This window comes from Lolium perenne, chromosome 7 (genome assembly GCF_019359855.2).
Source record: "Lolium perenne isolate Kyuss_39 chromosome 7, Kyuss_2.0, whole genome shotgun sequence".
Lineage (NCBI taxonomy): Eukaryota > Viridiplantae > Streptophyta > Magnoliopsida > Poales > Poaceae > Lolium > Lolium perenne.
The window spans coordinates 165748098-165820186 of record NC_067250.2 but is presented as its reverse complement, the minus strand read 5'-3'; the positions used below and the strand labels follow the sequence as shown (position 1 = coordinate 165820186).

General features: G+C 44.3%; 1 protein-coding gene and 1 long non-coding RNA gene across 2 annotated transcripts; both read left to right on the top strand.

Moving 5' to 3' along the window:
- Positions 1–19099: 19099 nt before the first annotated feature.
- Positions 19100–23830, top strand: LOC127300991 (uncharacterized). The gene is made up of 6 exons (XM_051331196.2): positions 19100–20447; positions 20650–20741; positions 21325–21399; positions 21712–21773; positions 22667–22736; positions 22855–23830. The coding sequence occupies exons 1-6, from the start codon at positions 19226–19228 to the stop codon at positions 23566–23568; spliced, it is 2235 nt and encodes a 744-aa protein (XP_051187156.1). The 5' UTR covers positions 19100–19225; the 3' UTR covers positions 23569–23830.
- A 4010-nt stretch (positions 23831–27840) lies between these two features.
- Positions 27841–29422, top strand: LOC127300990 (uncharacterized). Its single transcript, XR_007851762.2, has 2 exons — positions 27841–28590; positions 29227–29422. It is a non-coding gene; the product is annotated as an uncharacterized lncRNA (long non-coding RNA).
- The last annotated feature ends 42667 nt before the right edge of the window (positions 29423–72089 follow it).

Below are 72089 nucleotides of genomic sequence, written 5' to 3'. Positions count from 1 at the left end.
ACCAACACATTATTCCTCATTTTAAAAGCCAACGTCTAAGGAATTCTTACATAACATTAGAATGTTATCATCAACTTCATATACATGGTATTTGAGTACAAGTATCAAAAACTTCTTCATCAACTCGTAGCCATTCTGCACACGCAGTCTATCATGTTAACATGAAGTTTTCGCATAAAAATCTAAAAATGTGCACATATAATACTCATGGTGCGTGTAAACTGGATGAACAACCTTTACCATTCCATGAAGGCATAAAACTAAAAACTATGTAACCAAAAAACTAAATTACTTAGTCAATCTATCAAAAACTTGTGTGATTCGGAACCTAATCCTAGCTCACGATGTATCAATAAATCAACACATTTATGATAACTTAATCTTTACTGCTCCATCAATCATGACATTTAAGACATGCATTTTCACACGGTTTTTGTTGCACAACTTTAACTACTAATACATAAAAATCTATATGACCTTAGAATGCTCAAAACTTTTACTATCTTATAAATATAAATCATAGTTAAAATTATAAGTTTTTTACCAACAAAATTTAAAAAAGAACAAACTTGAGCCAATTGTCAGGGCCACATACTTTCTAAAGATGGATTAAGGCTTTGCGATCATTGCCATGTTCCTGTCAGTTGGCATCCACATCGATCTTCCCTAGAAACTCCACTCAACACGTAGACAAAAGCAAATGAGAAGATAATAGGACCTTAATCATGCACTCTAACCTCGCTAGCTAGTGCCTGATTCCTCCACCCCTTACCTTGCCGTGAAATCTGGACCTAGCAAGATCCATGTATTAGCTGCTAGCTCTTTAGGTTATTGTGCAGTCTTGATGTTCACTCATCAACTCCGCCTTCTATAGGCGAACGCGAATCGGTAGTTGCTGCTGCCTCACGCCTATGTAGCGAGTTACAACCAAACAGAGAGACAAAAGACCAGATTGCATGTGGATGCTCCTTATCGCAAATCAGCAGAGGAGCAACAGCCTGTCCCAGGTATCATTGCAGCCGTCCGGGTAGAGCAGCAGCAGGTCGATCACCATCATTGTCGTTGCGGCGGTGGCGCCGCATCTGGAGGATGCCCATACTTCTGCTGGAAGACGACGGATTCTGCTCCGAGGTGGATGCCAGTAGCAGTAGCTTGAGGTATTCTTGTTCGATTTCCTGCGGTCCGTCCCCACCAAAAACTTAGCGAAAAATCGTCAAGATGGTACTGGTCGAAGAGTAGATCGGGGCGGGAAATCTTACGGATCGGAGGAGGAAGCCTCGTCGTGGTCGTCATTGACACGCGTACAGCACGCGACCGTTGGGAACCCCAAGTGGAAGGTGTGATGCGTACAGCAGTAAGTTTCCCTCAGTTAGAAACCAAGGTTTATCGAACTAGTAGGAGTCAAGAAGCACGTTGAAGGTTGATGGCGGTGAGATGTAGTGCGGCGCAACACCAGGGATTCCGGCGCCAACGTGGAACCTGCACAACACAACCAAAGTACTTTGCCCCAACGAAACAGTGAGGTTGTCAATCTCACCGGCTTGCTGTAACAAAGGATTAGATGTATAGTGTGGATGATGATTGTTTGCAGAAAACAGTAGAACAAGTATTGCAGTAGATTGTATTCGATTAAAAGAATGGACCGGGGTCCACAGTTCACTAGAGGTGTCTCTCCCATAAGATAAATAGCATGTTGGGTGAACAAATTACAGTTGGGAAATTGACAAATAAAGAGGGCATGACCATGCACATACATGATATGATGAGTATAGTGAGATTTAATTGGGCATTACGACAAAGTACATAGACCGCTATCCAGCATGCATCTATGCCTAAAAAGTCCACCTTCAGGTTATCATCCGAACCCCTTCCAGTATTAAGTTGCAAACAACAGACAATTGCATTAAGTATGGTGCGTAATGTAATCAACAACTACATCCTCGGACATAGCATCGATGTTTTATCCCTAGTGGCAACAGCACATCCACAACCTTAGAACTTTCTGTCACTGTCCCAAATTTAATGGAGGCATGAACCCACTATCGAGCATAAATACTCCCTCTTGGAGTTACTAGCAAAAACTTGGCCAGAGCCCCTACTAATAACGGAGAGCATGCAAGATCATAAACAACTCATAGGTAATAGATTGATAATCAACAAAACATAGTATTCTCTATCCATCGGATCCCAACAAACACAACATATAGCATTACAGATAGATGATCTTGATCATGTTAGGCAGCTCACAAGACCCGACAATGAAGCACAATTAGGAGAAGACGACCATCTAGCTACTGCTATGGACCCATAGTCCAGGGGTGAACTACTCACTCATCACTCCGGAGGCGACCATGGCGGTGAAGAGTCCTCCGGGAGATGATTCCCCTCTCCGGCAGGGTGCCGGAGGCGATCTCCTGAATCCCCCGAGATGGGATTGGCGGCGGCGGCGTCTCTGGAAGGTTTTCCGTATCGTGGCTCTCGGTACTGGGGGTTTCGCGACGAAGACTATTTGTAGGCGAAAGGGCAGGTCAGGGGGCCACACGAGGGCCCCACACGACAGGCCGGCGCGGCCAAGGCTTGGGCCGCGCCGCCCTGGTGTGTCACCACCTCGTGGCCCCACTCCGTGACTCCTTCGGTCTTCTGGAAGCTTCGTGTGAAAATAGGCCCCTGGGCGTTGATTTCGTCCAATTCCGAGAATATTTCCTTACTAGGATTTCTGAAACCAAAAACAGCAGAAAACAACAACTGGCTCTTCGGCATCTCGTTAATAGGTTAGTGCCGGAAAATGCATAAATATGACATAAAGTATGCATAAAACATGTAGATATCATCAATAATGTGGCATGGAACATAAGAAATTATCGATACGTCGGAGACGTATCAGCATCCCCAAGCTTAGTTCCTGCTCGTCCCGAGTAGGTAAACGATAACAAAGATAATTTATGGAGTGACATGCCATCATAACCTTGATCATACTATTGTAAGCACATGTAATGAATGCAGCAATCCAAAACAATGGTAAATGACATTAGTAAACAAATGAATCATATAGCAAAGACTTTTCATGAATAGTACTTTCAAGACAAACATCAATAAGTCTTGCATAAGAGTTTACTCATAAAGCAATAATTCAAAGTAAAGGTATTGAAGCAACACAAAGGAAGATTAAGTTTCAGCGGTTGCTTTCAACTTGTAACATGTATATCTCATGGATATTGTCAATGTAAAGTAATATAACAAGTGCAATATGCAAGTACGTAGGAATCAATGCACAGTTCACACAAGTGTTTGCTTCTTGAGATGGAGAGAAATAGGTGAACTGACTCAACATAAAAGTAAAAGAATCGCCCTTCACAGAGGGAAGCATTGATTGCTATATTTGTGCTAGGGCTTTGGTTTTGAAAACAAGAAACAATTTTGTCAACGGTAGTAATAAAGCATATGTGTTATGTAAATTATATCCTACAAGTTGCAAGCCTCATGCATAGTATACTAATAGTGCCCGCACCTTGTCCTAATTAGCTCGGATTACCTGGATTATCATCGCAATACATATGTTTTAACCAAGTGTCACAAAGGGGTACCTCTATGCCGCATGTACAAAGGTCTAAGGAGAAAGCTCGCATTGGATTTCTCGCTTTTGATTATTCTCAACTTAGACATCCATACCGGGACAACATAGACAACAGATAATCAACTCCTCTTTTATGCATAAGCATTAAACAATTATTAATTTTCTCATATGAGATTGAGGATATTTGTCCAAAACTGAAACTTCCACCATGGATCATGGCTTTAGTTAGCGGCCCAATGTTCTTCTCTAACAGTATGCATGCTCAAACCATTCAACTCATGGTAAATCTCCCTTACTTCAGACAAGACGGACATGCATAGCAACTCACATGATATTCAACAAAGAGTAGTTGATGGCGTCCCCAGGAACATGGTTATCGCTCAACAAGCAACTTAATAAGAGATAAAGTGCATAAGTACATATTCAATACCACAATAGTTTTTAGGCTATTTGTCCCATGAGCTATATATTGCAAAGATAAAGGATAGAAATTTTAAAGGTAGCACTCAAGCAATTTACTTTGGAATGGCGGAGAAATACCATGTAGTAGGTAGGTATGGTGGACACAAATGGCATAGTTGTTGGCTCAAGGATTTGGATGCATGAGAAGTATTCCCTCTCGATACAAGGTTTAGGCTAGCAAGGTTTATTTGAAACAAACACAAGTATGAAGCGGTGCAGCAAAACTCACATAAAAGACATATTGTAAACATTATAAGACTCTACACCATCTTCCTTGTTGTTCAAACTCTTACTAGAAATTATCTAGACCTTAGAGAGACCAATTATGCAAACCAAATTTTAGCAAGCTCTATGTATTTCTTCATTAATAGGTGCAAAGTATATGATGCAAGAGCTTAAACATGAGCACAACAATTGCCAAGTATCAAATTATTCAAGACATTTTACCAATTACTACATGTAGCATTTCCCGTTTCCAACCATATAACAATTTAACGAAGAAGATTCAACCTTCGCCATGAATATTATGAGTAAAGCCTAAGGACATATTTGTCCATATGCAATAGCGGAGCGTGTCTCTCTCCCACACAATGAATGCTAGGATCCATTTTATTCAAACAAAACAAAAACAAAAACAAACCGACGCTCCAAGCAAAGTACATAAGATGTGATGGAATAAAAATATAGTTTCACTAGAGGAACCTGATAATGTTGTCGATGAAGAAGGGGATGCCTTGGGCATCCCCAAGCTTAGACGCTTGAGTCTTCTTGATATATGCAGGGGTGAACCACCGGGGCATCCCCAAGCTTAGAGCTTTCACTCTCCTTGATCATATTGTATCATCCTCCTCTCTTGATCCTTGAAAACTTCCTCCACACCAAACTCAAAACAACTCATTAGAGGGTTAGTGCACAATTAAAATTTACATGTTCAGAGGTGACATAATCATTCTTAACACTTCTGGACATTGCACAAAGCTACTGAAAGTCAATGGAATCGAAAAATCCATCAAGCATAGCAAAACAGGCAATGCAAAATAAAAGGCAGAATCTGTCAAAACAGAACAGTTCGTAAAGACAAATTTCTAAGAGGCACCAGAATTGCTCAAATGAAAATGCTCAAATTGAATGAAAGTTGCGTCCATATCTGAGGATCACTCACGTAAATTGGCATAATTTTCTGAGTTACCTACAGAGAATTAGGCCCAGATTCGTGACAGCAAAGAAATCTGTTTCTGCGCAGTAATCCAAATCTAGTATGAACCTTACTATCAACGACTTTACTTGGCACAACAATGCACAAAACTAAGATAAGGAGAGGTTGCTACAGTAGTAACAACTTCCAAGACTCAAATATAAAATAAAAGTACTGTAGTAAAAACATGGGTTGTCTCCCATAAGCGCTTTGCTTTAACGCCTTTCAGCTAGGCGCAGAAAGTGTATATCAAGTATTATCAAGAGACGAAGCATCAACATCATAATTTGTTCTAATGATAGAATCAAAAGGTAACTTCATTCTCTTTCTAGGGAAGTGTTCCATACCCTTCTTGAGAGGAAATTGATATTTAATATTACCTTCCTTCATATCAACGATAGCACCAACAGTTCGAAGAAAAGGTCTTCCCAATATAATGGGACAAGATGCATTGCATTCAATATCCAAGACAACAAAATCAACGGGGACAAGGTTATTGTTAACGGTAATGCGAACATTATCAACTCTCCCCAAAGGTTTCTTTGTAGAATTATCAGCAAGATTAACATCCAAATAACAATTTTTCAATGGTGGCAAGTCAAGCATATTATAGATTTTCTTAGGCATAACGAAAATACTTGCACCAAGATCACATAAAGCATTACAATCAAAGTCATTGACCTTCATCTTAATGATAGGCTCCGAACCATCCTATAGCTTCCTAGGAATAGAAGCTTCGCGTTCTAGTTTCTCTTCTCTAGCTTTTATGAGAGCATTTGTAATATGTTTCGTGAAAGCCAAATTTATAGCACTAGCATTAGGACTCTTAGCAAGTTTTTGTAAGAACTTTATAACTTCAGAGATGTGGCAATCATTAAAATCCAAACCATTATAATCTAAAGCAATGGGATCATTATCCCCAATGTTGGAAAAAATTTCAGCAGCTTTATCACAGGCAATTTCAATGACTTTATCACGGTGCAATTTCAAAGTAGCTTTTAGCGCTTCAGTGCTTTTTCGCGCTTTGTATTAGAAGTGGAAACATTGCCAACACCAATTATTTTACCATTAATAGTAGGAGGTGCAGCAACATGTGGAGCATTAGCATTACTAGTGGTGGTAATAGTCCAAACTTTAGCTATATTATCTTCTTTAGCATTTTCTTCTTTCTCCCACCTAGCACGCAATTCGGCCATCAATCTTATATTCTCATTAATTCTAACTTGGATGGCATTTGCTGTACTAACAATCTTATTATTATTATTTTCATTAGGCATAACTTTCGATTTCAAAAGATCAACATCAGCAGCAGGACTATCGACTTTAGAAGCAAGTATATCAATTTTCCCAAGCTTTTCTTCAACAGATTTGTTAAAAGCAGTTTGTGTACTAATAAATTCTTTAAGCATGGCTTCAAGTCCAGGGGGTGTGTTCCTATTATTGGTGTAAGAATTCCCATAAGAATTACCATAGCCGTTGCCATTATTATAAGGATATGGCCTATAGTTGTTACTAGAATTGTTCCGGTAAGCGTTGTTGTTGAAATTATTATTTTTAATGAAGTTTACATCAACATGTTCTTCTTGAGCAACCAATGAAGCTAACGGAACATTATTAGGATCAATATTTGTCCTACCATTCACAAGCATAGACATAATAGCATCAATCTTATCACTCAAGGAGGAGGTTTCTTCGACAGAATTTACCTTCTTACCCTGTGGAGCTCTTTCCGTGTGCCATTCAGAGTAATTAATCATCATATTATCAAGAAGCTTTGTTGTGTCGCCTAGAGTGATGGACATAAAGGTACCTCCAGCAGCTGAATCCAATAGGTTCCGCGAAGAAAAATTCAGTCCTGCATAAAAGGTTTGGATGATCATCCAAGTAGTCAGTCCATGGGTTGGGCAATTTTTAACCAAAGATTTCATTATTTCCCAAGCTTGTGCAACATGCTCATTATCCAATTGTTTAAAATTCATTATGCTACTTCTCAAAGATATAATTTTAGCAGGGGGATAATATCTACCAATAAAAGCATCCTTGCATTTAGTCCATGAATCAATACTATTCTTAGGCAGAGATAGCAACCAATCTTTAGCTCTTCCTCTTAATGAGAAAGGAAACAATTTTAATTTTATAATGTCACCATCTACATCCTTATACTTTTGCATTTCACACAATTCAACAAAATTATTAAGATGGGCAGCAGCATCATCAGAACTAACACCAGAAAATGGCTCTCGCATAACAAGATTCAGTAAAGCAGGTTTAATTTCAAAGAATTCTGCTGTAGTAGCAGGTGGAGCAATAGGTGTGCATAAGAAATCATTATTATTTGTGGTTGTGAAGTCACACAACTTAGTATTTTCAAGAGTACCAATTTTAGAAACAGTAAATAAAGCCAACTAGATAAAGTAAATGCAAGTAACTAATTTTTTTGTGTTTTTAATATGGAGATTGCAAACAAGATAGTAAATAAAGTAAAACTAGCAACTAATTTTTTTGTGTTTTGATATAATGCAGCAAACAAAGTAGTAAATAAAATAAAAGCAAGACAAAAACAAAGTAAAGAGATTGGAGGTGGATGATGTCTACTCACGCTTCTTTTCCCGTAGACAGTGTTGGGCCTCCAAGAGCAGAGGTTTGTAGAACAGCAGCAAGTTTTCCTTAAGTGGATCACCCAAGGTTTATCGAACTCAGGGAGGAAGAGGTCAAAGATATCCCTCTCAAGCAACCCTGCAACCACAAAGCAAGAAGTCTCTTGTGTCCCCAACACACCTAATAGGTGCACTAGTTCGGCGAAGAGATAGTGAAATACAGGTGGTATGAATAAGTATGAGCAGTAGTAACGGCGCCAGAAAAGTGCTTTGCTGCCCAGGACTAGCGTGTGGTTGATGGTGGTAATATAGCGGACAGTACAGATGCAGTAGAACAGTAAACAAGCAGCGATAGCAATATTTAGGAACAAGGCCTAGGGATCATACTTTCACTAGTGGACACTCTCAACTTTGATCACGTAACAGAATAAATAGATAGATGCTAGACTCTACACTCTCTTGTTGGATGATGAACACCACTAACTGTGTAGGATTACACGAACCCTCAGTGACGGAGTTAACAAGCTCCACAATATTCGATGTTCATATTTAAATAACCTTAGAGTGCACGACAGATTAACACAACTAAACCAAGTACTAACATAGCATGCACACTGTCAACTTCACGCTACGAAAGGAGGAATAAATCACATCAATACTATCATAGCAATAGTTAACTTCATAATCTACAAGAGATCACAATCATAACCTACGCCAAGTACTACACGATGCACACACTGTCACCATTACACCGTGAAGGAGGAATAGACTACTTTAATAACATCACTAGAGTAGCACACAGATAAATTGTGATACAAAACACATTGCAATCATAAAGAGATATAAATAAGCACTTCACTATGCCATTCATAACAGTGAATAAGTATTCTGTGAAATATAGCCTAAGAGACCCACACGGTGCACACACTGTCACCTTTACACACGTGGGACAAGGAGTCTCCGGAGATCACATAAGTAAAATCCACTTGACTAGCATAACGACATCTAGATTACAAGCATCATCATATGAATCTCAATCATGTAAGGCAGCTCATGAGATTATTGTATTGAAGTACATAGGGAGAGAGATTAACCACATAGCTACCGGTACAGCCCTTAGCCTCGATGGAGAACTACTCCCTCCTCATGGGAGACAGCAGCGTTGATGAAGATGGCGGTGGAGATGGCAGCGGTGTCGATGGAGAAGCCTTCCGGGGGCACTTCCCCGTCCCGGCGGCGTGCCGGAACAGATACTCCTGTCCCCCAGATCTTGGCTTCGCGATGGCGGCGGCTCTGGAAGGTTTCTCGTACCGTGGCTTTTTCCGTCTCGAAGACTTAGGTCAGGGGCTTCTTATAGGCGAAGAGGCGGCGTCAGAAGGGGTCTGGGGCCACCAGACACTAGGGTGGCGCGCCCCCTGGGCTGCGCCGCCACCATGTGTGGGCCCCCTGTGGCCCCTCTCTGGCGGCCCTCGGGTGTTCTGGAAGCTTCATGCAATCCTAAGACTCTGGGCGTTGATTTCGTCCAATTCCGAGAATATTTCCTTACTAGGATTTCTGAAACCAAAAACAGCAGAAAATAGGAACTGGCCCTTCAACATCTCGTCAATAGGTTAGTTCCGGAAAATGCATAAATATGACATAAAGTATGCATAAAACATGTAGATATCATCAATAATGTGGCATGGAACATAAGAAATTATCGATACGTCGGAGACGTATCAGCATCCCCAAGCTTAGTTTCTGCTCGTCCCGAGCAGGTAAACGATAACAAAGATAATTTCTGGAGTGACATGCCATCATAACCTTGATCATACTATTGTAAGCACGTGTAATGAATGCAGCGATCCAAAACAATGGTAAATGACATGAGTAAACAACTGAATCATAAAGCAAAGACTTTTCATGAATAGTACTTTCAAGACAAGCATCAATAAGTCTTGCATAAGAGTTAACTCATAAAGCAATAAATCAAAGTAAAGGTATTGAAGCAACACAAAGGAAGATTAAGTTTCAGCGGTTGCTTTCAACTCGTAACATGTATATCTCATGGATAGTTGTCAATGTAAAGTAATATAACAAGTGCAATATGCAAGTATGTAGGAATCAATGCACAGTTCACACAAGTGTTTGCTTCTTGAGAAGGAGAGAAATAGGTGAACTGACTCAACAATAAAAGTAAAAGAATGGCCCTTCGCAGAGGGAAGCATTGATTGCTATATTTGTGCTAGAGCTTTGATTTTGAAAACAAGAAACAATTTTGTCAACGGTAGTAATAAAACATATGTGTTATGTAAATTATATCCTACAAGTTGCAAGCCTCATGCATAGTATACTAATAGTGCCCGCACCTTGTCCTAATTAGCTCAGATTACCTGGATTATCATCGCAATGCATATGTTTTAACCAAGTGTCACAAAGGGGTACCTCTATGCCGCATGTACAAAGGTCTAAGGAGAAAGCTCGCATCGGATTTCTCGCTATTGATTATTCTCAACTTAGACATCCATACCGGGACAACATAGACAACAAATAATGGACTCCTCTTTTATGCATAAGCATTCAACAACAATTAATTTTCTCATATGAGATTGAGGATATTTGTCCAAAACTGAAACTTCCACCATGGATCATGGCTTTAGTTAGCGGCCCAATGTTCTTCTCTAACATTATGCATGCTCTAACCATTCTAGCGGTAAATCTCCCTTACTTCAGACAAGACGGACATGCATAACAACTCACATGATATTCAACAAAGAGTAGTTGATGGCGTCCCCGGGAACATGGTTATCGCACAACAAGCAACTTAATAAGAGATAAAGTGCATAAGTACATATTCAATACCACAATAGTTTTTAGGCTATTTGTCCCATGAGCTATATATTGCAAAGGTAGAGGATAGAAATTTTAAAGGTAGCACTCAAGCAATTTACTTTGGAATGGCGGAGAAATACCATGTAGTAGGTAGGTATGGTGGACACAAATGGCATAGTGGTTGGCTCTAGGATTTTGGATGCATGAGAAGTATTCCCTCTCGATATAAGGCTTAGGCTAGCAAGGTTATTTGAAACAAACACAATTATGAAGCGATGCAGCAAAACTCACATAAAAGACATATTGTAAACATTATAAGACTCTACACCGTCTTCCTTGTTGTTCAAACACTTTACTAGAAATTATCTAGACCTTAGAGGGACCAATTATGCAAACCAAGTTTTAGCAAGCTCTATGTATTTCTTCATTAATAGGTGCAAAGTATATGATGCAAGAGCTTAAACATGAGCACAACAATTGCCAAGTATCACATTATCCAAGACATTTTACCAATTACTACATGTATCATTTTCCGTTTCCAACCATATAACAATTTAACGAGGAAGAAACTTTCGCCATGAATACTATGAGTAAAGCCTAAGGACATATTTGTCCATATGCAACAGCGGAGCGTGTCTCTCTCCCACACAATGAATGCTAGGATCCATTTTATTCAAACAAAACAAAAACAAAAACAAACAGACTCTCCAAGCAAAGTACATAAGATGTGACCAAATAAAAATATAGTTTCAAAAGAAGGAACCTGATAATTTGTCGATGAAGAAGGGGATGCCTTGGGCATCCCCAAGCTTAGATGCTTGAGTCTTCTTGAAATATGCAGGGATGAACCACCGGGGCATCCCCAAGCTTAGAGCTTTCACTCTTCTTGATCATATTGTATCATCCTCCTCTCTTGACCCTTGAAAACTTCCTCCACACCAAACTCGAAACAAACCCATTAGAGGGTTAGTACATAATCAAAAATTCACATGTTCAGAGGTGACACAATCATTCTTAACACTTCTGGACATTGCCTAAAGCTACTGAAAGTTAATGGAATAGAAAAATCCATCAAGCATAGCAAAACAGGCAATGCGAAATAAAAGGCAGAATCTGTCAAAACAGAACAGTACGTAAAGACGAATTTTAAAGAGGCACCAGACTTGCTCAAATGAAAATGCTCAAATTGAATGAAAGTTGCGTACATATCTGAGGATCACTCACGTAAATTGGCAGAATTTTCTGAGTTACCTACAGAGAATTAGGTCCAGATTTGTGACAGCAAGAAATCTGTTTCTGCGCAGTAATCCAAATCTAGTATGAACCTTGCTATCAAAGACTTTACTTGGCACAACAATGCAACAAAACTAAGATAAGGAGAGGTTGCTACATTAGTAACAACTTCCAAGACTCAAATATAAAGCAAAAGTACTGTAGCAAAATAAACACATGGGTTATCTCCCAAGAAGTGCTTTCTTTATAGCCATTAAGATGGGCTCAGTAATTTCAATGATGCACTCCCAAGAAATAGTATTTGAAGCAAAAGAGAGCATCAAGAAGCAAATTCAAAACACATTTAAGTCTAACATGCTTCCTATGCATAGGAATCTTGTAAATAAACAAATTCATGAAGAGCAAAGTGACAAGATTAGGAAGATAAAACAAGTGTAGCTTCAAAAATTTCAGCATATAGAGAGGTGTTTTAGTAACATAAAAATTTCTACAACCATATTTTCCTCTCTCATAATAACTTTCAGTAGCAACATGAGCAAACTCAACAATATAACTATCACATAAAGCATTCTTATCATGATTCTCGTGCATAAAATTATTACTACTCCCAACATAATCAATTTTATTAGTAATAGTGGGAGAAAATTCAACAAAGTAGCTATCGTTATTATTCTCATCATCAAATATAGGAGGCATGTTGTAATCATAATCAAATTTATCCTCCATAACAGGCGGTACTAAAAGACTATTATCATTATAATCATCATAAATAGGAGGCAAAGTATCATCAAAGAAAATTTTCTCCTCCATGCTTGGTGGACTAAAAAGATCATGCTCATCAAAATCAGCTTCCCCCAAGCTTAGAATTTTCCATATCATTAGCAACAATGGTATTCAAAGTGTTCATACTAATATGTTCCATGTGTTTTTTAATTTTCGCATCAAACCATCCATGTCTTAACTCAGGAAAAGAATAAAAAGCTCCATGTTGCTTTCCATTATGCCAAACTAGTGTAAAACAAGAAACAAAAAGATGCAATTGCAGGATCTAAAGGAAATAACTTCGAGTACTTACAACGGCGCTGGAAAATAGCTTAGTAGCCGAGATCCGGAGTGTGAGTACCTTTTACCTTTCCTCCCCGGCAACGGCGCAAGAAAATAGCTTGATGTCTACTCACGCTTCTTTTCCTGTAGACAGTGTTGGGCCTCCAAGAGCAGAGGTTTGTAGAACAGCAGCAAGTTTTCCCTTAAGTGGATCACCCAAGGTTTATCGAACTCAGGGAGGAAGAGGTCAAAGATATCCCTCTCAAGCAACCCTGCAACCACAAAGCAAGAAGTCTCTTGTGTCCCCAACACACCTAATAGGTGCACTAGTTCGGCGAAGAGATAGTGAAATACAGGTGGTATGAATAAGTATGAGCAAAGAGTAACGGCGCCTTAAAAGTGCTTTGCTGCCCAGATCGGCGTGTGGTTGATGGCGGTAATATAGCGGACAGATGATGCAAAGAGAACAGTAAACAAGCAGCGATAGCAGTATTTAGGAACAAGGCCTAGGGATCATACTTTCACTAGTGGACACTCTCAACTTTGATCACATAACAGAATAAATAGATAGATGCTAGACTCTACACTCTCTTGTTGGATGATGAACACCACTAACTGTGTAGGATTACACGAACCCTCAATGCCGGAGTTAACAAGCTCCACAATATTCGATGTTCATATTTAATTAACCTTAGAGTGCACGACAGATCAACACAACTAAACCAAGTACTAACATAGCATGCACGCTGTCACCTTCACGCTACGAAAGGAGGAATAAATCACATCAATACTATCATAGCAATAGTTAACTTTATAATCTACAAGAGATCACAATCATAACCTACGCCAAGTACTACACGATGCACACACTGTCACCATTACACCATGCAGGAGGAATAGACTACTTTAATAACATCACTAGAGTAGCACACAGATAAATTGTGATACAAAACACATTGCAATCATAAAGAGATATAAATAAGCACTTCACTATGCCATTCATAACAGTGAATAAGTATTCTGTGAAATATAGCCTAAGAGACCCACACGGTGCACACACTGTCACCTTTACACACGTGGGACAAGGAGTCTCCGGAGATCACATAAGTAAAATCCACTTGACTAGCATAACGACATCTAGATTACAAGCATCATCATATGAATCTCAATCATGTAAGGCAGCTCATGAGATTATTGTATTGAAGTACATAGGGAGAGAGATTAACCACATAGCTACCGGTACAGCCCTTAGCCTCGATGGAGAACTACTCCCTCCTCATGGGAGACAGCATTGTTGATGAAGATGGCACTGGAGATGGCAGCGGTGTCGATGGAGAAGCCTTCCGGGGGCACTTCCCCGTCCCGGCGGTGTGCCGGAACAGAGACTCTTGTCCCCCAGATCTTGGCTTCGCGATGGCGGCGGCTCTGGAAGGTTTCTCGTACCGTGGCTTTTTCCGTCTCGAAGACTTAGGTCAGGGGCTTCTTATAGGCGAAGAGGCGGCGTCAGAAGGGGTCTGGGGCCACCAGACACTAGGGCGGCGCGCCCCCCCTGGGCCGCGCCGCCACCATGTGTGGGCCCCCTGTGGCCCCTCTCTGGCGGCTCTCGGGTGTTCTGGAAGCTTCATGCAATCCTAAGACTCTGGGCGTTGATTTCGTCCAATTCCGAGAATATTTCCCTACTAGGATTTCTGAAAACAAAAACAGCAGAAAACAGGAACTGGCACTTCGGCATCTCGTCAATAGGTTAGTTCCGGAAAATGCATAAATATGACATAAAGTATGCATAAAACATGTAGATATCATCAATAATGTGGCATGGAACATAAGAAATTATCGATACGTCGGAGACGTATCAGTGGAGACTCCCCTTGCAGCGTATCTTGATCTCCCCGGCAACGGCGCGAGAAATTTAGCTTGACACGCGTACAGCACGCGACCGTTGGGAACCCCAAGTGGAAGGTGTGATGCGTACAGCAGTAAGTTTCCCTCAGTTAGAAACCAAGGTTTATCGAACCAGTAGGAGTCAAGAAGCACGTTGAAGGTTGATGGCGGCGAGATGTAGTGCGGCGCAACACTAGGGATTCCGGCGCCAACGTGGAACCTGCACAACACAACCAAAGTACTTTGCCCCAACGAAACAGTGAGGTTGTCAATCTCACCGGCTTGCTGTAACAAAGGATTAGATGTATAGTGTGGATGATGATTGTTTGCGTAAAAACAAGAGAACAAGTATTGCAAAGAGATTGTATTCGATTAAAAGAATGGACCGGGGTCCACAGTTCACTAGAGGTGTCTCTCCCATAAGATAAATAGCATGTTGGGTGAACAAATTACAGTTGGGCAATTGACAAATAAAGAGGGCATGACCATGCACATACATGATATGACGAGTATAGTGATATTTAATTGGGCATTACGACAAAGTACATAGACCGCTATCCAGCATGCATCTATGCCTAAAACGTCCACCTTCAGGTTATCATCCGAACCCCTTCCAGTATTAAGTTGCAAACAACAGACAATTGCATTAAGTATGGTGCGTAATGTAATCAACAACTACATCCTCGGACATAGCATCGATGTTTTATCCCTAGTGGCAACAGGACATCCACAACCTTAGAACTTTCACACATCGTCCTGCATTTAATGGAGGCATGAACCCACTATCGAGCATAAATACTCCCTCTTGGAGTTACTAGCAAAAACTTGGCCAGAGCCCCTACTAATAACGGAGAGCATGCAAGATCATAAACAACACATAGGTAATAGATTGATAATCAACATAACATAGTATTCTCTATCCATCGGATCCCAACAAACACAATATATAGCATTACAGATAGATGATCTTGATCATGTTAGACAACTCAAAAGACCCGACAATGAAGCACAATTAGGAGAAGACGACCATCTAGCTACTGCTATGGACCCATAGTCCAGGGGTGAACTACTCACTCATCACTTCGGAGGCGACCATGGCGGTGAAGAGTCCTCCGGGAGATGATTCCCCTCTCCGGCAGGGTGCCGGAGGCGATCTCCTGAATCCCCCGAGATGGGATTGGCGGCGGCGGCGTCTCTGGAAGGTTTTTCATATCGTGGCTCTCGGTACTGGGGGTTTCGCGACGAAGACTATTTGTAGGCGGAAGGGCAGGTCAGAGGGCCCCACACAACAGGCCGGCGCGGCCAAGGCTTGGGCCGCGCCGCCCTGGTGTGTCACCACCTCGTGGCTCCACTTCGTGACTCCTTCGGTCTTCTGGAAGCTTCGTGTGAAAATAGGCCCTGGGCGTTGATTTCGTCCAATTCCGAGAATATTTCCTTACTAGGATTTCTGAAACCAAAAACAGCAGAAAACAGCAACTGGCTCTTCGGCATCTCGTTAATAAGTTAGTGCCGGAAAATGCATAAATATGACATAAAGTATGCATAAAACATGTAGATATCATCAATAATGTGGCATGGAACATAAGAAATTATCGATACGTCGAAGACGTATCAGTCATCATTGAGGTGCCAGTGTCGGCGTCTGACCTATGGAAACCAGCGAGGGTAGTGGCGAGCTTAGAGGCTATGAACTGCGAAATCCTAGATTGACATTTCAGTTATAATAGGGAGGATCAGGCACCTTAGAATCGGGAGGATTAGGCACCTGCAGGGCGAGGTGGTGCATGAATGCGGGCACTGGTAGTAGATAGAGTAGTTGAGAAAAGAATTTGTGAGGCGTGTGAAGGGCCAAAGTTGTTCAGGCAGTTTTTGAGACGATGATCAGGATGATGTGCTCGGTTAATAGGTTGCGTTGACTGAACAATGGATAGGTGCAGTGGCATTTGGAACGTTTGTAATGTGAAGTGTGACATCACGAGATGTGTGACATCGGATCTTTCACATTTTGATCATTTTAGGAGTGGTATAGTATTTTTTTCAAGTTGCCCAATTGTAGGCACTAAAAATTAAAGTGATTAAAATATCGAGGGAAACGAGAAATGGTCTCAATGTTTTGCGTAAGGTCTCAACTTCCATGTTACTCAATTAGCTTGCACAAACTTCTATTTCCATGTTACTCAATTAATTACATGAGAAAGTAGGGCACAATGCAACAAGCACAAATATATATCTTATACTCTTCTTTCTCTTCATTCATTTGAAATTTGAAATGGTGGCACGTTTCTCACCTTTTACATATGCAACCTTCTGCTTTCTCTTAAGAATAAAGGGATTATAATCTTGCATCTACAAGACTTGCTCAAATGTCCTGGTCAACCCAACAAGAGAAAAATTTAGGTCTCATTTCACCATTCTGTTGCCGCCATGAGAACATACACCGGTGCTTACTGCTGTCCATCTCTCTGTTACCCCTAGCCAACTACACATGTGATTATGTGAAAGAAAATGATGCAATTAACCAACAGCTAAAACTTGTGCGATGATTCAGAAAGAAACGGTACAGTTGACGGGTTGTGCTATTAGTATGCTAGCCCTCTCACCCCTTCAGAGTTTTCACATGGAAATCACTTTGCTCTACTAAGCCAACATGACAAAGAATTATTTCATATAGCACCAGTGACACGGCTCATTGTGATTACCTGAAGTAATAAATCATTATATTTATTTCTTTCATATAAGAATAGGATCCGCTTTGGAACCATGCTATTGTAAAGCATCAAGGAAAGCTTCGCTGCAGTTTTTGATTGAGTGAGTTCATACAATATAGAAAATAACAATGTCCAGACCAGAAGTTCAGAGAGTGATATTAATGGCCGACTGGCCTTCTAGGGTAGAGGCCAGGTTGGGGACGAACATTTGGGACAGAGGGCTGAAGGCGGTGGTGGACACTGGACCCCTCTTCTCCAAGCAGCATGCCAAACATCACGCACCCGATCCTTGAAGCGACCACCCCTGGTAAAATCGCAGCAAATAAATCCACGGAAATTTCACATCCTTCATCACCCGCAGGAGTCTAAGAAAACCCCATCCAAAATCCCAACCGATTACATGTTCCCAATAGACACGGTACCCCTGAGCCGCCATGTCTCATAGGCGGCCCGCTGCATAGATAGCGCCAACGCCGCCTCCTGCACAAAGCTATCAATCGTCATGAGCGTTGGTGAGTACACTGCCGGTTACCTGCACAGGGGATGCCGTTGTAGGAGCAGCCATGCCACGAACCTAGCGATATTGACCAGCATCGACACCGAACCCAGCATCATCGCACCGCTCTGGCGTTCCAATAGCCGTCATCGCTGCCACGCCAGACACCACACCACTCTGCGGTTAACCATCACGTGCAGAGGCTTGACTGCGGCACAGATCGGGGCGTAGAGGCGGTGGGAAACCCTAGGAGGAGAAGGTTGGGCCTCACCGACGCAGGTGGTGGATAGAGACGGAGGCGGGGAGCAAACACGAGTCGGTAGGTTGCGGCGGCCGGAGCTCCATGGGATGTGTCCGCCAACGCATGCGACCAAGAGGGAGCGTGGGGTCAGGAGGCTGCTCCGGCAGCGACGGTGGCACAGTTCAAAGAACCAGCCTGGTCCTGTGCCACAGATCGAGCGAGATGGATGCTGCAGTTTCTGGATGGAAATTGGGGATGGCTCGTACCTGCTTTGGTCGAGCCCTTTTTTTCCCGCTGGGACGAGCGACGGCAGATTTAAAAAGGGTGAAAGGCATTCTATCATAAAATGGAACCTGTAGCTAGATATGGATTTTGTTAGTTGTTGAGAATATCAAGGGGATGGTTACGTTCTAGCTCATGTAGATGAGAACAAACGCATTTTTTTCTCACTTGCCTGCATGCATGGATAATTGTGGTCGTTTGATGGATCTTTTTTCGTTCATGCATTAACAACGGATAACAACAAACGAGTGTCACCCTGGTTCGTTCAGCTTTGCAAGCGGAAAGGAAGGGTGAGTTGTTGCCGTGGTATTGTTTAGTATATACTATGAAGTGTGACATCAAATCAAAGAAAGTGTGACATTACTTACATGTTTCACTTTAATAGTAAAGATGATGATCTCGACTGTCCATTGACTCCCGTCCATCTCCACCATCCAATCTATGCCAGCTCACAACCCAAACCATCCAACCTCGCAGCATCTGGGAACCGCATATCCCCGCGGGCGGCCTGGGAATCGCCGTGGCCGCTACGAAAACGCATCTCCGACCCGGACGCACCAACCAAGTTTTCCCGATCCCCGCACAACCCGAACAACTACAAATACCAAACGCGCCTCCGCCACACGCCTGCCTAGGCGTAAGCGAACGCGGATCCCAAAGCAGCCGCGCGAATCCCCAAGCACCCCGTAACCCTAGCCGACATGGCCGGCGGCAAGCGCCGGTACAAGCGCAATCCCACAGCCGGCGGACCCCGTCACAGCGCCGGCGCCGGACGCCGACGCTCGCTACCCGAGCTCCCGTCCTTCGTCTCCCCCACCTCCGTCGCCGCTGCGTTCGGCCCTTCCTCCTCGGCCGGCCGGGGGCGCGGCCGCGGCGGCCGGCGCGGCGGCGCTTCGCCCTCCGCGGCCCACGCCGTCCCATTCAGCTACACCACCCCTCTTCGCCCTTGCTCCGCCTCCTCGGGCGGGGCAACGCAGGTGCTGGAGGTGGGCATCGACACCGCCCCCTGTGCCGATCCGCCCGCCTCCGTCTCGATGTACTCATACCAAGTGGTCGGAGGGATCGGGCTTGGATTCAACGGCGACGACGACGCGGAAGACGACGAGGCCGGTGAGCATCTCGGATTGGGATTCCTGGATCGCGCCCGCGGCAACGGGGAGATGGACAACCTTCCGGTGGAGGAAGCCTCCTTCGTGACGCCGAGGAGGCAGCCCAAAGCAAAAGGGAGGCAGAATGGGGGATATATCTCCATTGGGGGAGTTAGGATCTACAGCGAGGACACCTCATCACCGGAATCAGAGGGGATGGGCGACTCAGATGAGGAATCCGACTCCGAGTATGAGGTCGGAGACCGCAATGCCGATGTTGATAGCGATGAGGAAGATAGCGATGACGCCGAGGGAGATCGGGATTCTGATGAGGACGACTCACGGTCCGGCTCAGAGGAGGGTCTCAGCATCGGGGATTCGTCGGTTGATGATGACGTTGTTGCTGATTACATGGAGGGGATTGGCGGCAGCGAGGAGCTGTTGAGCAGTAAGTGGGTGGCCGGCATGAAATTAGCTGATTCGGAAGAAGAAGAAGAAGATGATGATGATGAGATGAATACAGACGATGATGAGGATGGGTTCCTGAAGAAGGGGAAGGAAAAGCTTGAGGGTTATGCGCTAATGCGTGCATCTGAGCAGTATGGGATGAAGAGGCCGAACTCTGCTGAGAGGCGGAAGGGAAAGAGTACTATTGGCAGAGATTGTGACAGGGGCCTGGCTAGTTTGCGTGTCATGGGGCTGGAGGATGTGATGATGGTAAAGGATGTACGGATGGCAAATCGGTCAAGGAAGGGCGAAAAGGGTTCATCGTCTCAGCTCTCCAGCTCCTGGCCTAATGAGGGTCGGAAGAGCAAGAAGTATCACAGTGTCCCAGGTATAAACTCTTCCACGTTTTGTGCTGTTTTTCTTTGTCCTGTAAAATGACTTTATTCGGATGAATTTGAAAATCGAACATGGAAAATTAGAATGACTATACCGTGCCATGCAAAGGCATTCATTCACATTTGGTGCACGTTTTATGAATTTATGGATTGTTTTGCTGGTACAAAATCTCAACCTTTTCATACGTGATATAGGTGAGAAAAAGAAGCACAAGAAGGAACTCATTGCAAAGAAGCGCCGTCAACGAATGCTAAGCAGAGGAGTTGATTTGCAGCAAATTGATACTGTGAGTCATATAATTGGTTTTGCATCAACTTAATTTGTTCTAAAGATTGTTGCATGTTTTGTCCATTTGTTTGATTCTAAGGTATCATGCCTGGATTATGTGTTATAGTTTACTAGTGCCCTCCTAGTTCAACTGCATGACCCTTTTATTATGAACTTATACAGTGCTTCTATATGTCAAGATGTAGAGTAGGAGAAACCAAAATCGCATAAGTTTGAACTTCTGTGATCAAATACGGGAGTGAGTGTAATAGTTACTAGTTCTATCAAAACATTTTCTTTTGAGTGCACTACGTTTAATTTCACCTGCAATTATTTTATAGAATATATACCAAAGCAATGCGAGTGCTGATGAAGGCTGCATGTTCAATAATGATGTTATGTCAGCATTTTGCTGTTCTGATACTTTCAACTTGCCCATAATTATGGTTGAAGTTTGAGCTGTCTTGTTTCCTGAAACCGGATAACTTATGTCTTTTATGCTTTCTTCGATGATACTGTCCATTGTTTCTTACGGTACCTTATCTCTAAGGCTAAAATTTCTTTCTATTGATGAGTGGTCTGGTTTTCTTTCATATATGCAGAAACTGAGGAAGATGGTTGTCAATCGCCTTGATATGTTGTGCTTTCAGCCAATGCATTCTCGGGACTGTTCTCAGGCATGTTCAGTTTGGGTGTTGCTCTTTGAGGCCTTTGTGACGATTTTACTTAAATACATCTTAAATCAATTTATGTGTGTGGTCTCTATTATAAAAATCCAGTATTTTTATAACTTGTTAACGGCAAAACTTGAACATTAGTGTTTCATATTGCTCAGTAGTCAATGATCAACTTAACTTGCATTATGATGTGACTAGGGAAATTTTGGTCAGACAAAATCAAGTCTAATACATTGATGCTACATAAATTATTCAATTTATAATCCTTTCATTTTCGTATGTATGACTTATTATGTTCTACTTCATTTGTAGGTACAACGCATTGCGTCTATTTATCAATTGAAAAGTGGCTGTCAAGGTTCAGGCAATAAAAGGTAACGCTGAAGACTTAAGTGACATATATGACAGGTTAATAATTGCGAGTTATGTGCAGAAAGTGGCATGCCCATTTCCATGATATTGTATATTCCCATCTCTTGGATGTTGACATTGTTTAATAAGCTATATATCATTGATATTTCTTATGTTGCAGCACAGTAAGGAGAGCACCAAATTGCAAATATCATTTTATAATTTATGTTCATGTCTGGTTGGAGTGCCAGGCATTTCTTGTGACGATAACTACGCAGCGAAGATCTTCACATCATTCATTGCCATTGTGCGGCCAAGTGGGCATGGACTAATGATTGCATTGTCTTAATAGTTTCCAATGCCTGTGCAGCTTTGGTAGAAGTTACTGGTTTAGCGTCATATATTTTCTATTCTAAGTTAATCTGAGGTATGGAGGGTGCATGACCTCTCTTGCAATGACACCATTAGTCCTATTGTGGACAATGGTGAAGGGCTTGGTGGCGTACCAACCACTGCCCTGTATTGCATGGGCACTGATACGAGACGTATGCTACTGACATGCACGCCTGTCGTGCTCAGTGCGAATACTGTCTAATATGACAAATGCGTAAGCGATGTGTCCGTGAATATGGCAACTACCATAACCTGGTTTTCGTACCATAATGGTTATGGGACAGTTAGCTGCAGGATGTTGCACCTCCCACCCATACTTTCTTTTGTGCTTTCTTGTTTAGTCATGCTGATTTCCTAGCATTTACCGTTTTCTTCAACATCAATCCTGTAAATGCAATTAGGTAGGCATTCGAATAAAAGATGCACCATATGAACCTCCTTTCATCTATAAAGCTCAATCAATTCGTGTCAAATGTGTCAAAATATTATTCTTATTCAGTACCAAATTTTTTCTCCCTTGCAGGTTTGTTACAGTGACATTAACTGGACAGTCTTCCTTGCCATCAGCAGATGGTCAAGTTCGACTTGATAAGGTAGGTAGCCTCTGTGTTCACATATTTCGACTATAATCTGTTTGGTCTTTCTCTTTTAGTGTCTACTTGTTTCTTAGCTATCTCCTTTCTAACTATTTGCTTCTTCCACCAATTCCAGCTTCTGGGGACTGAGCCTGAAGACTTCGGTGTCAATTGGAACAGCTCCAAAAGACCAGGAAAAGTGAAGGGCCTTTCAGCTCCAGGAAAATTGGCAAGGCAACATGATTCTTGTGGGAAAGCTCCCGTGAAACAGGTCTCATTTGCGGAGCGTCCTGTATCTTTTGTGTCCTCTGGCACTATGGCGGAAACTATTGCTGAGACAGTAGCAGTTGGCTCGAGTGGCGCTGAGGCCTCATTGGAGAAAGTTGTTGAAAGCAACTCCTTCAAGCTGGGCACTTTTGAGATGCACACCAAGGGCTTTGGTTCCAAGATGATGGCTAAGATGGGATTCATCGAGGGCACTGGTCTTGGCAAAGATGGCCAAGGGATAGTGCAGCCTATCCAAGCGATTCATCGCCCCAAATCTCTTGGGCTTGGTGTAGAATTCGATAGCGAAGCGGAGGCGGTCAAAGCAAGGTTGGAGCCGCCATCTAATGCAAAGCCAGAACCGAGTAAAGCAAGGTCAGAACAGAGGGGCAGCACACGGCCACTGCAGATGAATAACGTCGGCACTTTTGAGAGGCATACAAAGGGGTTCGGATCCAAAATGATGGTGAGAATGGGGTTTGTTCCTGGTTCTGGCCTGGGGAAGGATGGCCAGGGCATTGTCAACCCTTTGGCTGCGGTAAGACGACCAAAGTCGCGTGGTCTGGGAGCTATGGACAAGTACTAACATGTTATAATGTATACTTTTTATTTGCGTCTCTTGTCATGTGAGTACTTGTGACAGTCACTTGCCTTAGATCACGTACTGTAGGTGTATGCTAGGAGAGCACAGCCGTGTTGGCCAGCAGGCGCCCGTGTTTTGATGCCCCTTGCAGTTCAAGTAGTTGTAGTAATTATCTTGCGTCGACTTGGAACCTTGTTTACATTGCATCAAGACATTCCCATGTTCTGTTGTTTCCCTCGTTATATCATACTCATCTAAATGGCAACTTTGTGTTTGTGTTCATGTGAGTTGAGACCGAATGGCCTAATTGTGATATAACCAAGAAATCATTGGTAATTGCGATATGACCAACAAATCATTTCTTGTGTTGTTCTGTCGAATATTGGAATATTGTGCAAGAGTTGGGTTTTGTCTGAATTTAGGTTGTACTATTGTGTAGTGTAATTTGGGCTGCAGAGAGTTTTTTTTGTTGAAAGACCTACAAACGCAGAAGCTTATATATACTAGATGATACCCCGCGCGTTGCTGCGGAACATTTATGTGGATTGAGGTTTACACAATTTAGGAGAAAAAAGGGGAATTTATGACATCTAAATCATATTAAGTCTAATTTTATTTTCATTCAAAATAATAGGTAATGATTGGTAGTTTTGGACTAAACCACTTAAGTAACCATAGATTCATACAAAATAAAAGTTTTGTAGCTTGACATACATATGTCCCTATAAGACCACTTCCACTGAGACATGCCGGAGTTGTTCATGTTATGAGTCATTTATAGTCAACCCTCGTTTACAATTATCGTGTTGTTTTCAGTGGATACAATCTCCTTGCAACAATTATCTCCGCTTCTGCAAAATAAAATGTGCAATTATATGAAATTATGATAGCTGACTTGTGTATTATGATTGTCCAGATTTTATTTTTTTCACTGTAGGAAAGCACATAGATAAATAGTTACAACCTGCCATACAAAATCTACTGTTGGATTCTACAAAGCAACTAATAGTGACAATGCCAGAACACTTAATCAAGAGGTTTAAATAAATGTGTAAATGAAATCTACTAAGAAATCATAAAGCTTTCATAAAGCTTTCACTGTAGGAAAGCACATAGATAAATAGTTACAACCTGCCATACAAAATCTACTGTTGGATTCTACAAAGCAACTAATAGTGACAATGTCAGAACACTTAATCAAGAGGTTTAAATAAATGTGTAAATGAAATCTACTAAGAAATCATAAAGCTTTCATAATTTGCAATTCTATTAGATATAAACAAAGCTAAAACCTTGGTTAGACACCTTTAACCATAGTGCAGCCATGAGGTACAGTTTGAGAAGAAAGTAAGAGTCTGGGGTTGACGAACCTGACATGTAGATAAATGAGAAAAGAGGAATGTACTTTTAATCTACCCTAACCTATTGAGATGGTAATATATATCTGAAACTTAGTCAGCCCAACTCCAGGACATTAATATTAGTATGGAGAAACCTGTCCTTCTTCTTTTACAGATGAATAGTGCAATCTGGCTAAACTCAATTAGTAAGCTTTACACCAGAGAGAACGAATATGTGTGAATCTGTTAGGCATATACTGCGCATGTGCATTTTTTATCAACCATCCATGAGAGATAAGGAGGTGCTCGTGAGATTCTTTAGATCAGAGCTGAATGACTTTTGTACATGAAGGAAAAAATATACCCACGTACATATTAGGGGATAAAAATACCTGGAATTGTATTCATTAGAGCTAGCACTGCCGAATGAAAGACACGCCCAATTGGCTTTAAAAGAGACATGCATCAGACATAACAGAGAAAGGACACCATAAGATTACACCAATAAGAAAATAGCAGAGAATGGTAGCACACACCGCAAACCACAGAGCCGAAGCCTCACATGGTTCATAGATGATTTGATTCGCCTAGCAAAAGTATGCTTGATAATTATGCCACACCCAAATATTATTTGAGAGGCAAAGCACACCTGAAACACGCTAAGGCACACGTCAGCTCTTACAGTTGAAAGACAACAGTGCTACAGTACTAATTGTAGTCAAAATTGTATTCTGTCAGCGTAGGCTCGGAATATGATAACTGTATACTGTGTGCAAGGCAGTTAACCTGAAGATAGAAGCCATAGAGGCTCATGCCAGACCGTAACAATTGATGCAACCTGCAATACAAAATAGGAAACACATCAAATCAGTTTTTAAAGGACAGATTGAGTTCGTACATTCATGGGGTGATTGGTCGCTGATAGATCAGTAGGGGGAGAAATAGAAATGGGTCTGCCCAGCAAGGAATCGAATCAAAAGAGCAGCTAGCACTGAAGATGATGTTTAGATGCCTATGGTGGCCGTAGAAGGGGTGTGCAGGAAGGAGCAAGGAGAAAACTGAGGATTGGGAAGGACCATGGAGTGATCGACAACAGGCGGTGGAAGGCTAAAAGGGCGATGGCTTCGAATTTAAATAGGAAAAACTATCCAGGAGCTTCTTGTACGCCCATATCGGTTTCATCTGCTGTTATTTCTCGCGGGGATTGTGTGGTAGAGGAATCAACTTTCCATCTTTCTCCTGAATCATAACATGGAGCACAATTTGAGACTTACAAACCATGTCCCTGCACAGAAGATAACAAACAGCAAGGAAATACATAATCCCACCATGTTGCAGAGATGCACAGCCATGGAAACCGGTGATAAGCGAATTGGATGACTATTTCATACAGGCTGAGATAGCCACACAACCACGATCCATGCGGTGCCAATATACGAAGCAATAGCCACCATATGTACTATTCCATACATCTCCAAACACAACTCAGGCGATGGGCAAGAAGGAGACCAGGATTGAAGAATAAATCATCGCATGGCAAACAACAATACAAAGAAAGACCGAACTTAAATGGGACAATTGGTTATTTACCCAAAACTTCACCAGCCTTGGATCATCTACCCAAAGTTCATTGTGCATTGGTAAATAACCCAGCAAGGACTTGAAAGCGAACCAACAATTATAGGATAGGATCATTATACGATTGATCAGATCGAAACCTGCCAGTTGTGGACACGACGTGCGCCTCGAGCCAAGCCAGCGCCGTTCGCCGAGGCGGATCAATCACCTCGGTCTTCACCATTGAGAGAAGACTCGCAGCCATCCCGACGCCATCCGACCTTCACCAATATCGTGTCCGCTCGTGATCACTGCCATTGTCGCCGTCCGCCTGTACGTCCTGCTGCCGTCTGCCTTGACTGTATGTTCCTGATTCTGATTCCATCTCTTCTCCTATTTCTAATGGTGTTGTACGGCCCGACCAGCGCCTCCAAAAATTCATTGGTCAGTATAGGTGAGTCGGCAGTTGATTTGTATCTTCAGTCCGAGGTAGTTGATGCACTGATTCATATTGATTGCAGACTTATGGAAGCCATATACTTGCACTGATTCACGTACTTTGAACTCGTTTTAATCCAATCTACGTATATGACTAGCTCTAATTAGGGTCTTGCTGTAGTTCTTCTTTTACTTTCAAGTCCCTACTGGGTATTATGCCAATGTACAGTGAACTTTGGGTAGATGATCCAAGGTTGGTGAAGTTTTGGGTAAATAACCAATTCTCCCAACTTAAATAGAGAACATGACCAGGTTTCAAGGAGAGCTGGGGAGGAATAGTGATATCGACAGGGGAGGGGGAATATATAGTACTACCAGACATGCAGCCGAGAATGCGAGTAATTGGGAGGAGAAGCGTCTCAGATGGCACCGCTTGATCTGGAGGAGGTGGAGCAGTTGGGACTTCAGAGAAGAAGAAGCGGCTTTGATGGCGACACTCGGTCTGGACGATGACATGTTTTTTTTCCTTTTTGCTCCGGGCTGCAGCCTGAGAAGACGAAAGAAACAATTCTGGGCTGGCCTAGGGTGAAGGCAGTATTTTTGGACTGGGCCAGTCAAGGCTTCAAGGGTTTCATCCAGCCATTCTTAGAGACAATATGACGAATGGATCGCTGAAAACATGATGGCAAACAGACTTGAAACATAGTCAGGGATTACCAAACTAATAGGATGACGTGGATAGTGTGCATGTGCAGCTTGCAAATATTAAATGAAGAAAGTGGGGATCAACTTTATAGATATTATAGATATGCAAAATAGCCAGCTGCCCAGGTGGGTAGCTGTGCATAGGGATCCAGCCATCCATCTTCCCTATAGACCATATCCCACCGTAGATATAAACTAACGGCGTTAGCATCGTCTTCTCCCTCCTCACCACAGACGAACCCTCTCCACCACCTCATTTTTCGTCCTCCCTCCATCGACCCAACCACACAGCACACTCCAGAAAAAAACCACACAGCACACCCATAGACCATCCTTCCGACCAGAGCTTCCTCCCGGACAACAGGGTGCCGCGCGGCCTGGCAGCAACCCCACCTCGCCGCCAACCCCCGGGCTGTAGATCTCATACGGCACCACCTCCTTCCCACGCGCCGCTTGAGTCCGCGCCGAGCCGACTGCTCCGAAGTCCGAACGCGATGGAGGCGAGCTCCGGTGTAGCCCCCCGCAGCCGTTGCCCCGGGGCTTCTGCGCCTCCCACCCCCCGCCTCGCCTCCTCCCCTCCGGTAGACCGCACCAGGCTGCTTCTTCTGAAATTCTCGTGTGGAAGAATTTGAGACCTGTACTGAGGAGGCCTCCCTTTTCCGATCTGGATTTGTTTCGTCTCCTTTTTTCTGATCTGGAAAGATTTACTTTGAGGGGATTTTACGTACATGGTGTTCTCCAAATCCAGATCCAATTTGTCAATTTTTCTAATGTTTCACTCTCTCTTTAATGATACTCACATTGATCCGCAATCCCCTCTTTTTCCTTTTCTGAATATGTGCATTTTTATCTGTTGCAAAGATGCTGCTGAAATTCTTTGGTTGTTGACTGTGGATGGCCAAGCCCCTCGTTGTATTGTCTCGAGCAAGGGAGAGCAGGAGAATCAACAATATCAGCGGCACAATTCGCGCATGTACTAGAGCAGGTACTAGATAATCTATGTGTTGTCCGTGCCGAATCAGCCTGTGATCTTCATGACTCGCAGGCCCTCGTGACTCTGCGGATTAGCAGTACAGAAAGTAGTGCTAGTTATTCAGTTGGAATTAGAATTTGACCATCCAGCAACTGCTCAGTCATGATTAGCAGCAGCTAATCTTTCGAGATTAAAGGAATTATCAGATGTTCTAGACTCGTCCAAATCCAACAGATGCCCATGTCTTTTCTCTTCATGTAAATTTCCCGTTAGTTGTTTGCCCTCTTGCATTTTGGTATCAAAGTTTACTCCAGTACCTGGTAAAAAAAAGACAAGCACATAAAAGTTATGTCAATTATCTTGTAATATTTTCAATCCAGATCCCATTTCATCCAAGTTTATTTTACCGAAAACATTGGGAATTTTATTTGTGCTTTGTTCTGATTTTAGACTGCTCGTAAAACACCAATATTATGAGATGCTTCTGCATATTCTGATGTTGCTGTGTGGCCATGGACTTGAGGTTGGATTTGCTTGCTTCTTCTGTCGGATGGATTGGTCGATTTTAGTTTTCATGATTCTGTAGATTTTGGAGCTAGCCTCGTCTTCTCTTGTTTCTGATTTTGGTTCTAACAAATATTTTACCAGGTTGATGCCACGGGGAAGGAGGCGGCGCTAGGACGCGGGCGATCGCCGGAGAAGGAGGTGCCACCAGGAGTTTGGGCGGGGAGGATGTGGTTGAATGGATCGTACCGAACAAGAGGGGAGGGGGGTGAATGGCGCTACGACAAGTTTTAGCCTTTTTCAATTTTTAGTGCAACGGAAGGTAAAGGTGATAGCTTTAGCGATAGTGGTGTTCCTACAATGATCCTAGGATAAGTGCAACAAGCAAATGAATCAACAAGATAGTAAGAGTAAGGAGCGAGACAACCGGAGGGCGCGGAGACGAGGCGAGGTTTGTTTCCCGCAGTTCCTTCCACAATAGGAAGTATGTCTGCGTTGAGGAGGTGCTAGTCTCACACAAGAGACTAGACGGCCACACCACGAAGGAAGGTCTCACCTTCCTCCTCGAGAGAGCTCCACGAAGGTGCTCCCCCTTCTCCACTAAGGCACCGGTCGAGGCGGTGATTTCTTCACAAGGTTGGGGCGTGCTCCACACCAAGGAGGCTCCCAACGACCTATGGGGCTAGTACATCACCAAACTAGCCTCCATAGGTCCACTTCTTCCAAGATTCCACAATAGGAACTCTACCACCAAGATCCACTAAGGACTACCACGAAATGGTGAACTTTCTCTCGGTAGAACGATAGATCGGGGTCTCCTCCACCACTCCTCAAAGTATGAGCAAGATTGGTTGGATGGTTGGGGAGATCCCCTCAGTTTGAGCTCAGCAACAATGGAGGAGAGAGAGAAGAGCTGAAAACGAGCTGGGGAAGAAGGGGCCTTTATATATGATGCGGACTAAGGCCACGTGGGTTGCCCGATCTCACGAATTGACCAAGAACAAGAGGGGTGAGGGATGAACACGAAGAACACGACGAACACACGCAACACAACCCGATACAATTCCGGTTTACTCCCGATAGCCCGAACCACTATCCCGATAGAATCTCTCAAGGGAGAGACACGCGGTAGAATCCCCGAGAGGAAGATCGGTATACAATCGGTAGAATCACACGAGTGAGAGACCGGTGGTAGAATCACAAGTGTGAGAGACTAATCATATAAGGAGTGCCTTGATATAACTCATAGATTTGTGTCTAAGAGAGGAGGGGGTTTCCCTAATCCCAAAGGGATGGTGGAGGCATGAGCCTAATTCTCTCAAGTTCATTCCTTACTAATGAAGGGGGAGGTGGGAGCCTATATATAGGGAGCCACTAAGGAGGGGTAGTTTAGGTAAACAAAGGGGTACATGGGCCTTGGCCCGAATTGACTTGTGGCAGGCGTGTTCTCTCCTAGGCGACCTCGGGCGCTCTTCTTCCTTCTTCTTCTCTTCCATGCCTCCGTGACCTCGGCCTTGAGTGTGGTTCTTGACGTTGACGCACATGATGAAGCGAAGAGCGTAGGTCGGGCTGCATCATCTCCCCCCACTTGAAAAAGAGTCGTCCTCGACGATGAGTCTTCGTGAATGTGCAGAGGAGGTAGATGACACCAACGCTTGAATGTTCCTTCACTTGTCGAGAGCCCTATCAATAGCACAAGAAAAGCAAAGGAGCAATCAAAGTGTAGCCAAAGTTCATTGGATTTAGCAAGAGAGTGCAAGTAGAAGGAGGTCACCTTAGCGAGATGTCGGTGTGCTCTCATTGAGAGATCTTGTGTAGTCGAAGTGTGCGAGCGAAACCATTCATTGGAGCTCACTTGTATCATGCTCTCAAGAGCTCTTTTTGTCAACTCGTGCTCAATCGAGGTTGACATTGTAGTTTGGGTACCTACACACATGTTAGACAACAAGAATAATGTGTGTGCATGGTATATGAACACATCATCCATCATGATGCGCCATTTCTTTTGCACATCACCATTAGCGGTAAGCAAGATATTATAGTACACATGGTGAATATGTGGGGAAAACTTAGGAACATGCTCAACATGGACATCGACAAAGTCTCCCTAATTTGAGAGAGCTATGGGGGCAATCTCATTTACAAGCATATTAACACTATTGCAAGCCAAGCATTGGAAAGAGAAAGTATTCAACATTTTGGTTGCACTAGTGGGAGAATATTGCAAGCATATAGCACAAAACATGTTCAACATTTTATCATGGTTGTCAACAAACCTAGGGAAAGAGCAATTGTTCATCAAGGTTGTCATAACACAAGCATCAATGTCCTCATTGCAATCAACACATGGGAAAGAGAAATTATTCGACAAGTTGGAAGCAATGGGAGATATATTGAAACACTCATAGCATGGCATGGTCATCTTATCACAAGCAATCAAGTCCACATGATCAACAATGTTATCAATCAAAGCATCACATGGGAAAATGAAAGAAGCATATGACATCGCATTTGTATCATCATCATCATGCATGCACTCAAAAATCATCATGTCCACTAGTGGGATCATGGCATCATCAACACCCATATGAGGTAGGTGTTGTGGAAGAGGTAGGCTCGATGTGGCCTTCATGTTCATCTTCAAGAAAGCATGGTGTGATAACATCATCTTCATGCACTATGTACATCTTCTCCATGATCGGCGTCTCGTCATCCCTGGGACCTAATAAGACATAAGGAAACACACTAGAGGTAGAGGGTAAGTTGTTAGAATTCGAAATGGTCTCACATGACCTATCAACTACCACTCTCATCTCACTTGGTGTATCACTCATGCTCTCGAAGTGGAGGCGCTCATCAAGCTCACATATAGTTGAGTCGCTCATCTCACATATAGTGGAGTCGCTCATCTCACATATAGTGGAGTCCCTCATCTCCATGGCAATGGCGTCGTCGATGTCCGAGCAACCTAGCAAAGAGGAAAACAACACAAGAGGAGTAGAGGTTAAGTTGTCAGAAATCGAAACATCCTCACTCAACTCATGGTGTGTATCTCTCTTGCTCTCAAGGTGTTTGAAGTATGCGTTGCACTCGGCTTTATCTTTATGTGTCATCTTGGCTTCTCGAGCATCTAGCTCATCGAAGTATGCTCTCATCTCGGCTTGCTCTTGTGGGGTCATATTGTATAGCTCTCACTAGGAAAGGTGTATGTGTAAGTGTATGTGGTGGAAGGAAAACTACACAAGTATCTCACCTATCAAGAAAGTATCGAAAAATGGTTCAACTCAAGAACAAAGTCAAAATTGTACCGGGGTTACTCACACACACACTCAAAGCACACGCAAAAGGCTAAGAAACACTATATGTGGTGGGTAAGGGGTGGATAGCAAACGAAAAAGATCAACGAAAAAGTCTATTGTCAAATGTGGGTAAGTTCCAAAGTCAAATGTCAAGAGTGGTGATCTATGTCAAGGAAACACAGAAACACACACAACGGAGAACAATGGGGTTAGCGCGACCAAGGAAGTGAGCTAGTAACAAGATGGTCCTAACGAAGACTATAAGCTCGGTATCACGCCAACACAAGAGAGACGGTAGCTCGGTTGCATATGAGAGAAGCAACAAGATTTGCACAAGATGTCACTCTTCTCTTATCTCTCTTAGTGCTCACAAGCTTTGCACTTCTCGGTATCGGTGGACACACACTCTTTTCTATTTTTTTTCTTTTCTTTTTCTCTTTTTTCTAGCAACAATTTGGGGCAAAAATTGGAGTCAAAATTTGGGGCAAAAAGTGGAGTCAAAATTGTGAAATCCGGTCAAGGGGCCGGTTTGACCGGATCCTGGGCCGGACCATCCGGCGTGCCGCCCGGTTTGGCGAGTGATGTTGTCCTCGGAGCCCTCGGAGACAGGAAGCTGCATATGCCTCATCATCGCCTTTTGGCATTGGCGGATCTTCTTGTTGTCATGGTGAGCTTGATACGTCATATATTCAAGGTCCCTCTTGAAGCAAAATGACTTCTTGAGGCGAGCGGTGAGCTTGGTGAAGAGGCCCTTGGTCTTGACGGAGTTGGGCACGTAGTCGGAGTTATCACTATCTCCTTCCTCGTCCTTGTCCTTGGGAGCCCCCTTGCCGTACCTTGGAAGGTCATGGTTCTTGACAAGAGGACAAGAGAACATGCTCAACATGGACATCGGCAAAGTCTCCCAAATTTGAGAGAGCTATGGGGGCAATCTCATTTACAAGCATATTAACACTATTGCAAGCCAATCATTGGAAAGAGAAAGTATTCAACATTTTGATTGCACTAGTGGGAGAATATTGCAAGCATATAACACAAAACATGTTCAACATTTTATCATGGTTGTCAACAAACCTAGGGAAAGAGCAATTGTTCATCAAGGTTGTCATAACACAAGCATCAATGTCCTCATTGCAATCAACACATGGGAAAGAGAAATTATTCGACAAGTTGCAAGCAATGGGAGATATATTGAAACACTCATAGCATGGCATGGTCATCTTATCACAAGCAATCAAGTCCACATGATCAACAATGTTATCAATCAAAGCATCACATGGGAAAATGAAAGAAGCATATGACATCGCATTTGTATCATCATCATCATGCATGCACTCAAAAATCATCATGTCCACTAGTGGGATCATGGCATCATCAACACCCATATGAGGTAGGTGTTGTGGAAGAGGTACCTCGATGTGGCCTTCATGTTCATCTTCAAGCAAGCATGGTGTGATAACATCATCTTCATGCACCATGTACATCTTCTCCATGATCGGCGTCTCGTCATCCATGGGACCTAATAAGACATAAGGAAACACACTAGAGGTAGAGGGTAAGTTGTTAGAATTCAAAATGGCCTCACATGACCTATCAACTACCACTCTCATCTCACTTGGTGTATCACTCATGCTCTCGAAGTGGAGGCGCTCATCAAGCTCACATATAGTGGAGTCGCTCATCTCACATATAGTGGAGTCGCTCATCTCACATATAGTGGAGTCCCTCATCTCCATGGCAATGGCGTCATCGATGTCCGAGCAACCTAGCAAAGAGGAAGACAACACAAGAGGAGTAGAGGTTAAGTTGTTAGAAATCGAAACATCCTCACTCGACTCATGGTGTGTATCTCTCTTGCTCTCAAGGTGTTTGAAGTATGCGTTGCACTCGGCTTTATCTTTATGTGTCATCTTGGCTTCTCGAGCATCTAGCTCATCGAAGTATGCTCTCATCTCGGCTTGCTCTTGTGGGGTCATATTGTATAGCTCTCACTAGGAAAGGTGTATGTGTAAGTGTATGTGGTGGAAGGAAAACTACACAAGTATCTCACCTATCAAGAAAGTATCAAAAAATGGTTCAACTCAAGAACAAAGTCAAAATTGTACCGGGGTTACTCACACACACACTCAAAGCACACGCAAAAGGCTAAGAAACACTATATGTGGTGGGTAAGGGGTGGATAGCAAACGAAAAAGATCAACGAAAAAGTCTATTGTCAAATGTGGGTAAGATCCAAAGTCAAATGTCAAGAGTGGTGATCTATGTCAAGGAAACACGGAAACACACACAACGGAGAACAATGGGGTTAGCGCGACCAAGGAAGTGAGCTAGTAACAAGATGGTCCTAACGAAGACTATAAGCTCGGTATCACGCCAACACAAGAGAGACGGTAGCTCGGTTGCATATGAGAGAAGCAACAAGATTTGCACAAGATGTCACTCTTCTTTTATCTCTCTTAGTGCTCACAAGCTTTGCACTTCTCGGTATCGGTGGACACACACTCTTTTCTATTTTTTTCTTTTCTTTTTCTCATTTTTCTAGCAAAAATTTGGGGCAAAAAATGGAGTCAAAATTTGGGGAAAAAAGTGGAGTCAAAATTGTGAAATCCGGTCAAGGGGCCGGTTTGACCGGATCCTGGGCCGGACCATTCGGCGTGCCGCCCGGTTTAGCTCCGGTCCGGTTGCCGCCCGGTTTGCCTCCGGTCCGAGCTGATTTTCCCGGTTGCCGCCCGGTTTGCTCCGGTCCGAGCTAATTTTGCGCGAAGTGGAGCGGATGGAGCCTGGGGCCAAGTTGGGAATCTGCGCGCCTGATGCGGAAGCAGGTGGCCACGGGAGTTGGGAAATCAAGTGGAGGAGCTGGTGATTTCTTGCTGGTTGATTTGATGCGGATGCGTGCGCATTAGCGCTGTAGGTAGGCTGCCTGCGGGAGCGGCCGGGGGCGCGTGCGGCTGCTGCCGTGGATGGATGGCCGGCGTGCGCGCAGCGCGTGCGAGGCAGGCCGGTCGGCCAGGACTTGCAAGCAGTGGCTCGAGCGTGGCCTTGGCGATTTGAGGCGAGCAAGGCGGCCAGGGGTGCGGGCGACTGCTGGTGGCGCTCGGGCGTGCGGATTGGGCGAAAATGCTGAGCGGGGGCACGCGATGCAGAGCCAAGGCGGGGGCATGCGAGGCAGGAGAGGTCGAGCGGGCGGGCGCTGGTGGTGAGCGAGCGGGGCACGACAGCGGCGAGCGGGCAGCGCGTGGTGGCGGCGGAAATCGAGCACGGCCAGGGGACTCGAGGAGCGCGTGGATCGATTTGGGATGGTGCCCGAGCTGTTCTTCACAGCTATGAACACGAACACGAGAAGTGGCTCAAAAATCCTCCGATTTGCGCGAACTTGAACGAATTCGATGGGGAAAAGATGAGGGAATGATAGATCAGCACTAGTAACACCAGATTCGTGAATCAAAACCACAAAAAACTCAACAAATTCGGAGATCAATTTCGAGCTATTTTTTGGGGCAATTTTTTTTGGAATTTTTTTGGGCGAAATTGGAGCAATTGGAGGGTCAAATTCGTGGCAACCTTTGCTCTGATACCATATGATGCGGCCTAAGGCCACGTGGGTTGCCTGAAATCACGAATTGACCAAGAACAAGAGGGGTGAGGGATGAACATGAAGAACACGACGAACGCACGCAACACAACCCGATACAATTCCGGTTTACTCCCGATAGCCCGAACCATTATCCCGATAGAATCTCTCAAGGGAGAGACACGCGGTAGAATCCCCGAGAGGAAGATCGGTATACAATCGGTAGAATCACACGAGTGAGAGACCGGTGGTAGAATCACAAGTGTGAGAGACTAATCATATAAGGAGTGCCTTGATACAACTCATAGATTTGTGTCCAAGAGAGGAGGGGGTTTCCCTAATCCCAAAGGGATGGTGGAGGCATGAGCCTAATTCTCTCAAGTTCATTCCTTACTAATGAAGGGGGAGGTGGGAGCCTATATATAGGGAGCCACTAAGGAGGGGTAGTTTAGGGAAACAAAGGGGTACATGGGCCTTGGCCCGAATTGACTTGTGGCAGGCGTGTTCTCTCCTAGGCGACCTCGTACGCTCTTCTTCCTTCTTCTCTTCCATGCCTCCGTGACCTCGGCCTTGAGTGTGGTTCTTGACGTTGACGCACATGATGAAGCGAAGACCGTAGGTCGGGCTGCATCAATATAGGTCCCTCCAAATCCAACCGTTATGTGCTGTTTTGGCCTAAGCGGTACTACCGCTTTTGGGAAGCGGTACTACCGCTCTGAGTTCGAATCCCCACAGAACTTGTCCACGTGGACACAGAGCGGTACTACTGCTCGTGGTACCGCTTGAGGTACTGCAATAGGGTCCAGACCTTACTCGACTCAGAGCGGTACCGGAGCGGTACCGAAGCGGTACTACCGTAACGAGTTACGGTACTTGAGCGGTACCGTGGGCGGTACTACCGCTGGCAAGCGGTACTACCGCTCATGGTACCGCAAAGGTACCGCCACTTGTACTGTGAGACAATATCGTGTGCAATCCTCAGAGCGATACCTCAGAGCGGTACCAGTAGGGGTAGCGGTACTATCGCTCCTGGTACCGGTAGTACCGCTATGGCTAAAACAGCCTTTTCCTCTTTTTCTCTCCTACCATGTTACCTCGCGACACACACACTGATGTAGCCCTACCCAAGGTCGATACTACATCAAGACCGACAAGCCCTCCTCGTGGTCCAATGACACGAGCTCGAGCCCAAGCCCTACACCAAGAGGTGAATTCGCTCCTCTCCACGTATGCTTTTGACACCCCTTTGGATGGCTTGCTACTTCATGCCACTACCCTATGTTCAATCAGGTACATCGACCAAGACGCAAGCCATGGAGACCAAGCCAATTGAGAGAGAGCTGGAAATGATGAAGATGGAGCTACAACTTCCAGACTGGAACTTCCACCCCCAGGACCGGAACTTCCGCCCAGATGCCCTCCAGATGCCTTCCAGCGCCCAGCGAAATGGATCAGGCCGGAACTTCCGCCCCGAGGGACCGGAACTTCCGCCCACCGGAACTTCCGCCCAAGTTCCGCCCAAGTTCCGAAAGTCGGCGAAAACCATACTGGATGTTACTGCGGGACAATGGCGCAATTCCGGAACAAGGCCGGAACTTCCGCCCCGACCGGAACTTCCGCCCCTGACCGGAACTTCCGCCCAAGTGGACCGGAACTTCCGCCCAAGTGGACCGGAACTTCCGCCCCATCGAACTTCAGCACAACAGCACTTTTCAGCGTGTAACTTAACCCTTCGCCCCCACCTATAAATAGCCTTGTTGGCTCAGATCTGAGATTAGACTTGATGTGAAATTAAACCTGAGCTTAGCTCAGCCTTGTGGGAACCCTACCTAGATCTATGATCTTGTACCCACCCGGGCTCCTTATCGACTTGTCAAGATCTCTTTGGTGACTTCTACCGTTTGTTTGATCTTTTGCTTGCACTTCTACCTATTTGGTCTTTTGCTTGCACTTCTATCAACCTTCCGGTCTTTTCACCCTTCTAGATCTTGCGAGCTTCGATTTGTCGATCTCTTTGCGGGACTTCTACCGGAAGGTCTTTTCTCGCAACCTCTATCGAGTAGGTGTATCGGGCCTACGAGGGAAAACCGGTTTGTGTGCATGTGTGTGTTGTATCCCCACGATTCCCCCTCGCGTTCTTCGTGTTCATCGCGTTCATCCACCTACCCCCACGAGTTCCACCCAAATCCGTGAAGATCGGGCACATCCAAGGACTTACTCCACATCATATGGTATCAGCAGCTCTTTGGTTGCCACGGATTTGACCCCCACATCCCCCAATTCCACCAATTTCGCCCAAAAAAATTTCCAAAAAATTTCCCAAAAAATAGCCCCAATTTGGCCTTGGATCGATCTCTCGATTTGTTGAGTTATTTGTGGTTTTGCTCCAATAGAAACTTGCCTTTGGTGTTGATCTGGAATTCCCCCACCTTCCCACAGTTTCTAGTGCCAAATTTTCCTCGAATTCGAAGGATTTCGGCCCGGATTTCTGCCCAAATCGATGAACAGCCCGCAGATCTGATTGCGACCGGAAGTTCCGCCCGGAAGGACCGGAAGTTCCGCCCCCGGACCGGAAGTTCCGCCCCTTAGGACCGGAAGTTCCGCCTGGCCGAAATTTTGACAGCAACCTTCGTTTTTCGTTTTGGTACTAACCCCTTGTGTTTGGACTTCGGTTTGAGTGCCATTTCAGCTACCACAAAGCTTCCGCAACATCGACAACGATGACGGCACCCCGAGGATTCAAGCGGTTCATTTGACACCTCCACCATAGCAAGTTCAAGATCGTCGGCCACCATCATCAAGTGTTATAACTTGCTCCTAACTTGTAGCCCTAGCCTCTTTTGCGTACCTTTCCTATCGAGAGTGGCTTTCTAGTGTTGCGAAGCATTGCGCAAGCGTCCCGACCGTGAGGGTGTGAGTGTGTTGAGCAAAGCTTCGAAGCAAGCTCGTGTGAAAAGATAAGCAAAAGAAGTGTGACATACTTACATAGATAGTAGTATCCTTACATAGTGAGAAAAAGAAAAAGAAAAAGAAAAAGAAAAAGTGTGTGAGTGACACCTATACACAAAAGAGTCCAAAGCTTTTAAGCAAAAGAGAGAAAAGAGAAGAGAGGCGTCTTGCGCAAATCTTGTTGCTTCTCAATTTGGCAACCAAGCCACGGTCTCTCTTGTGTTAGCGTGACACCGAGCTAGTAGTCTTCGTTAGGACCATTTTGTTCTTGCTCATTTTCCAAGTCGCGCTAACCCCATTTTGTCCCACGCGTGTGTTCCTCCTTGTGTATGCCTTTTGTGATCACCGCCTTTGACTTGTGACTTTTGGATCTTACCCACTTTTGACAATAGACTTTTCGTTTGGTTCTTCCATTTGGCTTTCCATATCCATACCTAACACCATATAGATTTTTTGTTTTTGTGTGTGTGCATTCATATCGGTTACCCTCCGCTTTGAAACACCTTTTCGATTTTGGTTTGCAAGTTTTGACATTCTTGGTAGTCTTTCCTAACCACCCACCACATAGTTCTTGTTTTAGTTGTAACCATGTCTAGTGGAGAAGGGAACCAACTACCGATGACGCGGCACCAACATTGGATAGCTACTCAAGCCGTCCACGCCAAGCTAAATCAATTTGAAGCCATGCTCAAGGATACCAATGTCCGCTATGAAGAAAGAGCTCAAGTGCAAAGGAATGACCTCAACAATCAAGTTCAAGACCTCAATGAGAAGATTGAAACTCAAGGCAATGAGTTGAAGGCAACCCTTGCCATACAAGGTCAAGAGACAAGGGAAATGAAGACGGCGTTGGACAATATCCTCCACACACTCAACCACCAAGAAGAGAGAAGACACCACTCAAGGTCTTCGCGCTCCCATAGCTCAAGGTCAAGAGCTCCTACACCGTCTCGCCATGATTCTAATGAAGACCCACACCACCATAATATGGATGTTCAAGTGCTTCACCAACAAGCTCAAGAAGCGGAGCAAGCTAGACTTCGACTTGTCCAAGAGCGTCAACGCCTTGAAGAAGAGCGCCTTCACCAAGAGAACCTCAATGCTCAATTCCAACAAGAGCAAGAACGCCTTCGACATGATCAAGAGCTAGTTCAAGCAAGGGAACAAGAGCGTCTCCGCAATGAACAACAAGCACTTGAAGAACAAGAGCGGCAACGACAAGCATAAGAAGCTCAAGCTAGAAGACAACGCCTTCATGAAGAGGAACAAAGGCAAGCGCACCAAGAGCGCCAAATCATCAATGTTGTTCACCCTCAACGCCCTCAAGGTCAAGATAATCGCCGCCATCATGATGATCGCCCTCATGCTAGAAGACCTCCTCCAAGGGCAAGAAATGAAGAATCAAGTCATCACCAAGCATCAAGTGAAGAAAGTGTGATGCCTCGACGACGCCACAACATTGATGATCAAGATGAAGGTCATGGAAGACCACCTCCTCGTCCACAACATAGCAACAACAATAGAGATGCTCAAGGTCCACGACATCCACCTCAACAACGTCAAGATATTGGGGAAGAAAGACCACCTCCTAGGCACAATGACCGCAATGAAGAGGAAATCTTTGGGAAGCTCAAGTTCACCATGCCCAAATTCCACGGAGAAGAAGACCCCGATGCATACCTCTCTTGGGTTCTCAAGGTTGACAAGATTTTCCGCATACACAACTTCTCCGAAGCAAAGAAATTGGCCATGGCATCACTAGAGTTTGAAGGGTATGCAAATGTTTGGTGGGAAGAAGTGAACAAGAAGCGTGACAAGGAAGATCTAGACCCCATTGCTACGTGGGAAGAGATGCAAGAAGTCATGCACAAACGCTTTGTGCCCAACCACCATAAACGCGACCTCTTCAACAAGCTTACTCAACTCAAGCAAAGCTTCAAGTCTGTTGAGGAATACTACAAGGAGATGCACATGACAATGATGAGTGCCAATGTGGATGAGCGAGAAGAGCAAACAATGGCAAGATTCTTGAATGGATTGAACATTCCCGTCAAGAGGATAGTGGAGTTCTTGCCTTACACCAACATGGTTGAATTGCTTCATCAAGCTACAAGAGCCGAGCGCCAAGTGCGAGAAGACATAGCAAGTGCAAAAACAAAGTCCTTCTTCGCCGCGCGCAATGCAACAAATACCTCCTCAAGCATCAAGAACATAAGTGCTATTGCTCCCAAGGATCCTCCTAAGCAAATGAAGAGTGCCTTCAAGACAACAAGCTTCAAGCCGAATCAATCAACTATGTCCTCCAAAGCTTCCACGGGATCTAGTAACATCACTTGCTTCAAGTGTGGGGCTCAAGGACATAAATCCTTTGAATGCAAGAACACAAGAGTTATGATAACTCGAGATGATGGAGATGTGGAGTACTTGAGTGAAGGTGAATATGAAGCTTTGGTACAAGCCGCAACCAATCATGAAGATGATGACTTGGAAGACCAAGAGTAAGTCCTATGTGTGCATGATGCAAGTCCATCCCTTGTGGTGACCAAAGTGTTGACAACCCATGCACTACCCAATGAAGATCAAAGGTGCAACATCTTCCAAACAAGAGCCGGAATCAATGGCAAGTCAATAAAGGTTATCATCGATGGAGGGAGTTGCCACAATCTTGCAAGCACCGAACTATGCTCCAAGCTCAACCTCACACTCCGGAAACACCCCCATCCTTACCATGTGCAATGGCTAAGTGACAATGGAAATGTCAAGATACAACACACCGTCTCCGTATCCTTCAAGATTGGTGCCTATGAAGACACCGTTGATTGTGATGTAGTGCCCATGACGGTGTGCCACATGCTACTTGGTCGCCCTTGGCAATATGACAAAAGAGCAAGCCATGATGGCTACACAAATGCCTATAGCTTCAAGGTCGGCGACAAGACATACATCCTACGCCCAATGACTCCTAGACAAGTGATTGCGGACAATGCAAAGGCTCTAGCGAGGGCTAAGGAAGCTACCATCACTAGTGAGATGAGTGGTGAGAGAGTGACCCACCAAAAGGAAAGTGAGCGCCACAAGCCATATATGAGTGAGATGAAGAGTGTCCTCATAGCTACCAAGAGTGAGATGAGAGAATTGCACCACAACCCATCCACCATATTGCACTACGTGCTCATTTGCAAGGGGCCACCTTCGGAGACTAACAACTTAACAACACTTCCTTCGTCTTTGTTGTCTCTTTTGAAGGAGTTCCAAGATGTCTTCCCCGACGAACTTCCTCATGGACTACCACCGCTTCGAGGGATTGAGCACCGCATCGACCTCATACCCGGCGCTCCTCTACCAAACCGCGCCACCTACCGCACCAACCCCGAAGACACAAAGGAGATCCAACGACAAATACAGGACCTCCTCGAAAAAGGGTATGTTCGTGAAAGCTTAAGCCCTTGTGCGGTTCCCGTGATTCTTGTTCCTAAACCGGATGAGACGCAACGAATGTGTATGGATTGTCGCCCCATCAATGCCATTACCATTCGATACTGCCATCCCATTCCGCGTTTAGATGACATGCTTGATGAATTGAGCGGTGCCACGATTTTCTCTAAGATTGATTTGCGTAGTGGCTACCATCAAATCCGCATGGCAATAGGTGATGAATGGAAGACGGCATTCAAGACCAAACTTGGTCTCTATGAATGGCTTGTCATGCCATTTGGCCTTTCAAATGCTCCATCTACTTTCATGCGACTCATGAATCACATCTTGCGTCCTCTCATTGGCAAGAGTGTGGTTGTCTATTTCGATGATATTCTCATTTATAGCAAAAACCTCGAGGACCATGTGCAACATGTGAGAGAGGTCTTGTGCATCTTGCGTCATGAAAAGCTTTATGCTAACCTCCCCAAGTGCACCTTTGCTCAAAACAAATTGGTTTTCCTTGGCTTTGTGGTTTCCGCTAACGGTATTGAAGTTGTTTCTTCCAAGGTTGAGGCCATCCACAATTGGCCCACTCCTACCAATGTTGGTCAAGTTCAAAGTTTTCATGGACTTGCCGGTTTCTACCGCCGCTTTGTGAAAGATTTTAGCACCATTGCTTGCCCTTTGAATGAGCTTACGAAAAAGAATGTTCCATTTGTGTGGGGCAAGGCACAACAAAAAGCTTTTGATGAGTTGAAGAAGAGACTTACCGAGGCACCACTTCTTGTTCTTCCAAACTTTTCCAAAACTTTTGAGATTGAATGTGATGCGAGTGGACTCGGTATTGGTGGAGTGCTTATGCAAGATGGAAAACCCGTGGCATACTATAGCGAGAAGTTGAATGGCGCACGCCTCAACTATCCTATATATGACAAGGAACTTTACGCTTTGGTTCGTGTTCTTGAAGTTTGGCAACACTATCTTTGGCCAAAAGATTTTATTATCCACTCCGACCATGAGTCTTTGAAATATTTGAAAAGTCAACACAATTTGAATAAAAGACATGCAAAGTGGGTTGAGTTCATTGAGTCCTTTCCATATGTAATCAAATACAAGAAGGGCAAGGACAATGTTGTGGCGGATGCTCTTTCCCGCAAACTCACCCTCTTACTCACTCGTTTGGATATTAGTGTTTTGGGTCTTGATGAAATCAAAGATTTATATGCTTCCGATACTTTCTTTGGCCCAATCTTTGCAAAGTGTTCTAGTGATAAGGGCATCGATGATTTCTATTTGCACCAAGGATTCTTGTTCAAGGGCAACAAACTTTGTATTCCCATGTCTTCGCTTCGCCTTTTGCTCTTACAAGAACCGCATGGTGGTGGTCTTATGGGACACTTTGGAAGAGACAAGACATATGCCATGCTCTCCACTCACTATTATTGGCCAAGAATGAAGCGCGATGTGGAGCGCCTTTGCCGACGGTGTACAACATGCTTACAAGCTAAGTCAACTTCCAACCCCTATGGTCTTTATACACCATTGCCTATTCCTCATGCTCCTTGGTCCGACATTAGTATGGATTTTGTGTTAGGATTGCCTAGAACCAAATATGGTCATGATTCCATTTTCGTAGTGGTTGATCGATTCTCTAAAATGGCACATTTCATACCATGCTCCCGAACGGATGATGCTTCACACATTGCTTCCTTGTTTTTTAGGGAAATTGTGAGACTCCACGGTGTACCAAGAAGCATTGTGTCGGATCGAGATGTCAAGTTCATGAGTTATCTTTGGAAGTCGCTAATGGCAAAGTTTGGAGTGAAGCTCTTATTCTCATCATCCTCGCATCCGCAAACGGACGGCCAAACGGAAGTGGTCAATCGAAGCCTCTCCTCTCTCCTACGCATCCTCGTGAAGAAGAATTTGAAGTCATGGGAGGATTGCATCCCGCATGCGGAGTTTGCCTACAACCGCGCCAAGCACACTACGACAAGGAGAAGCCCGTTCATGGTTGTCTATGGCTTTGAGCCTCCTACGGCGATTGACCTCCTTCCTCTACCGCTACATGAGCAAGTAAACATGGACATCGACAAGAGAGCACAATACATGAAGAAGCTACATGAAGATACAAGGGCAACAATCGAGCAACAAGTTCTTCGTCAAGCAACACGCCTCAACATGAAGAAAAAGGCATGGATCTTCAATGAAGGGGACCTAGTGTGGATACATCTTCGCAAGGACCGTTTCCCTCAAGAAAGAAACTCCAAGCTCAAGCCCCGAGGCGATGGTCCCTTCAAGGTCCTCAAGCGAATCAACGACAACGCCTACGTCATCGACATACCAACATCCAAGTACTTGGTGAGCAACACATTCAATGTGTCCGACCTCTCGCCATACCATGAAGATGAAGAGACGTTAGAGTCGAGGACGACTCTTTCCCAAGGGGGGGAGATGATGTAGCCCAACCCAAGGTCGATACTACATCAAGACCGACAAGCCCTCCTCGTGGTCCAATGACACGAGCTCGAGCCCAAGCCCTACACCAAGAGGTGAATTCGCTCCTCTCCACGTATGCTTTTGACACCCCTTTGGATGGCTTGCTACTTCATGCCACTACCCTATGTTCAATCAGGTACATCGACCAAGACGCAAGCCATGGAGACCAAGCCAATGGAGAGAGAGCTGGAAATGATGAAGATGGAGCTACAGCTTCCAGACCGGAACTTCCGCCCCCCAGGACCGGAACTTCCGCCCAGATGCCCTCCAGATGTCTTCCAGCGCCCAGCGAAATGGATCAGGCCGGAACTTCCGTCCCGAGGGACCGGAACTTCCGCCCACCGGAACTTCCGCCCAAGTTCCGCCCAAGTTCCGAAAGTCGGCGAAAACCATACTGGATGTTACTGCGGGACAATGGCGCAATTCCGGAACAAGGCCGGAACTTGGCCGGAACTTCCGCCCCTCCAGACCGGAACTTCCGCCCCTGACCGGAACTTCCGCCCAAGTGGACCGGAACTTCCGCCCCATCGAACTTCAGCACAACAGCACTTTTCAGCGTGTAACTTAACCCTTCGCCCCCACCTATAAATAGCCTTGTTGGCTCAGATCTGAGATTAGACTTGATGTGAAATTAAACCTGAGCTTAGCTCACCCTTGTGGGAACCCTACCTAGATCTATGATCTTGTACCCACCCGGGCTCCTTATCGACTTGTTAAGATCTCTTTGGTGACTTCTACCGTTTGTTTGATCTTTTGCTTGCACTTCTACCTATTTGGTCTTTTGCTTGCACTTCTATCAACCTTCCGGTCTTTTCACCCTTCTAGATCTTGCGAGCTTCGATTTGTCGATCTCTTTGCGGGACTTCTACCGGAAGGTCTTTTCTCGCAACCTCTATCGAGTAGGTGTATCGGGCCTACGAGGGAAAACCGGTTTGTGTGCGTGTGTGTGTTGTATCCCCACGATTCCCCCTCGCGTTCTTCGTGTTCATCGTGTTCATCCACCTACCCCCACGAGTTCCACCCAAATCCGTGAAGATCGGGCACATCCAAGGACTTAGTCCACATCACACACACAAAACCAGAAAGCCTAAGAATTACGCTTCAGTCTTCTGATCATAATGTGTCCGACGAGGGCACCGTACACCTTGCAAACCTATCAAGGACAATCTTTGTGCACGGTTATAATTATTCGAGTGTTGTTATCAAACACACAAAACAAGGGATGTAGATCTTGCTCTTACAATCTCCCCCTTTTTGGTGTTTGATGACAACACACGAATTTGCAATAACTCATAGGATATTATGATAAGGTATTTGGTTTGCAAGAGTAGACGAAGCTCCCCCTAGATGTGTGCATATCTAGAATATGCATTGGTATACAAATGCACACATCCTAGAGAGAAACTCCCCCTAGATTCTACAAACCAAGCACAAGTGCTAAGAAGAACATATGACAAGATCATATAGCACAAGCACACTATGGAGGCAACTATAAGTGCATATAGGAGAGTTTGGTGGAAACTTTTCATACCTTTGCCTTGAGAAAACCCAAACTCATAATGAGTGCCACCATAAGATTGATGTAGCCAATCAAGGGATAAATAGTGAAAATCATTAATCTACGAACGATTAAGTCTTAATACAAACCGGGGGATCGGGAGATCCACAAATAGAGTAGCAAGCACACATACGAATAAAGTTCAAAATAACTAGGGGAAAGGATTTGATGCCAAGGCCGAAAGAACCAAAATGAAGCACCAAGCCCTTGGCATCCCCATGCATATTCCCGTCCTAATAGATCAACTTCTCCCCCTTTGGCATCGAGACACCAAAAAAGGAGAAGAAGCATACTAACGCCCCAAGGGGATCACTCGTCATCATCATCCTCGTCCTCGTCATCATCATCCTCGTCACCCTCCTCTTCGACATCTTCCTCCTCTTCATCTTCACCTTCATCATCGTCGTCTTCTTCTTGAGCAAGACCCTTGCCATGAGGTGGTGGAGACGGAGGAACAATGTGCTCGGGGATGGAGTCCTCGGAACTTGACCAAGTAAGCTTGGACTTCCACTCACCGGGAGGAGTGATGTTGTCCTCGGAGCCCTCGGAGACAGGAAGCTGCATATGCCTCATCATCGCCTTTTGGCGTTGGCGGATCTTCTTGTTGTCATGTTGAGCTTGATACATCCTATATTCAAGGTCCCTCTTGAAGCAAAATGACTTCTTGAGGCGAGCGGTGAGCTTGGCGAAGAGGCCCTTGGTCTTGACGGAGTTGGGCACGTAGTCGGAGTTATCACTATCTCCTTCCTCGTCCTTGTCCTTGGGAGCCCCCTTGCCGTACCTTGGAAGGTCATGGTTCTTGACAAGAGGACTCTTCTCCTTATGGATAGTGATGTTGGGGCGGCATTGCTCAAGAATATCTCCACGGCCCGCTCGCTCCCACTTGAGACAAATGAGCCTCATGACGTAGGGCGCATATTGAGGAAGCTTGCGAAGAAAAACACAATCACGAAGCTCATGCCAAATGTAGTCCATGACGTCCAGTTGCTTGCCGCGGCTCCTCATCCCATGGGTGCGCACAAGAAGGTTTACAAGAAACCCGTGCACTTCATCATGATTGGTGTGCTTGGGGTTGATGGTGCTGCGGTAGATGCAGTTCATGATGTCATAGACGGGAAGGAGGTTTTTGGTGCTTCCACACAACATCCTCCCGCGGATGTAGAGGTCGGCCATTTTCTCCTTGGCCATTGGCTTGGCTTGGAGATGAATCCGGAAGACGTTTGAGTCATCGTCGGGGAGCTCATATCCAATGCATCTAGCAAACTCCTCCCATGTGGCCTCCATCACATGTTCCCTTGTCATCCACTTCAAGGAGAGGAAGCCTCCTTCATCCTCAAGGAAAACAACCGTGGCGTAGAATTGGCAAATCACCTCCTTGGAGAAGTTGTGAGAGAAGGTCATCAGAGGTGTAAGTCCTTGTTCGTCACATATCTCAAGCGCTTCTCCAAAGTACTCGAGGTTGGAGTTGAGTTTGTCCATGCTGATGGAGTATTGGGGGCAACACTTGAATTCCTTGGCCCCATAGACTTCATTGTAGATCATCTCTTGGTTGACATGATGAAAATAGTGATTGGGGCATTGACGAGCATTTCTTGGTAGCAAATAAGGATTGGCCCCTCGTACTTCCATGAATTGGCCTTTCTAGATGTCAATCATTGATCTTTGAGAGCCCCTTGTACCAGCTGCTGCATCCCTCTGTCGCTTGGTGGTTCTCGTCGGGATGATCTCCTCTTGCTCGTCTTCATCTCGATGACGACAAGAGGGTGGCTTGACCTTGCCACCACCACGGGGCCTAGATGATCCTGTGAACAACAAAGGTTTGGGAGAGAATAGAGGATAAGTGCACAAGCCACGAATTTAAAGATCAAAGAGGACACTAACAAGCAACATTGGTGAAACTAGTCAAAGCGGTAGTACCGCAATTTCGAACCGGTAGTACCGCTTGGACCGGTAGTACCGCCCATGAACGAGCGGTACTACCGCTCAAGCTTAGCACATCTAGATCGAGATTGAGGACTTGGCAAAGTAGTTCATAGTGTCCCACATTGTTGCTAGCTAGTATCCCCGCACATGTAGAGCTTCCAAGAGGGCTTCTCCACCGTAAACCTCCATCAAACCCTAGCCTATGCATCTAGGGAGTTCAACACACCCTAGAGAGAGAGATTAGGGTTCATACCGGAGAACATGGCAGAGAAGAGGGTGGGGAAGCTTCTCCACGAAGGAGATTTGGCCGGCAGCGGCTAGAAGAGGAGATCGGGGCCGATTTCCTCGAGGTCTTGAGCTTGGGGGCGTTGTTGACTTGAGGAGGATGGGGGTTTGTGGTGGTTTGGGATGAATCCCGATCCAACCGGTACCTCTAGTAAAAAACGCAAGCGGTAGTACCGCTCGTAAAAGCGATAGTACCGCTTACTGGTACTTACCCGGTACCTCAGGCGGTAGTACTGCTCTGGGGACAAAATTCAGTTTCGTCAGATTTCTGCCCAAAGCGGTAGTACCGGCCTGAGATCCGGTAGTACCGGCCTCCAAACTCAAAGACACTCATATTTTGGTGTAGACTTGTGCTTTTAGACTGAGTTGGCTCGAGAGATAGATAATGGCTTAGGATTAGATGACGGAACTGTTAAGGTACTACCCAACCAAGCTTGCAAGAATCAAAACAAGAAAAGCCAAACTTGGGTGAATCTCCCATGAAGAAACAAAGAGAAAAAAATGAAAAACAAAGACAAAAGGAGAAAAGAAAACAAAAGAACAAAAGCTCCTCAAGGAGGAGGTTGGTGGCCGAAGCCACCGTGTAAGAGTTTGGTAGTGTGAGGTCGCATAGAAGTACCTAGGACTCACGGCTACAACTCAACATGAAGCTCATAGTCACTTAATTGACAAATAGCATATGCTTTGGGTTTCTTTATGCATTATGGGGGGAGGGATAGCTCAATAAGTTTAAACCGCACTCCCCCTATGTTCATGCGTGCTTTACACCTAGACATATAGCACAAGAGTGGTACAAGTACCCACTTTTGACACAATGTCCGGATGAGAAGCACAAAAGTAGAGAAGCAAACCTCGACGATTATCGGTAGAGAGTGAGTCCATTGTCTTGTCGGACTCATTTGGGGAAGAATTGATACTTGGGGTTGCTATACCGTTGGACCCCCTCATATCTTGCTTTTGAGTATGTCTTGTACTTTGCTTGAGTTATGAAAGAGTCTTGACGCTTTAGCACCCCGGCGAGAGTGGACCAAAAGGATAGATTCTTGTGAGGTCCCTTGATCTTCATCTTGATTTAGGTCCTCGCCATGACCCCATTGTTGTTGATGCCGAACTTGAGGTTGTGGAAGAGGTGATCTAGCACTTGGTTGTCCAATGGAAAAGACTTGGCCTTGTGGTGTAGATGGCTCCACATAGGTGGAACTTCGTCCTTCCCCGGCACTCATAGAAGGTAGCTTTTGAGATCGGCGAGTGCCAACACCCATCCTTCCTATGGTAACCGGGGGAATTGCATCTCCTTTCTCACAAGAAGCACTTCGCCTCCTCCAAGGAACTATCATATCCATCAAAAAGTGTCATCACACAATACCACAAACCACACAATAAACTCATACTCCATCATCATGTTTGAGTGTCTTCATCTTAGGTTTGTCTCTCACTTCCGGCAACCCCATGAAGTTAGGGTAAGAGTATGGCTAGGAGTAAATAACGGATTCCTTCTCTGCCAATGAAGACATCCAAGATCTTTGGGCATAAACTCCATTCCATTGTTGCTCCTTCTTGCAAGGAACATGTCATAGAAATTGTATTGAATTTGTTTGAGAAACTTCATCATGGTTCATTTACTTCAACACAATTCCTACAAAACACGATCTCTACACAAAGAAGCAAATTCCATTAGTCCTAGACCGTGGCCTCTTGAAGAGACTAGCTCCACAAGAGAACCACTACATGTTCATTATAGTAGGTACAAAGACCCAAGAGTGTAATGCAATGAACAACGAGAACATACGCAAGAGTCTTGAGAAGGTAGGACATGATCACCACCTTGTCAAGGCTCCAATACCTTTAAGCTCGCTTGTGTTGATGAAAGAGCAAAGTCTAAACCCTGGGTTTTGTGTGTTTGATGACAACACTTGAGTAACCTCACCGTGTGCCTTGAGTATCATTGTTAGATGGGATTTCTATTTTCGTGCCCATGGCTCCTTAGTTGTGCTCAGTTTTCCCCAGCCCCTTAGTTTTTCCTCAGTTTTCCCCAAGACCTTGTCTGAAACCCGCAGAAGGAGCTCGGACGGAGGATTCCCGTTTAGTTGACGTTGGTTGGGGCTGGCAAGTGGGGCCGCTGTTGGTGCCCCGCAGTGGACACGTCTTCACTTATCCAGATCATCGTGGGACCCACAACTTGTCCACGTTAGTGCGCCGGACCCACAGCTTACCCAGGTGACCGTTGCAAAATGGGAGCCCGAGCCAGCCCCGCGCCCGTGCCCGTGCCATTGCTTCCCCTGTCTTTCCCCGCGCCCCATTGTTCTCCTTCTCCGCTAGCGGTGTCTAGTTTCTCTTCGACCTCCCGTTCTTCATGGCCGCAGTATGGACCCGTGCCATTGACAAGATGCCCTGACTGCCCACGCCAGGAGCCTCTGAAGCGGTCGATCTGTAAGACGGACGAGAACGGCAACCGTGGACGTGAGTTCCTTGCATGTGAGAGCTTGCCATATAGAGAGGGGGATAAGGTTAGATCTCTCTCCAATTTCTCCGTTTTCTCTCGATTTTCTTGCTATTCCCTCGAATTTGGGATTTAGGGTTCTGGTTGTTGCTTTCAGATCCTGAAGAAATGCAGGCATTTTGAGTGGATCGATGTGTACGTTCAGAGGCTTCAATTGCAGGAATCAATTGGCGCTATTGGGGAGCGCAATTTGGGAGGGGGGGACTTGTTGTAGAGAATGCGGCGGAGAGAGGAGCCGTTCCGATTATGCTTAATGCTCCCAATGCAGGACTGGTGGAAGTAAAGGGAGAACTGAAGAAAATGAACAAGCAGTTAAGGAAGCTAATCGAGTTGAAGAAGCAAGCTAATCTGATGGCTGGTTGTTTTTTCTGTTGTATAATTGCTATCGAATTCTTATCATTGCTCACCAGGCGCTAGAAGTTGTTACAAGGGATACCTTGTTACAAATTCATTATTCAGTTACATGTACTTGTAGTTGTTTTCATAGTTAGTGTGTGCATTCACCGAAATTACCAACTATATTGGAATGCTCCCAATAATTGTTAGAGGGGTGACAAATAATCTAGGGCTCCCAATAATCTATTCACCGAAATCCGCAAATATGTATGCCTCATGTTTATACCAAAATTATACCACTTTTGGGCCGTTTCAAATTACCAAAACTATATGCCAAAACTATATCCCCTAAAAGAAAAGGAAAGCGAAAGATAGTTGATAATTGTTAGAGGGGTGACAATAATGCATTCACCGAAATCCGCAAATATGTATGCCTCATGTTTATACCGAAATTATACCACTTTTGGGCCGTTTAAAATTACCGAAACTATATGCCAAAACTATATCCCCTAAAAGAAAAAGGAAAGCGAAAGATAGTTGATAATTGTTAGAGGGGTGACAATAATGCATTCACCGAAATCCGCAAATATGTATGCCTCATGTTTATACCGAAATTATACCACTTTTGGGCCATTTCAAATTACCGAAACTATATGCCAAAACTATATCCCCTAAAAGAAAAAGGAAAGCGAAAGATAGTTGATAATTGTTAGAGGGGTGACAATAATGCATTCACCGAAATCCGCAAATATGTATGCCTCATGTTTATACCAAAATTATACCACTTTTGGGCCGTTTCAAATTACTAAAACTATATGCCAAAATATATCCCCTAAAAGAAAAAGGAAAGCGAAAGATAGTTGATAATTGTTAGAGGGGTGACAATAATGCATCCACCGACAGAGAGAGAGGGGTGGCCACGAAGAGAGAGAGAGGGGTGGCCACGAAGAGACGGGGAGGGGTATACTGCCTGTTAGATCAGTTGATCAACGGTTCGTGGAGTCGATCAGTGTGACAACGGCTCAACCAATCAGGATAAGTTTGGGCTTCTGAGAGCATTTGTGACAGAACTTGAGGGCAAAACTAAGTAGTACTAACAATCCAAGGGCACATAAATAGTAAATAGACTAAGGGATTCAAACAAAAAGAATTACAAAATGAAAAATGCGTGTTTTGTACAATATAATTCATATTGGGCTACATCAAATTATTTGCAATTCAAATATACATGAGTGTGACAATTATGGCATCATTTAAACAAACTATGTTTTTGGGGAAGATGTTTTGCAAAGGGGTTTGAGTGGAAAACCATGCATCTTTATAGCTACACTAGTGATTCTGAGAAGTGGCAATTTGTGGTAAAACTTGATTTATATATGTTTGTTAAGGTTTTCTTGGTGGCAAGTTGCGTAGGAAGACTCCATGAGTAGGTGCCACTATGTTTTTATTTTTTTGAATTTTTTTGCGCATGAAATGCCTCAATTAGATATGTTAATCTCATTTGTTGACTCTCTGTTGACTAGCTACTTGAGGGTAAAACTGAGTATATTGCACTTGCCAGTCTAAGTACTCAAGGGGAAACTGAGTACAGATAAAATTTCTATATAAGGCCCGAGGTTATAACTTAGTACACCAAACGTCCCAAGGTTAGACTCGTGTCGCGGTGCACGCTGCAGCCGTGCATAGTGGACGCGTGTTGCGGTACACGCCACCTTCGTCTTTATAAAGCCCTTTTCCTCTCCCTCGATGCACGTTCTCACTGCAACCACCTCTCCTGTCCCATCATCTTCTCCACAACCGAAGAAAAAACCCCGAAGAAAACCGCCGGCGATGGAGAAGAATGAGATGCCCATTGTCGGCGCATCAGCCGCCGGCGCATCGGCCGCTGCCCCCTTCCAGGCCCCTATCGCTGCTTCCAACGTAGCAGCCGGCGCATTAGCCGCCGGCGCATCGGCCGCCGCCACCGTCCAGGCCCCCGTCCAGGCCCCCGTCGCTTGTGACCCGTACGAACCAGTGCTGTACGTCGCGCCGGAGAACCCCTACGACACCAGCATCGTCGATGATGAGCCGGAGGTAACCCTTTGCTCCCTTGTTCTTATCCCATTTCAATCCTTTTGTGTTAGATCTAGCGTTATTAGGGTTCGTCTGTTCCTAGTTCAATCCATTTGTGTTAGATCTAGTGTTATTAGGGTGCGTCTGTTCCTAGTTCAATCCTTTTGTGTTAGATCTTGCGTTATTAGTGCTTGTGATTTGCTTTTGTTTAAGATTTATGCCGATGATGATGAATATTTGGGCACAAATTGATTCAGGGTTTGGTCAGTAAACAATTGGTGTCTTCAAATTTGTTGTGCATGATCTTTGGTTTACTGACTCAAATCCTGGATATAAGTGTGTCCAATGTAACCGAGGCTACCTCTTTTTTTCGAGCCCATATTATCATGCATGATCTTTGTTCACTCTCTATTCCATCATCGTTGCAATTGACTCCGTGTTTTTTGCACGATCTTTGGTGCTACTCCCTCCGTTCTTTTTTAATTGACTCGAATTTAGTATAAATTTGTACTAAATCCGAGTCAATTAAAAAGGAACGGAGGGAGTACGTGACAGGTGCAGAGCAGCGACGTCGACAGCGACGACGAGTCCTTCCACACCAAGACTCGTCACGTCCTCAGGAGGCTGCAGTCCGGCCATTACGATGGCCCCTTTGCTCAAGGCATTTACAAGTGCCCCTTCTGCAACAGGAAGCTCCGCGCCACCGACTTCAACTTCCTGGTGAACCATGCTGAATCCATTGGCAGATGCGGCGCTAGAGTTGGAACGACGGTGAACGTGCATGCGTTCATGGCCAAACACAAAGCACTTGGGATTCACCTGCGCAACCTCCAGGCGAGTCACAGGCGCAACCTGGAGGCGTTGAACATGCCTACTGCACTCTCTATATGTGACTGCTCTATCTGTAGAGTAGCTTAAATTCATGTAAAATGTAGCTTATGTTGTAGGGTTCTATCGGTACTACTGTTGGATCTGTCGTGAATATATCTATGCTATGTTGGCTGCTGTATGCAGCTTATCCTATATTTTTTCTGGATTTGTGCCCTAGATTTCCTACCTGATTGGGTAAAAACGAAGGCATAAAGAAATGAATGTCGTTAAAAAACAGAAGGAGAAGCTGCTCTAGATTTGCTACCAATTTGGGCTATCAAATATGAATGAGATCGAGCGAGAGAGAGGAAAAAGGTAAATTGAAAACTGCTAATCTGGGCGAAAGAGACAGAAACCACTCGTGCCCACGTCCCGGACCCACACGGCTCCACACGCTACGGCCCCACACGCTACGGCCACACAAACATGGTCTCGTCCTGTCCCACGCGGTTCCTTCCTACCAGCCCCACACGACGAGGCCCCACAAACGACACGACCCCACTCGTCAGCATGGAATGGCCAACTTAACGGATTTCTTCCGTCCGAGCTCCTTCTGCGGGTTTCAGACAAGGTCTTGGGGAAACTGAGGAAAAACTAAGGAGCTGGGGAAAACTGAGCACAACTAAGGACCCGAGGGCACGAAAATAGAAATCCCTTGTTAGATTTGCAAGTGCACGGTGACCTCGCTGGACACGTCAAGATCGGAAGACTGAAGCGTAGTTTATAGGTTTTATGGTTGTGTGTGTGTATCGCGAGGTTACATGGCTGGAGAGAAAAAGGGGAGAAAACCAGTTTTAGCCAGGCCGGTACTACCGGTACCTGTAGCGGTAGTACCGCTACCCCTATAGGTACCGCCCACGGTACCGCTCTGAGTCTGCGCTGATATTGACCCAGATACGAGTTGCGGTACCTCTGCAATACCTGAAGCGGTAGTACCGCCCATGGTACCGTCCATGTACCGTAACTAGTTACGACAGTACCGCTCTGGTACCGCTCCGGTACCGCTTCGAGTCCAGTAAGGTTTGGACCCTGTTGCAGTACCTCGAGCGGTACCGCGAGCGGTAGTACCGCTCTACGTCCACGTGGACCAGATCTGGGGATTTCGAACTCAGAGCGGTAGTACCGCTTCCCAAAAGCGGTAGTACCGCTTAGGCGAAAACTGAACATAACGGTTGGATTTGGAGGAGCCTATTTAAGTGCCCCTTCTTCCCCAACTCGTTTTTAGCTCTTCTCTCTCTCTCTCCTCCATTGTTGCTGAGCTCAAACTGAGGGGATCTCCCCATCCATCCAACCAATCTTGCTCATACTTTGAGGAGTGGTGGAGGAGACCCCGATCTATCATTCTACCGAGAGAAAGTTCACCAATTCGTGGTACTCCTTAGTGGATCTTGGTGGTAGGGTTCCTATGGTGGGACATTGGAGAAAGTGCAGCTATGGATGCTAGCTTGGTGATGTACTAGCTCCATAGGGTGTTGGGAGCCTCCTTGTGTGTGGAGCTCGCCCCAATCTTGTGAAGGAATCACCGCCTCGACCGGTGCCTTAGTGGAGAAGGGGGAGCACATTCGTGGAGCTCTCTCGAGGAAGAAGGTGAGGCCTTCCTTCGTGGTGTGGCCATCTAGTCTCTTGTGTGAGACTAGCACCTCCTCAACGCAGACGTACTTCCTATTGTGGAAGGAACTGCGGGAAACGAACCTCGCCTCGTCTCCGCGCCCTCCGATTGTCTCGCTCCTTACTCTTACTATCTTGTTGATTCCTTTGCTTGTTGCACTTGTCCTAGGATCATTGTAGGAACATCGCTATCGCTAAAGCTATCACTTTTATCTTCCGTTGCGCTAAAAACTGAAAAAGGCTAAAACTTGTCGTAGCGCCATTCACCCCCCTCTTGTTCGCTACGATCCATTCAAGTGGTATCAGAGCGAGGTTTTCTTGCTCGGGTTTTACCGCCTAAGAAATGGCCGAACAAGAGACGGATGGGAATGGGTCACCTTCCCTTGTGCCACCAGCTCCATCATCTCCCATCGATACCACAACGGCTACGTTGGATGACCTCAAGAAATTGGAGTCATCCATCGTTAACCAAATGAAGGCGATGATGATGGAGTTGGTTGCACAAAAACCGAAGCCCATCGTTGATCCTAAAGCAAGTGCCGAGGATCCCCCACCAAAAGCTAACCCATTTCCTCTTGTTGATTTTGTCGCGCAAACGACAAAAGATCCATAAAAGGAAGGGCTTGGGGAGACCGACACTTCAACAAAGGGGAAGGATGAGACACCGGTTGCGGAACGTCTAGGGGGTTATCATGAGGTGCCACCACCAAGTGATTACACCATAAACGTTCCAATACCAATGCCACATATCTTGTTGCATGGTTCACCACCGTTAGTTGAGTCAAATAACTTTGAAAATTGGCAATTCTTAATGCGTTCTCATGTGCGCAGCGCATCTACCGAGCGTTGGTGTATCATCGAGGAGGGCTACTCACCACGAGACCCAAAGAGCTTGAGAAGTGGTGGATGACCAACTCAACGCCACCTCCATCAACATGATTCACATGGCCATCACGCCCAAGGACCTCGCTCATATCCGCTCTCTCAAGACCGCCAAGGAAGCATGGGATAAACTTGACAAGCTCTTCCTCGGAAATGCGAGCATCCAAAGCTCTCGTTTTGATGAAGTGAACAACATGGCCGACAACTTCATCATGTATGAAGGAGAGTCCCCCGAAGAAATGTATCGGCGCCTCATCGCTCTTGCCGTACAAATGCAAGATCTTGGAGCAACATTTGTGGATGACCATTGGATCAAGCGCAAGTTCTACAATGCTCTCCTCCATTATGAGGAAGTGAAGTTGACGGCCATCCGCCAAAACGGCTCCTTCCGTGCTATGACATCCAATGAAGTTCTTAGCGAAGTTATCGCTTTGGACATCTCCAAGAAGAATGCGGAGGATCTTGTTGCTCGCGCCCACAACTCCCGCAAGCCCAACCTTGCATTGAAGATGAGGGTACATGAGGCTAGTGAAAGCGATGAGGATCCCGTTGAGTGGGGACCGGATGATCTCAAGATCAATTATCATGAGCACATGGCTCTCGCCGCCAAGAAATTTTGGGATGGAAACAAGTCCCGAAGCACAAGACCAAGAAGATCACGTGATTCTCCAAGAAGTTTCTCCAAGAGCCCAAGGGAGGGGCAAAGGGGAAGAACATGCTACAATTGCGGCGACAAGAATCATTTTGTCGCGGATTGTATGTTTGAGAGAAGAGAAGATAATGGTGGAAGGCTTATCCGCAAGGAAAAGTTCAAGTCACTCTCCAAAGGATTCTCCAAGTTCTCCCCCAAGTCCGATGACGACAAGGTCTCCTTCACCAAGAAGCCTAGAGCCTTCATCATTCGAGAAGAGTACTCCTCCGATGAGGATGAAGAACATGAGAACAAGAGCTCCAACAAGGAAGGAGAGGGAGTGGCCGCCATCGCCATTACCACTCCCTCTATCTCCCTCTTCGACTCTCCTAATGAGAACCTCGTCACCAACAATGCTCGTTGCCTTATGGCAAAGGTATCCACGGAGGTAAAATCCCCTTCCAAACCCTCATCCTCGACTAATGCCTTATATATTGATGATGCCACTAGTCTCACCGTTAAGCGTGAGATTATGGGTTTGGATTCTTTTCTCACTAACATGCAAGGGGATACCAAGACTCATGTCGGGGCTCTCTTGAGCCAACTTGGTGCGGCAGAAGACCTTATAGAGGAGAAGGAGAGGTTGGAAAGGGAAGTGGCAAATGAGATTGCCTCTCTCAAAGAAGAGCTTGAAGATGACCAAAATCTGCGCATGTCTCTTGAAGCTAGTGTCGTCGTCCTTGAAGACTCCAACAAAGCTATTGTCTCTCGTCTCACCAAGGATCGAGACCATGCTCTTGGTTTGATGGGTGAGCTCAAAAAGAAGATGCTCTCTCTCGAGGAAGCTAACAAAGAGAAAGATGATGAAGACCTCAACTCTTGCCATGATGAGCTTGTTGATCAAGTTGCTTCCTTGAGGAAGCACAATGCTCTTCTCTTGGAGGTCAATGCTCTTCAAGAAGAAGCCTTGGATGAATATTACCGCTTGTGCAAGGACAAGACCTCATGTTGCAACCATGAATAAGAAATTTCCACTCTTGAGACCACTAAGGACAAGCTATTGAGTTTGAGTAGCATGCAAGAAGAGTCTTTGGTGGAATGTCTCCGCATGAGCAAGGAGAAGGTCACTTGTTGTGATCATGAGGAAGAAATAGCCGCCTTGAAGAGAAGGAAAGCCAAGCTCATGGAGGTCAACTCCATGCAAGAGGAAGCATTGAAGGAGTACTTTCCTTTGAGCAAGGACCGTGCGTGTTGCACTCATGAAAGTGACATTGCCAAGATGGAGAGTGACAAGCGCTTACTCATGAAGATGAACGCTCTCCAAGAAGAAGCTTTGATGGAACACTTCCGGGTGAACAAGGCAAAGGAAGTCCAAGTGTTTGATATTTGCCACCCTCATCCGGAGCATGAAGATGAAGTCAATCATTTGAAGGCCAAAGTTGATAGACTCCAAGTTCAAGCCAAGTACTTGGAAGGAGTCATTGAAGCTAAAGATGGAGGCAAAGAGGGCTATTGCAATGAAGGAGGAGTGGCTACCAAGCCAAAGAGGAAGAGGAATAAGAGGATCAAGAAGAAGAAGAACAAGGAGAACATGGAGATCAACCTTGAAGAGAGAGATGCTAGCTCAAGAAGGTATAGAGTACCCAACTCCGCCTCGAAGGGTTTCGCCGGCTCCAACAACCCTTCTCATGTTCTTTTTGTTGATTACCATGGACATATTCATGCTCGCTTTATTGGTCCTCAAAAGGACAATGTTGATTGGACTATTTGGGTTCCCAAACCCCTTGTTACTAACATGCTAGGACCCATTGAAAAATGGGTACCTAAATCCAAGACTTGATTCCTTGTAGGACTATGCTTCCGGTGGAGCTAAGTGAGTGGTTGATAGTGGAGCCACAAGTCATATGACCGGAAGCAAGAATATTGTTGTCGACCTCGAGCCTTCTCACTCTACTGTATCTTATGGCGACAACACGTGCTCTAAGGTATTGGGTCTTGGCAAGGTGGTGGTAACACCCGACATCTCACTTGTGAATGTCCTCCTTGTCGAGACCCTTGGTTACAATTTACTCTCCGTTCATCAAATTGCTCGTATGGGTCTATGTACTTTCTTTGATGAACATATGGTGGTCCTCTTGTGGAGCAAGACACTCAATGTAGCTTTTGTTGGGTATGTAGATAACGGTTTGTATGTTGTTGACTTCTCCGGAAAAACAACATCTTCCGCTCTTTGCCTATTCGCCAAAGGTGACAAGGGTTGGTTATGGCATCGCCGACTAGCCCATGTCAACATGAGGGCTTTGCAAAGTCTTCACAAGGGTGGCCTCATTCTCGGACTAAAAGAAGATGTCTCTTTTTGCAAAGATCGTGTTTGTAGGGATTGCGTACAAGGAAAAATGCATGGAGCTCCTCACAAGGCCAAGACTATCATCTCTACCACAAGATGCCTGGAGCTCCTACATGTTGATCTCTTCGGTCCACCGTCTCATGAAAGTCTTGGAGGAAAGAAGTATTGCCTCGTCATTGTTGATGACTATTCACGCTATTGTTGGGTATTCTTCTTCAAGTACAAGAGTGAGACTCAACGGACCATGATGGAGTTTCCTAACCAAGTTCAACGCAAGTACGACAACAAGATCCTCGCAACAAGGAGCGACAATGGAACAGAGTTCAAGAACTACACCTTGGATGACTTCCTCGGCGAAGAAGGAATCCAACACCAATACTCCACGCCATATACTCCCCAACAAAATGGGGTCTGATACGTCTCCGACGTATCGATAATTTCTTATGTTCCATGCCATATTATTGATGATACCTACATGTTTTATGCATACTTTATGTCATATTTATGCATTTTCCGGCACTAACCTATTAACGAGATGCTGAAGAGCCAGTTGCTGTTTTCTGCTATTTTTGGTTTTAGAAATCCTAGTAAGGAAATATTCTCGGAATTGGACGAAATCAACGCCCAGGGGCCTATTTTTCCACGAAGCTTCCAGAAGACCGAAGAGGAGACGAAGTGGGGCCACGAGCTGGCGACACAATAGGGCGGCGTGGCCCAAGCCCTGGCCGCGCCGACCTAGTGTGTGGGGCCCTCGTGCGGCCCCCTGACCCGCCCTTTCGCCTACATATAGTCTTCGTCGCGAAACCCCCAGTACCGAGAGCCACGATACGGAAAACCTTCCAGAGACGCTGCCGCCGCCAATCCCATCTCGGGGGATTCAGGAGATCGCCTCCGGCACCCTGCCGGAGAGGGGAATCATCTCCCGGAGGACTCTTCACCGCCATGGTCGCCTCCGGAGTGATGAGTGAGTAGTTCACCCCTGGACTATGGGTCCATAGCAGTAGCTAGATGGTCGTCTTCTCCTTATGTGCTTCATTGTCGGATCTTGTGAGCTGCCTAACATGATCAAGATCATCTATCTGTAATGCTATATGTTGTGTTTGTTGGGATCCGATGGATAGAGAATACTATGTTATGTTGATTATCAATTTATATCTATGTGTTGTTTATGATCTTGCATGCTCTCCGTTATTAGTAGAGGCTCTGGCCAAGTTTTTGCTAGTAACTCCAAGAGGGAGTATTTATGCTCGATAGTGGGTTCATGCCTCGATTAAATCTGGGGCAGTGATAGAAAGTTCTAAGGTTGTGGATGTGCTGTTGCCACTAGGGATAAAACATTAATGCTATGTCCGAGGATGTAGTTATTGATTACATTACGCACCATACTTAATGCAATTGTCTGTTGTTTGCAACTTAATACTGGAAGGGGTTCGGATGATAACCTGAAGGTGGACTTTTTAGGCATAGATGCATGCTGGATAGCGGTCTATGTACTTTGTCGTAATGCCCAATTAAATCTCACTATACTCATCATATCATGTATGTGCATGGTCATGCCCTCTCTATTTGTCAATTGCCCAACTGTAATTTGTTCACCCAACATGCTATTTATCTTATGGGAGAGACACCTCTAGTGAACTGTGGACCCCGGTCCATTCTTTTACATCGAATACAATCTACTGCAATACTTGTTCTACTGTTTTCTGCAAACAATCATCATCCACACTATACATCTATTCCTTTGTTACAGCAAGCCGGTGAGATTGACAACCTCACTGTTTCGTTGGGGCAAAGTACTTTGGTTGTGTTGTGCAGGTTCCACGTTGGCACCGGAATCCCTGGTGTTGCGCCGCACTACATCCCGCCGCCATCAACCTTCGACGTGCTTCTTGGCTCCTACTGGTTCGATAAACCTTGGTTTCTTACTGAGGGAAACTTGCCGCTGTACGCATCACACCTTCCTCTTGGGGTTCCCAACGGACGCATGTTGAACGGAAAGACAATACGTCGACCATGCGCAGCAAGCAAAATTTCTGGCGCCGTTGCCGGGGAGATCAAGACACGCTGCAAGGGGAGTCTCCACAATCCAATCTCTTTACTTTGTTTTTGTCTTGCTTTGTTTTATTTACTACTTTGTTTGCTGCATTATATCAAAACACAAAAAAATTAGTTGCTAGTTTTACTTTATTTACTGTCTTGCACTCTATATCAAAAACAAAAAAAAAATTAGTTACTTGCATTTACTTTATCTAGTTTGCTTTATTTACTACCGCTAAAATGAGTAATCCTGAAGTTGAAGTTCGTTCATTTAAGCAACAAGGGGGAGAATGTTTAAAAGATGCTTAGTATAGAATTAGTGATGCCCATAATAGGTGCACTAAGAAACACTCCACCACTATCCTACTCAGCAATTTTTATGTTGGTATCTCTAGCTGGAATAGGTATGTTCTTGATTGTCTCGCGGGAGGTAATTTCCTAGGCACTCCTGTTTTAGAAGCTAGTTGCATTATTGAGAGTTTATTTGGAATACCACCTGTTAATGAAGTTAAAATTGAAACCTCTCTTGAAGATGTCATGAAAAAGTTGGAAACCATAGAGCAAAACCTTCCAAGTATTGATACTACTTTGGGAGCATTACTTGATAGCACTGATAAACTTGATAAATCTCTAGGTTGAATTAATGAGAGAATCGCCATCTTAGAATCTTGTGCTATTCATGATAATCAAACCCAAAGGATTAGTGAACTTGAAGAGGCTATGGGAACATTGGGTTCAACCTTTTCATCTATAAAGTTTAGAGAGAAAGCTTATGTGGGTAAGGAGCAAAAGTTCATGTATGTCTCTAAGGGGCCTAAACCAAAAAGCTATTATAGGCCTAAAATTGATAAAGCCCTTAAAACCACTATAGATAAGGGAGCATCTAAGACACCCAATGGGACAAATTGTGAAAATTATGATGTTGGTACTGCACCTCTTGATAATACTTGATACACACTTTCTGCGCCTAGCTGAAAGGCGTTAAAGAAAAGCGCTTATGGGAGACAACCCATGTTTTTACTACAGTACTTTTATTTTATATTTGAGTCTTGGAAGTTGTTACTACTGTAGCAACCTCTCCTTATCTTAGTTTTGTGCATTGTTGTGCCAAGTAAAGTCGTTGATAGTAAGGTTCATACTAGATTTGGATTACTGCGCAGAAACAGATTTCTTTGCTGTCACGAATCTGGGCCTAATTCTCTGTAGGTAACTCAAAAAATTATGACAATTTACATGAGTGATCCTCAGATATGTACGCAACTTTCATTCAATTTGAGCATTTTCATTTGAGCAAGTCTGGTGCCTCTTAGAAATTCGTCTTTACAAACTGTTCTGTTTTGACAGATTCTGCCTTTTATTTCGCATTGCCTGTTTTGATATGCTTGATGGATTTTTCGATTCCATTAACTTTCAGTAGCTTTGTGCAATGTCCAGAAGTATTAAGAATGATTATGTTACCTCTGAACATGTAAATTTTAATTGTGCACTAACCCTCTAATGAGTTGTTTTGAGTTTGGTGTGGAGGAAGTTTTCAAGGATCAAGAGAGGGAGATGATACAATATGATCAAGGAGAGTGAAAGCTCTAAGCTTGGGGATGCCCCGGTGGTTCACCCCTGCATATTTCAAGAAGACTCAAGCGTCTAAGCTTGGGGATGCCCAAGGCATCCCCTTCTTCATCGACAACATTATCAGGTTCCTCCCCTGAAACTATATTTTTATTCCATCACATCTTATGTGCTTTGCTTGGAGCGTCGGTTTGTTTTTGTTTTTTGTTTTGTTTGAATAAAATGGATCCTAGCATTCATTGTGTGGGAGAGAGACACGCTCCGCTATTGCATATGGACAAATATGTCCTTAGGCTTTACTCATAGTATTCATGGCGAAGGTTGAATCTTCTTTGTTAAATTGTTATATGGTTGGAATCGGGAAATGCTACATGTAGTAATTCTAAAATGTCTTGGATAATGTGATACTTGGCAATTGTTGTGCTCATGTTTAAGCTCTTGCATCATATACTTTGCACCTATTAATGAAGAAATACATAGAGCTTGCTAAAATTTGGTTTGCATAATTGATCTCTCTAAAGTCTAGATAATTTCTAGTAAAGAGTTTGAACAACAAGGAAGACGGTGTAGAGTCTTATAATGTTTACAATATGTCTTTTATGTGAGTTTTGCTGCACCGGTTCATCCTTGTGTTTGTTTCAAATAACCTTGCTAGCCTAAAACCTTGTATCGAGAGGGAATACTTCTCATGCATCCAAAATCCTTGAGCCAACCACTATGCCATTTGTGTCCACCATACCTACTGATGTCTACTTCCCCCTCCTTTTCCTGTAGACAGTGTTGGGCCTCCAAGAGCAGAGGTTTGTAGAACAGCAGCAAGTTTTCCCTTAAGTGGATAACCCAAGGTTTATCGAACTCAGGGAGGAAGAGGTCAAAGATATCCCTCTTATGCAACCCTGCAACCACAAAGCAAGAAGTCTCTTGTGTCCCCAACACACCTAATAGGTGCACTAGTTCGGCGAAGAGATAGTGAAATACAGGTGGTATGAATATATATGAGCAGTAGCAACGGTGCCAGAAAATAGCTTGCTGGCGTGTAGTTGATGGTGGTAGTATTGCAGCAGTAGTAACGCAAAGAAACGATAAACAAGCAGTAGTAACTCAGCAGTATTTAGGAACAAGGCCTAGGGATTACACTTTCACTAGTGGACACTCTCAACATTGATCACATAACAGAATAGATAAATGCATACTCTACACTTTTGTTGGATGATGAACACATTGCGTAGGATTACACGAACCCTCAATGCCGGAGTTAACAAGCTCCACAATAATGCTCATGTTTAAGTAACCTTATAGTGTAAGATAGATCAATATAACCAGATAGATCACATCAATACCATCATAATGATAATTAACTCCACAATCTACAAGAGATCATGATCATAGCCTACGACAAGAACCACACGGTGCACACACTAGTCACCTTTACACACGTGCAGGAGGAATAGAACTACTTTAATAACATCACTAGAGTAGCACATAGATGAATTGTGATACAAAACTCATATGAATCTCAATCATGTAAAGCAGCTCATGAGATCATTGTATTGAAGTACATGGAGAGAGATTAACCACATAGCTACCGGTACAGCCCCGAGCCTCGATGGAGAACTACTCCCTCCTCATGGGAGCAGCAGCGGTGATGAAGATGGCGGTGGAGATGGCAGCGGTGTCGATGGAGAAGCCTTCCGGGGCACTTCCCCGCTCCGGCAGCGTGCCGAACAGAGACTCCTGTCCCCAGATCTTGGCCTCGCGATGGCGGCGGCTCCGGAAGGTTTCGTGGTTTCGTCGAACGCCTCGGGTTTTCGATCCAGGGGCTTTATATAGGCGAAGAGGCGGCGCAGGAGGGCTTACGGGGGGCCCACACTATAGGGGCGCGCCCCTCGGCCGCGCCGGGTGTGGTGTGGGGCCCCTGTGGCTCCCCTCCGGTCCTTCCCGGGTGTTACGGATGCTTCCGATGAAAATAGGAACTTGGGCGTTGATTTCGTCCGATTCCGAGAATATTTCGTTACTAGGATTTCTGAAACCAAAAACAGCAGAAAACAGGAACTGGCACTTCGGCATCTTGTTAATAGGTTAGTTCCAGAAAATGCACGAATATGACATAAAGTGTGCATAAAACATGTAGATAACATCAATAATGTGGCATGGAACATAAGAAATTATCGATACGTCGGAGACGTATCAGCATCCCCAAGCTTAGTTCTGCTCGTCCCGAGCAGGTAAAACGATAACACAGATAATTTCTGGAGTGACATGCCATCATAAACTTGATCATACTATTTGTAAAGCATATGTAGTGAATGCAGCGATCAAAACAATCGTAATGACATGAGTAAACAACTGAATCATATAGCAAAGACTTTTCATGAATAGCACTTCAAGACAAGCATCAATAAGTCTTGCATAAGAGTTAACTCATAAAGCAATAATTCAAAGTAAAGGCATTGAAGCAACACAAAAGAAGATTAAGTTTCAGCGGTTGCTTTCAACTTGTAACATGTATATCTCATGGATATTGTCAACATAGAGTAACATAATAAGTGCAATAAGCAAGTATGTAGGAATCAATGCACAGTTCACACAAGTGTTTGCTTCTTGAGGTGGAGAGAAATAGGTGAACTGACTCAACATTGAAAAGTAGAAGAATGGTCCTTCATAGAGGAAAAGCATCGATTGCTATATTTGTGCTAGAGCTTTGATTTTGAAAACATGAAACAATTTTGTCAACGGTAGTAATAAAGCATATGTATCATGTAAATTATATCTTACAAGTTGCAAGCCTCATGCATAGTATACTAATAGTGCCCGCACCTTGTCCTAATTAGCTTGGACTACCGGATCATCACAATGCATTGTTTTTACCAAGTGTCACAAAGGGGTACCTCTATGCCGCCTGTACAAAGGTCTAAGGAGAAAGCTCGCATTGGATTTCTCGCTATTGATTATTCTTCAACTTAGACATCCATACCGGGACAACATAGACAACAGATAATGGACTCCTCTTTTATGCATAAGCATATAACAACAATTAATAATTTTCTCATTTGAGATTTGAGGATTGTTGTCCAAAACTGAAACTTCCACCATGGAACATGGCTTTAGTTAGCGGCCCAATGTTCTTCTCTAACATATGCATGCTTAACCCTATGGTGGTAGATCTCTCTTACTTCAGACAAGACGAACATGCATAGCAACTCACATGAAATTCAACAAAGAGTAGTTGATGGCGTCCCCAGTAAACATGGTTATCGCACAACAAGCAACTTAATAAGAGATAAAGTGCATAATTACATATTCAATACCACAATAGTTTTTTAAGCTATTTGTCCCATGAGCTATATATTGCAAAGGTAAATGATGGAATTTTAAAGGTAGCACTCAAGCAATTTACTTTGGAATGGCGGAAAATAGCTCATAGTAGGTAGGTATGGTGGACACAAATGGCATAGTGTTGTTTGGCTCAGGATTTGGATGCATGAGAAGTATTCCCTCTCGATACAAGGTTTAGGCTAGCAAGGTTTATTTGAAACAAACACAAGGATGAACCGGTGCAGCAAAACTCACATAAAAGACATATTGAAAACATTATAAGACTCTACACCGTCTTCCTTGTTGTTCAAACTCAATACTAGAAATTATCTAGACCTTAGAGAAACCAAATATGCAAACCAAATTTTAGCATGCTCTATGTATTTCTTCATTAATGGGTGCAAAGCATATGATGCAAGAGCTTTAAACATGAGCACAACAATTGCCAAGTATCACATTACCCAAGACATTTATAGCAATTACTACATGTATCATTTTCCAATTCCAACCATATAACAATTTAACGAAGAAGAAACTTCGCCATGAATACTAAAAGCTAAGAACACATGTGTTCATATGCAACAGCGGAGCGTGTCTCTCTCCCACACAAGCATGATGTAATCCAATTTATTCAAACACAAACAAAAACAAAAACAAACCGACGCTCCAAGCAAAGCACATAAGATGTGACGGAATAAAAATATAGTTTCAGGGGAGGAACCTGATAAGTTGTCGATGAAGAAGGGGATACCTTGGGCATCCCCAAGCTTAGACGCTTGAGTCTTCTTGATATATGCAGGGGTGAACCACCGGGTGCATCCCCAAGCTTAGAGCTTTCACTCTCCTTGATCATAGTATATCATCCTCCTCTCTTGATCCTTGAAAACTTCCTCCACACCAAACTCGAAACAACTCATTAGAGGGTTAGTGCACAATAAAAATTAACATATTCAGAGGTGACACAATCATTCTTAACACTTCTGGACATTGCATAATGCTACTGGACATTAATGGATCAAAGAAATTCATCCAACATAGCAAAAGAGGCAATGCGAAATAAAAGGCAGAATCTGTCAAAACAGAACAGTTCGTATTGACGAATTTTAAAATGGCACCAGACTTGCTCAAATGAAAATGCTCAAATTGAATGAAAGTTGCGTACATATCTGAGGATCATGCACGTAAATTAGCTTAATTTTCTGAGCTACCTACAGGGAGGTGGACCCAGATTCGTGACAGCAAAGAAATCTGGAACTGTGCAGTAATCCAAATCTAGTACTTACTTTTCTATCAACGGCTTAACATGGCACAACAAAACACAAAACTAAGATAAGGAGAGGTTGCTACAGTAGTAAACAACTTCCAAGACACAAATATAAAACTAATTACTGTAGCAAAATAACACATGGGTTATCTCCCAAGAAGTTCTTTCTTTATAGCCATTAAGATGGGCTCAGCAGTTTTAATGATGCACTCGCAAGAAATAGTATTTGAAGCAAAAGAGAGCATCATGAGGCAAATTCAAAACACATTTAAGTCTAACATGCTTCCTATGCATAGGAATCTTGTAAATAAACAAGTTTATGAAGAGCAAAGTAACAAGCATAGGAAGATAAAACAAGTGTAGCTTAAAAAATTTCAGCACATAGAGAGGTGTTTTAGTAACATGAAAATTTCCACAACCATATTTTCCTCTCTCATAATAACTTTCAGTAGCATCATGAGCAAACTCAACAATATAACTATCACATAAAGCATTCTTATCATGAGTCTCATGCATAAAATTATTACTACTCCCAACATAAGCATAGTTATTCTTATTAATTGTAGTAGGAGCAAATTCAACAAAGTAGCTATCATTATTATTCTCATCAAGTGTAGGAGGCATAGTATTATCATCATAAAAATTACTCTCCATAGTAGGCGGCACTAAAAGACCAATATCATTATAATCATCATAAATAGGAGGCAAAGTATCGTCAAAGAAAATTTTCTCCTCAATGCTTGGTGGACTAAAAAGATCATGCTCATCAAAACCAGCTTCCCCAAGCTTAGAATTTTCCATATCATTAGCAACAATGGTGTTCAAAGTATTCATGCTAACATGTTCCATGGGTTTTTTAATTTTCGCATTAAACCATTCATGTCTTGACTCAGGAAATAGTACAAAGAGCTCACAGATGTTTTCCATTATGCCTAACTAGTGTAAACAAGAAACAAAAAGATGCAATTGCAGGATCTAAAGGAAATAGCTTCGAGCACAAACACAATGGCGCCAGAAAAGTACTTTACCTGGAACCGGAGTATGAGTGCCTTTTACCTTTCCTCCCCGGCAACGGCGCCAGAAAAGTGCTTGATGTCTACTTCCCCCTCCTTTTCCTGTAGACAGTGTTGGGCCTCCAAGAGCAGAGGTTTGTAGAATAGCAGCAAGTTTTCCCTTAAGTGGATAACCCAAGGTTTATCGAACTCAGGGAGGAAGAGGTCAAAGATATCCCTCTTATGCAACCCTGCAACCACAAAGCAAGAAGTCTCTTGTGTCCCCAACACACCTAATAGGTGCACTAGTTCGGCGAAGAGATAGTGAAATACAGGTGGTATGAATATATATGAGCAGTAGCAACGGTGCCAGAAAATAGCTTGCTGGCGTGTAGTTGATGGTGGTAGTATTGCAGCAGTAGTAACGCAAAGAAAACAAGAAACAAGCAGTAGTAACTCAGCAGTATTTAGGAACAAGGCCTAGGGATTACACTTTCACTAGTGGACACTCTCAACATTGATCACATAACAGAATAGATAAATGCATACTCTACACTTTTGTTGGATGATGAACACATTGCGTAGGATTACACGAACCCTCAATGCCGGAGTTAACAAGCTCCACAATAATGCTCATGTTTAAGTAACCTTATAGTGTAAGATAGATCAATATAACCAGATAGATCACATCAATACCATCATAATGAAAATTAACTCCACAATCTACAAGAGATCATGATCATAGCCTACGACAAGAACCACACGGTGCACACACTAGTCACCTTTACACACGTGCAGGAGGAATAGAACTACTTTAATAACATCACTAGAGTAGCACATAGATGAATTGTGATACAAAACTCATATGAATCTCAATCATGTAAAGCAGCTCATGAGATCATTGTATTGAAGTACATGGAGAGAGATTAACCACATAGCTACCGGTACAGCCCCGAGCCTCGATGGAGAACTACTCCCTCCTCATGGGAGCAGCAGCGGTGATGAAGATGGCGGTGGAGATGGCAGCGGTGTCGATGGAGAAGCCTTCCGGGGGCACTTCCCCGCTCCGGCAGCGTGCCGGAACAGAGACTCCTGTCCCCCAGATCTTGGCCTCGCGATGGCGGCGGCTCTGGAAGGTTTCTGTGGTTTTCGTCGAACGCCTCAGGGTTTTCGATCCAGGGGCTTTATATAGGTGAAGAGGCGGCGCAGGAGGGCTTCTGGGGGGGCCCACACTATAGGGGGGCGCGGCCCCCCCCCTGGCCGCGCCGGGGTGTGGTGTGGGGCCCCCAGGGCTCCCCTCTGGTCCTTCCCGGGTGTTCTGGATGCTTCCGATGAAAATAGGAACTTGGGCGTTGATTTCGTCCGATTCCGAGAATATTTCGTTACTAGGATTTCTGAAACCAAAAACAGCAGAAAACAGGAACTGGCACTTCGGCATCTTGTTAATAGGTTAGTTCCAGAAAATGCACGAATATGACATAAAGTGTGCATAAAACATGTAGATAACATCAATAATGTGGCATGGAACATAAGAAATTATCGATACGTCAGAGACGTATCACCTACCTACTACATGGTATTTCTCCGCCATTCCAAAGTAAATTGCTTGAGTGCTACCTTTAAAATTTCCATTCTTTACCTTTGCAATACATAGCTCATGGGACAAATAGCCTAACAACTATTGTGGTATTGAATATGTACTTATGCACTTTATCTCTTATTATGTTGCTCGTTGTGCGATAACCATGTTCCTGGGGACGCCATCAACTACTCTTTGTTGAATATCATGTGAGTTGCTATGCATGTTCGTCTTGTCTGAAGTAAGAGCGATCTACCACCTTATGGTTAGAGCGTGCATATTGTTAGAGAAGAACATTGGGCCGCTAACTAAAGCCATGATCCGTGGTGGAAGTTTCAGTTTTGGACATATATCCTCAATCTCATATGAGAAAATTAATTGTTGCTACATGCTTATGCATAAAAGAGGAGTCCATTATCTGTTGTCTATGTTGTCCCGGTATGGATGTCTAAGTTGAGAATAATCAATAGCGAGAAATCCAATGCGAGCTTTCTCCTTAGACCTTTGTACAGGCGGCATAGAGGTACCCCTTTGTGACACTTGGTTAAAACATGTGCATTGCAATAATCCCGGTAGTCCAAGCTAATTAGGACAAGGTGCGGGCACTATTAGTATACTATGCATGAGGCTTGCAACTTGTAAGATATAATTTACATGATACATATGCTTTATTACTACCGTTGACAAAATTGTTTCTTGTTTTCAAAATCAAAGCTCTAGCACAAATATAGCAATCGATGCTTTCCTCTTTGAAGGACCATTCTTTTACTTTTATGTTGAGTTAGTTCACCTATCTCTCTCCATCTCTTATTAAGTTGCTTGTTGTGCGATAACCATGTTCCTGGGGACGCCATCAACTACTCTTTGTTGAATATCATGTGAGTTGCTATGCATGTCCGTCTTGTCTGAAGTAAGGGAGATTTACCACTCATTTAATGGTTAGAGCATGCATAATGTTAGAGAAGAACATTGGGCCGCTAACTAAAGCCATGATCCATGGTGGAAGTTTCAGTTTTCGACATATATCCTCAATCTCATATGAGAACATTAATTGTTGCTAAATGCTTATGCATTAAAGAGGAGTCCATTATCTGTTGTCTATGTTGTCCCGGTATGGATGTCTAAGTTGAGAATAATCAAAAGCAAGAAATCCAATGCGAGCTTTCTCCTTAGACCTTTGTACAGGCGACATAGAGGTACCCCTTTGTGACACTTGGTTAAAACATGTGTATTGCGATGATAATCCCGGTAATCCGAGCTAATTAGGACAAGGTGCGGGCACTATTAGTATACTATGCATGAGGCTTGCAACTTGTAGGATATAATTTACATAACACATATGCTTTATTACTACCGTTGACAAAATTGTTTCTTGTTTTCAAAACCAAAGCTCTAGCACAAATATAGCAATCAATGCTTCCCTCTGCGAAGGGCCTTTCTTTTACTTTTATGTTGAGTCAGTTCACCTATTTCTCTCCACCTCAAGAAGCAAACACTTGTGTGAACTATGCATTGATTCCTACATAC

Bases quoted from the DNA above. Each gene is read 5' to 3' on its own strand.
- LOC127300991 (XM_051331196.2), top strand. From the start codon at position 19,226: ATGGCCGGCGGCAAGCGCCGGTACAAGCGCAATCCCACAGCCGGCGGA. The intron at 21,400-21,711 runs GCATGTTCAGTT...CTTCATTTGTAG, and splicing joins ATTCTCGGGACTGTTCTCAG to GTACAACGCATTGCGTCTAT. The intron at 22,737-22,854 runs GTAGGTAGCCTC...CACCAATTCCAG, and splicing joins GTCAAGTTCGACTTGATAAG to CTTCTGGGGACTGAGCCTGA.